The 72,089-nt window shown below is 45.1% G+C and overlaps 4 protein-coding genes across 4 annotated transcripts; all 4 read right to left on the bottom strand.

Moving 5' to 3' along the window:
* Positions 1-11,276: 11,276 nt before the first annotated feature.
* LOC123075507 (putative F-box protein At1g32420) lies at positions 11,277-12,735 on the bottom strand. Its single transcript, XM_044498099.1, has one exon. The coding sequence runs from the start codon at positions 12,629-12,631 to the stop codon at positions 11,531-11,533; it is 1,101 nt and encodes a 366-aa protein (XP_044354034.1). The 5' UTR covers positions 12,632-12,735; the 3' UTR covers positions 11,277-11,530.
* Positions 12,736-15,127: 2,392 nt separating this feature from the next.
* Positions 15,128-19,258, bottom strand: LOC123075508 (uncharacterized). The gene is made up of 2 exons (XM_044498100.1): positions 19,124-19,258; positions 15,128-18,466 (listed from the first exon to the last, which is right to left on the bottom strand). Exon 2 carries the CDS (start codon positions 16,355-16,357, stop codon positions 15,200-15,202), a length of 1,158 nt encoding a protein of 385 aa, XP_044354035.1. The 5' UTR covers positions 16,358-18,466; positions 19,124-19,258; the 3' UTR covers positions 15,128-15,199.
* Positions 19,259-23,797: 4,539 nt separating this feature from the next.
* LOC123080553 (hydroxyethylthiazole kinase) lies at positions 23,798-25,843 on the bottom strand. The gene is made up of 2 exons (XM_044503488.1): positions 25,308-25,843; positions 23,798-24,673 (listed from the first exon to the last, which is right to left on the bottom strand). The coding sequence occupies exons 1-2, from the start codon at positions 25,737-25,739 to the stop codon at positions 24,281-24,283; spliced, it is 825 nt and encodes a 274-aa protein (XP_044359423.1). The 5' UTR covers positions 25,740-25,843; the 3' UTR covers positions 23,798-24,280.
* A 13,293-nt stretch (positions 25,844-39,136) lies between these two features.
* Positions 39,137-41,664, bottom strand: LOC123075510 (uncharacterized). The gene is made up of 2 exons (XM_044498101.1): positions 41,509-41,664; positions 39,137-40,015 (listed from the first exon to the last, which is right to left on the bottom strand). The coding sequence occupies exons 1-2, from the start codon at positions 41,606-41,608 to the stop codon at positions 39,618-39,620; spliced, it is 498 nt and encodes a 165-aa protein (XP_044354036.1). The 5' UTR covers positions 41,609-41,664; the 3' UTR covers positions 39,137-39,617.
* Positions 41,665-72,089: the final 30,425 nt, after the last annotated feature.

Below are 72,089 nucleotides of genomic sequence, written 5' to 3' on the forward strand. Positions count from 1 at the left end.
CGAACCTGCCCTCCAACGCAACCATGTAGCGACGGACGTGCTCGTCCTCCTCGCTGACACGGTGACGTACCACGTCCGCGGTGTCCGGAAGCCTCGGCACCGTCACTGGCCCACGCGACCGCCACCAAACAAGGATCGGGTCAACGACGGGCTGGCTCCTCACCAACCTACGCCCCCGGAAGGCAGCACCTCCCAAAACCAGCCCGACGGAGCCCAGTCCCGGACATGGCCCCTCTGATCAAGCCGGCCTCCTCCGCCGAGTCGACGACGAGGATGCGGGATAGGCATCGTCGATGTCGATGCGGGAATAATTGCTTTAACTAAAAAAACAAACTAGTTCTATTAATTTCCTTACTATAAATAGAATAAAGTATTACTTACTAAAAATAAACTAGCTAGTTTAACTAGTTCTATTATTTTTCTAACTAATTCTATTAAACACTTTCTAAGTAGTACTTACTAAAAGTTATCGGGGAGGGGGGTACGTATATCGACAACGACATACCCGATAAAAAATAAGAAGGGGAAGACGAAGAAAAAAAAGAGGAGAAGAAGAAAGGAATAGAGGAAGAGATCGAAGAAAAAAAGAAAAAAAAAGAGGAGAAGAAGAAGGAATAGAGGAGAAGAAGAAAAAATAGAATAATATATTATTCTATTTCTTCTTCTTCTCCTCTATTTCTTCTTCTTCTACTCTTTTTTTTCTTCTTTTTCATCTTCTTATTTATTTCTCCTCTTCTTCCTCTCCTCTTCTTCTTATTCTTCTTCTTCTTCTTCTCCTTCTTCCTCTTCTTATTCTCATTTTTTCTCTCCTTCTTTTTCTTCTAAATATGAACATACATAAATGACTTTGATCATACAAAATTTTCAGATTCCTACACAATATGAACATATACATAAATTGACAAAGAAAATTCTATGAACAAAAAAAACATAAAAATTCTATGAACAAAATTACAACAGAAAAAAATCATAAAAATTCTATGAAAAAATTGATATATTCTTTGCATATATATATGAACATACAAACATTTGCATATTCAATAATAATATCACCAAAAAATCTAAAGTACACATCTAAATTACAATAACTAAATTAACTACACATCCAAATTAATACAACTAAATTACAAATCTAAACTACACATATATAATAGCTAGCTAGGGGGCGCGGCGGCGGCGGCCATTACAGGGAGGAGGAGGAGGGGATCGGGGCGGTGCTCACAGGGTGCGCGGCGACGGCGACGAGGAGGCAGCGTCGGGGCAGGGGCGGCGCGGGGCGGGGCGGGACGGCGTCGGGGCATGGCGCAGGGGCGCGGCCGGCGACGGCGTGGGCTCGAGGGCGGCGGACGGCGTCGGCGTGGGCTCGGGGGCACGGGCGACGGCGACGGCGTCGAGGCAGCCTGGCGGCGTCGAGGAGGGTCGGCGTCGTCGGGCGGCAATTGACGTTGAAATCTGAAAAAATGCTAAGTGCTGGCTTATATAGGAAAAGCTAGTCCCGGTTCGTGGCACGAACCGGTACCAAAGTCCACCTTCAGTCCCGGTTGCTGCCACCAACCGGGACCAAAGGCCTCTTTTCAGCAGCCCAAAGGGCGGGAAGAAGAGGCCTTTGGTCCCGGTTGGTGGTACAAACCGGGACTAAAGGGGGGGGCATTAGTACCGGTTGGTGCCACGAACCGGTACCAATGTATGCCTTTAGTACCGGTTGGTGGCACCAACCGGGACTAAAGGCCTTGTGCTGCCCGCATCGCGGCACGAAAGTTTAGTCCCACCTCGCTAGCTGACGGAGCTCGAGAGTGATTTATAAGCCCCACTCCCGCTGCCCTCTCGAACTCCTCTCAAATGCAGGCTTTCGGGCCTAAACACACTGTATCTGCCTGTAGGCCTATTGGGCCTTCTACGGGCCTGAATCCTGGCCCATGGGTGGGTTTCTAGTCGTATTCAGGTCGTGGTGGCCCAGTAGGTGGCGTTTTTTTTATTTTTTCCCAGTTTATTTCTTTTCTTTTTTGCTTTATTTATTTTATTTTGTTTCTACTTACAATAAAATACTTATTTATTTTATTTTATTTTGTTTCTAATTACTTATTTATTTTATTTTATGATAATTCTTTTTGCTATTAAAGTTTCTAACAAAAAAAGTTCTATACGAAAATTCTTTTTGCTTTTAATGATTTTGAACAGAAAAAACTTTGATAATTTTAGTTGCATCAATTTATATAATTTTAGTTTCAGTAATACTAGAGGTTGCTTATAATGTTTTGAACAGAAAATACGTTGATAATTTTAGTTTCATAAATTTTATTTATGTTATTAAAGTTTATTTTATTTTATTTCTACTTATATGTTTTATTAAAGTTTATTTTATTCTGTTTCTAATTACTTATTTATTTTTTATGATATTTGTTATTTTCCATGCATTTACTGTTTATTTTGAGCTATAAGACCCTGAAATTGAAAAGCACTAGAAATGAACTCTGAAAACGTTGAAAGTTGGCATGGTATCATCATTTCACCCACATAGCATGTGCAAGAAAGTAGAGAGGGTTACGGCAAAAACTGGATGCACTTCGTGTACAAAACGGACAATCTCTTTCGAAGTATCAGGGTTTTATTCGGAAACTCGTCTGTTACAAAGGCATTTCATTTTTTTGAACTTACTTGAACTCCATAGTTTTTCTGTGTTCAAAATGCACCATTCAAAGCCACATCATCAATTTTCAACCCTTTCTGACTTCATTTGTTATTTTTCATGCATTTACTGATTATTTTGAGCTATAAAACCCTGAAATTGAAAAGCATTTCAAATCAACTCTGAAAAGGTTAAAAGTTGGCATGGTATCATAATTTCACCCACATAGCATGTGAAAGAAAGTAGAGAGGGTTACGGCAAAAACTGGATGCACTTCGTGTACAAAACGGACAATCTCTTTCGAAGTATCAGGGTTTCATTCGGAAACTCGTCTGTTACAAAGAGATTTCATTTCTTTGAACTTACTTGAACTCCATAGTTTTCTGTGTTCAAAATGCACCATTCAAAGCCACATCATCAATTTTCAACCCTTTCTGACTTCATTTGTTATTTTTCATGCATTTACTGATTATTTTGAGCTATAAAACCCTGAAATTGAAAAGCATTTCAAATCAACTATGAAAAGGTTAAAAGTTGGCATGGTATCATCATTTCACCCACATAGCATGTGCAAGAACGTAGAGAGGGTTACGGCAAAAACTGGATGCACTTCGTGTACAAAACGGACAATCTCTTTCGAAATATCAGGGTTTCATACGGAAACTCGTCTGCTACAAAGGGATTTCATTTTTTTTGAACTTACTTGAACTCCATAGTTTTTCTGTGTTCAAAATGCACCATTCAAAGCCACATCAACAATTTTCAACCCTTTCTGACTTCATTTGTTATTTTTCATGCATTTACTGATTATTTTGAGCTATAAGACCCTGAAATTGAAGGCAACGTATAGCTCTCATGGATAGATAAGTGACCAAATTAATAGAAGTTCATCATCACATTAAAACCAAAGTACATACATAGTTCTCATTGAACAACATATATATAGCTCTCCAGAACATCTAATTAGACCATACATTGAAATTATGTAAAACATTTCAATGCAACAACAAACGCGATCATAATCGCAACCAAGGTAACAATTGATCCAACTGCATAATGATACCAAGCCTCGCTATGAATGACATATTTTCTAATCTTTCTAATATTCAACCGCATTGCATCCATCTTGATCTTGCGATCATCAACGACATCCGCAACATGCAACTCCAATATCATCTTCTCCTCCTTATTATTTTTTTATTTTTTCCTTCAAGTAATTGTTTTCTTTTTCAACTAAATTTAACCTCTCGACAATAGGGTCGATTGGAATTTCCGGTTCAACCACCTCCTAGATAAATAAAATCTATGTCACGTTGGTCGGCATAATTGTCATAAACAATAAATGAACCAAATAGTTATAAAAAGATAATATATACCACATCCGAATCATAGACAGGACGATGGCCGACGGGGACGGATACCAAAACCATCGCACTATATAATAAAGGAATAATAAAAGTAACATAATTAGACAAGTATCTATCTGAAGTAAGATTTTTTTTTCAGAAAGAAGATAAGAACAAGAGGCTCACCACGGTGGTACTGGCGACGAGATCGGCACGGGCGATCGACGGTGGTGAAGACGGGGACGGGACATGACGGACCGCTAAACCTTGACAAATCTCGGGGAAAAGGAAGCTCGGAGGTCGAGTTTCGAGAGGAGAAAGATTAACTAGTGTGGCTCAGACATTTCATCGAACACCTCATGTGCATAGGAGGTGAGCTAGAGCACCCAAATGCCCTCCCCTCGACGGCCAGAAAAAATAGAGCACTGTTGAGTGCTCTGCTGCGGCGATGGGGTATATATAGGCAGCTCATTTGTCCCGGTTCGTGGCTAGAACCGGTACTAATCCGGGCCTTCTGTCCCGGTTCAAGCCAAGAACCGGGACCAATGGTTGTGGGCCAGGAGCGAGGCCCATTAGTCCCGGTTCGTGCCTCGAACCGGGACAAATGGTTCCATACGAACCGGGACCAATGCCCACGAGGCCCCGGCCGGCCCCCCTGGGCTCACGAACCGGGACGAATGCCCCCATGGGTCCCGGTTCGTGACTGAACCGGAACTAATGGGCTTGTCATGTCCGAACGAAAGCCCTGTTTTCTACTAGTGCTAATACGTATAATGGTTCCATGTTGAGGGAATTAATTGGAGAAGCGGCATGGAATCAATTGATTAGAAAACTAGCTATAGACCGACATGCAAAAGGTAAGGCTATGTGAGTATTGTAATAGTACTTTTTTTTGAAATCATACCTCTCTCTCTCTCTATTTACGATTCAACCAGCCTTACATCACTTAATAAGTGAGGGATGAGCTCGCTAGGAGGCTCAACAAAAAAATTACAAGACGGGACCTTAGTCAAATTTGCTAATTCATGAGCAACAGAATTAGCTAGAACAGTGCACAAACGAGGTATAAGAGAAGCTCCACAGGATATGATAGCAATCATCAAAGATTGAAGTCGATGGACCTGCAGACTGAAAACTAATTTTGGGTCAGTCATTTTTTTATCCTGCTTGATTACGACAAGGTCCCGCCCTGCAGCAGGTCAGCCCACCTTTTGGCATGCATTTCAAACACACCATCTTTTATTCTCCTTCACTACCACGCCATGCATTTAGATGAAACATCGTTGCCTTCTTCTTTTTATTCTCAGTCACTAACAGGCGATGCTTGCATGCAGACGCATGCAAGCTCCTCGGTGATGCTACATGCCTTCGGATTTATGATTGTACCGCTTGAGTTTGACTAAAAACGAATTTCCAACATGACATACATATACAAAGCTCCATATTTTATGTTCTTCATAACATAAAACGACAAAGGGATAAAAGTAAAATTGGAGCGAGAAACATAGCACACGGGAGATAAAAAAGGATTTTATTTGTATCAATTACTTCTCCTTAATAGTAAATCCGTACGTAGTTGCACCCATATATTAGTAGAATATTTTTTGCATGTTAATTATTTGATTAGTGCTAGAATTGATATTTGGTATGATATTAACTGCACGCTAAACATGTGAGCGCTCACCACTGGAGCCACCTATGTCGTTGTTGATCTGATTGAATGGCCAAGATTTGTTGGATCTACTCCTCGGTGATGGCCAAGATATGTGTGTAAATAAGGATATACATTAAAACAAAAAATATTTGCTATCAATCGACTTTTTTAGATGAGCACTAGCCCTATGCAACGAATAAACAGAAGCCCATCACATACTTGGGCTTGGTCTAAAACATATAAAAAATGACCTGAAGCATCGTAAGATATAAGACAAGAATGATAATAATGAACAAAAATAAAAGTAAAGAAAAATTATAAAGTTTTCTAAGAAAGAATGAATTAGTGGCATAGGTATTACATTTTAAAGAGAAAAAGGAAAATATGGAAAAAGTACACATAATTTACACATAAATTCTATATTATTTATAATATGAAATAGTAAGTGGATTTTTTGGAAAACAAAGAAGTTCTCTAAGAAGATATGAATTAGTCGCATTGGAATTACCCTTAAAGAAGAAATAAATGAAACTAAAACCAAATAAATTAAAAGAAATGGAGTTCTTTCTAAGAAATAATGAATTAGTGGCATTGATTTTACTCTTTAAGAACAAAGAAAATTAAAAAAATGACAAAACATGCAAACAATTGACATAAAAATCACGCTTTGTTGTAATATGCAATAATAAGCAAATAATAGTGGAATTTTCACAAAGAAGTTTCCTAAGAAGGAATGAATTAGGCATTCGTATTACCCTTAAAAAGAAACAAAATGAAATATAAACTAATAAAACAAGAACTTAAGGAAAATCAAAACAATGGAGTTAGCCTTGGTATTAGCCTTTAACAAGGAAAAAAATAGTCAAGAAATTGCACATAATTTACACGAAAAATTTGTTTTTATATAATATGCAAGTATAAGCATATAATGATGGAATTTTTGCCAAAAAATTCCTAAAAATGAATGAATTAGTGGCACTGGTATTACCGTTAAAGAAGAAAGGAAATGAAATATAAACTGAAATAAAATATTAAAAAATGACAAATTGTGCAGCACAATTTACACAGAATTGCATTTCCTGAATAATATACAAGAATAAGCATATAGTAGTGGAATTTCACGAAAAAAAGTTTTCTAAAATGGAATGAATTAGTGGCATTGGTATTACCATTACAAATGACACAAAATTAAAAATCAAAATAATATATTACTTTAAGGATTAATAAATTAGTGGCATTGGTATTACCCTTTAAGAACAAAGAAAATGAAACAAAAGCTAAAACAAAATATCAAAATAAAAAATTGTATTAGTGGCATTGGTATCACCCTTCAGGAAGAAAATAAATAAAAGAAAAACTAAACTAAAATCAAAATAATGAAGTTTTCTAAGAAAGAATGAATTGGTGGCGTTAGCACCTTCTTGAAGAGTAAAGAAAATGAAAATAAATAAATCAAATAATGGCAACATTTGTGCACAATTTAGACATTAATTGTGTTTTTTATAATATGCGAGAATAAACATATAACAATAGAATTCCACAAAACAGATGTTACTACAAAGAATGAATTAGTGATATTGGTATTGCCCTTAAAGAAGCAAGGAAATGAAACAAATACTAAAACAAAGTTGAAATAATTAAATTTTCCATGGAAGAATGAATTAGTGACATTGGTATTACCTTTCAGGAAGGAATAAAATGAAAATATATACTAAAATATATTCACAAAATTTGCACATAACTTATACAGAAAATTGCACTATTTTATAATATGCAAGAATAAGCATATCATAGTGAAATTTTGGAAAAAAAGACTACTAAGAAAGAATGAATTAGTGACATTGGTATTACCATGAAAGAAGAAAGAAAATGAAAGAAAACTAAAATATAAATTGATCTAAGATAGAATGAATTAGGAACATTGGTTTAAGATAGAAAATGGAAAAAAAAAAGAAAAAAAAACCATAACACACAACTTTGCAATTTTTCAATATGTAAAAAATAATCATATAATAGTGTACTTTTTTGCACAATTTATGCACGTATTATACTTACATGTATTCATTTTGCATTTGCTCAACTTCCGAAAAATATCCATAAAACCGGCTAAAAAAGAAAAAATGACAAGCAAAAAATCCAATTTTTTCAGTTCATGCAAAAAATGTAAAACAAATTCAGAAAATGCATACAAACATAAAATATTAAGGCACTGTTGGTCTATAAACAGGTAACACGAAATGGGCTTTAGCACAATAAGAAATCGACAACGGTCATAACAGAACAAAATATCAAGGAGCACAAATCTGGAATCAGAAATCAGCGGCCGAAATAACCGACTGACCCATTTAATTTTTAGGGAAGTTACATGTACCTAAATTGAGGAAAAAAAGGTAGTACAAAAACGGGTCAAGCAGATCAAGTCTGGTACTCCAACATTAGACTGGTAGCTAGCACCACCTCTTTCCAAGAGGAGAGAGCAACCAGCAAGCAAGCATGCCCACTACCGCCTGTGACCACCACAGCGCCGCGTCACGCCGCCGACTTCGAGTCTGCTTCATCGTCTCCCTCGCCGTACTCCTCCTCCTCACTGCGGCCGTCGCCGTGCTAGCCATCACGGCGCTCCGCCCGCACCCGGCAGACACCACCATCTCAACGATCCAGCTCACCTCCGTGTCTCTCTCCCCCGGACACTCCCTCAACGTGACGCTCGACGTCGTCCTCTCCATCCGCAACCCCAGCCCCATCGCGTCCTTCGCGCATGGCGCCGGCCACGCTGAGGTCTTCTACCACGGCGCGCTCGCCGCGGACGCCAACGTGCCGCCCGGACGCATCGGCGCGGGAGGGACCAACGTGGTGACCATCAGGCTCACGGTGCTCGCTGATCGCCTCGCCGTGTACGCGCCTCAGCTGTACAGTGACGTGCTCGGCGGCGCTGGGGGCGTCTCGCTCACCGTGCGGACGACCGTGCCAGGGACGGTCACGGTGCTCGGCCTGCTCAGGCACCACGCCGTCGTGCTCACGGTGTGCGACGTCGTTGTCAGCGTGCGGCGCCCCGGCACACAGAGCTCGTCGTGCCATTACCGGACCAAGTTCTAGCTAGCTATATTTGGATTAGTCGGTGATCATTTACTAGAATCGTTATCAAATCTAAGGTTGGTGAACGCTCTTCCAATATTCTTGCCAAGCTTTTATTGTTTTCCGTCGGTGATTCTGCAGACAACAGAAATTTGTCATCTGTTATTTGGATTCTGTAGTTTTTGGGTGTTGTCTGAACAAACAAACTTTTTCTTTCATTGCTAAGAGAACTAAGGAACCAACTTCATGTTGCTCAAAATTAGACAGAAAATTAAATTCAGATCAATGTGGTCAATTAAGCTGATGTTCATGAACACCTAAAGCATGAGCAACAAATAACTATAGTGCGAACGGGTCACAGAATGTGCATGAAGTAGTCAGTTAGCAACATGAGGCTGTACATATTATTCTCACATATGGATGTTGTGACCAAACAAAGACCCAAAATTTGAAACTGAAACTGACAAGCAGAGGCAACTACTTCGTGTGACCTTCAACTGAGCTCCCGTTATATGGCTTCGAAACTCAAATTTCCGATGCTTAAGAATCGATATAACATCTATATAATTCCAACTAAAAGGTTGCTAGGTGATGGCAGATGAGGAAGCAAAGTGAGACTGTTTTGGTGATGTGCTGAGTCGCAGATGAAAATGTAGAGGGTCTAATGCTACAAAGCACCGGTTAGTTTTGGCGATGTGCTGAGTTGCAGATGAAAATGTAGAGAGGGTTTAACGCTTCAAAGCACCAATTACTTTCAGTGCTGTTTCTTGTCTATCAGAAACATGCAGACTGCTATCAGTATCAGACCTGCAGTGAATGGTTAAAGCACAGACATCCAGCAATGCCCGGAAGTGGAAACGCTGGAACAGATGCAAACTATCATCACAAGTTCATGTTGCAAAAGGGTTAGCAAAGAACGTGGGCGACTGGAGATTATTTGCAAGGGCTTTGTCTCGGCATTCACCAAATATACATTGTTGGTTCAATAATTTAAAATTAGTATGCTCTATATTTTTGGTTCCAAAACCTAAGATATTGTGGAACCTTTGCACTGTCGAGTAGATATTAACTGTGACCTCCACAAAATTCAGTGAAGCCCTAAAATATCACTGCTTGAATTTCACATCTCAAAATTACCCAAAAGAAAGGGAAATGAATCATAGTGAACAGTGGTTTGGTTTGCTAGTTCGCCATAGCTAAGCGGTGCCAACTATGAATCGGTGTTTCTCCCATGTAACAACGGAAGAGTTCCTGTCCAGCTGACAAGGCAGACGATGGAGATGCTGTTAAGCAGATCAGCGGTATTCTGCATTTTTTTTACCTGGCTTGTATCAATTCGTGCTAATTGCATTCAGTTACTGAAATAAGGTAAGACAATATTCTGGCAATGATCACCCACTGGTAAACGATGATCTCAACAAGGTAAGACTGCAGATAATGACCTCCAAGAGATGTATGTAACTAGTAGTTGTGCGCTCATGCGCATTCTGAAAAGCTTTGTTCCATAGCATGACCCAATCAACAAATGTATCTCAGTTTAAGGAATAGAGAGGTCCTATATCATGGGAAAACAGAGCATGTCAGCATCAGCATACACACTGCACAAGCACATGCCCGCAGCCCCGTGGTAACAATCATTCAGTTTGCTGTAGTGCAACCAAAGAGCACCAAATACAGTTTATGGTGAAGAGACTTATCAATCAATCTCCAGTTTCATATTGCAAACACGCATAGTGGATCGACTAATCTGGATAATGAACTTAGTTTTACACCTTATTTCAAAATTCTGAAGCAAATGATCAGTAACTTTACCGTTACTTCTCCAGTTGTGTTGTCACACACCAGGCCTAGTTCTGTCCTCCTTGAGACATGAACACAACGTGGGGCCTGGGCCTGACAATAGCAAACCTTTCTTGTGCTAATTACTACAAATTTTGTTTCTTCAACTTATGTTCAGATTAAACATATACATCAAGCACTGATACTCAAAATGTTTTGCAGGAAAAGTAAAACAGTAAGAGATTATTCCAAACAATGCAATGTAAAGACGGTGTCAGCATGGAGGCACAAAACGGTATTCATAGATTTTTAGGTTGCAGTATCAGTCCATTCTAGAAAATATTACAGCTCACTGGAAAGAGACAAATATAACCATGTTCAGTTCTCTATAATGACGAGCTTAAAGTCTCCATAAGACCTATACCTACATAGATGCAATTGATTCACAGAGAAAAATGAATTACGAGAGAATATTTCATTGACTATGATGCAACCATTTAATTTAATATAACTGCTAGTATTACAAGCTCTTCTAAAATCAGATGATGTTTGCAGGTCAACAAGTGATATATTTTTGCCTATGCTTCATCGTCAGCTTCAACAAAGTATAGAAACAGGAAATACCCTAAATGTTGACTATTAATCAGACCACTAGGTGAAAAGGTAAATTCAATTCCTCAATTCAAGAAACAGTGACATGAGGGATATAGATACCTAACAATCGAGCACTAAGATCACTAGATAATTAACATAAAGCAAAGCCAAATCCGTCAGCTCAAAGGCAAATATTTCCAAAGCAGAGCAAAATGACATCTTGATTTTAGCATCAACGCACACAGTAGTCACTTCAGCCCGAAAGGTTATGAAGACAAGCATAGATTTCATGCAACCACATTACAACCAGAGCTTTTGATAATAACTTATATACATCAGTGCAAAGCAAAGCAAAGAGGAGGCCAGTAGGCTCATACTTGGTCCAATACATAGATGGTAAAGCTCATGAGGATATGACAGCTAGGAAGAAAGAAGCACCATCTCACTCAACAGCCATCAGATCAAAGGCGGGGCACTACCACTTTTTAGAGCCGGGAAGAAGGTATGCTGGACAAGACTTTGTTTGAGCTGATATTCATATATCGCCAGGTCTCTATGACCACAATCGAAACTTTCAATCAATTTGCCATCACTGTCAACTTGAAGCAGCCACCCACCAAAATTGAGCAGCAAGAGGACGTCACCATCCCCTGAAAGAACACCAACACCCAAACCCCAGCTTTCACCATCGTCTCCAAACTTCTCCCTGATTTCACCAACCGGCAATTTGATTCGGTACTTTATGTCCCAAACCTCACTTTCGTAATCCTGCAACACCCATATGGTGATGATTCCCATGGCATCATTATGGCAATTGATGCCGAGCGTGCCATCCATCTCAAACAGGCCAGGGTCACTGTCGCCAAGAACAAGAGGAGCACGCATGTGCCGGAACGATTCGGTGGTGGTGTCAAATACCAATACATGTTTTCTATACTTCTGTAGGAACCAATGTAGGCTATCACGGAACAGGGCAGATATCTCGAACAAGAGCGGTTTTACCATCTCCAACCACCCAATGTACCTCGGTGGCTGGTCGGAGCCCAGCGTAAGGACATGACAGCCGATTTGGCCTTCAGGGCCTCTGAGGTTGGTCAGTAGCAGCCGGTACTCTCCAGTGGGGCGGTGTGGGTACATCCCCAAGATCCTGAAGTCCGACGGTAACCTCCCGAGGGAGGCATGCTCCCGCGTGGCCGGGTTGTAGACGGCGAGGCGGCGGCCAGAATAAGACCTGGATAGAAGGAGGCCATCGCAGGAAGCCTCCAGAAAGAAGGGCTCGTCATGCCGGGCGACGGTGTGGAGCTGGGCGGCCCGGTGGTCCAAGGCGAGGAGGTTACGGCATCCGTCGCTGGAGAAAATGGGGAGGGCGGATTGGCGGGCGTGGTGGGCAAGGAGGAAGCGGCGGGTGGAGGTGGCGCAGCGCCAGGCGCGGCGGACGGCGCGGCAGCGGAGGAGGGATTTGGGGTCGAGGCGGACGAGGATCTCCCACAGGACGATCTCATCTGGGAGGCCCTCGAGGAGAGGCGCCGCTGCTGCTGCCGCAGCCTCCTCCGCCATGGTCGCCGGCTGCGGCTGCGAGTTGTGGTAGTAGGCGGCGGCGGCGGCGGCGGAGCGTAGGTCTTTCGGCAGAACAGAAGAAATGGAAGTCTGACTTCAGCTGGGCTGGGCTGGGCTCAGCCCAGCTTTTGTTTGCACGGCCACTTTTGAGAACTGAGTGCCCACAAATCTAAAAAAAAAAAAAAGACAAATATGAGTGGGCATGATTATCTTCTGAGAACTGAAACGTATTGTGAACTTTTACCAACTACACGGTATGTTTCTTTTGCAGGATATTCTTCTTCGAGAAGACGCAAAAAACATTAGTATGTATCAATGCATTCATAAGAGAGAGGGAGGGAGACAGTGTGTGCGTGTGTGTTATGTGTACAACTGTACATGCGCAGAGGAAGCAACAACCCCAGGAGCACAAATGGTACACTGTGCTAGGCACCAAAGCTGCCCCCGCTTCGCTTTGCTTGGGGCTACGCGGATGGCGACGCAACCCTAGCGGCCACCCCTCTCCCCCTTCCCCTCCTTGTCGATGTCGGAGGGGTCACTGACGAAAGCCGCGGGGCTGCGTGGCAGCAAGGCCTTGCTGCTTCGTCTACACGCGGAGGGCTCCGGATGCCAAGGCAGCGGCCTCGGGTGGTGCGGTGAGCGGGGTTCGCTAGTGTTCCTCCCTCCCCCCCCCCCCCCCCTCCCCCCTTGGTCGTGCGGGCAACAACTGATCTGCCTGCTGCGAAGCAGTGACTTTACTAAAAAAATAGTAAAGTGGTACCGGAAGCACCTTTTGCACTTTTAATATAGGGGATCTGCTAGAGTTGCCCTAAGGAGAACTCCAAGAGGGATCACCAAACGGCGGAGACAACTGGACGTGTCTGCATACAGCGGGCGGGGCGTCGACTATTTAGCCGTACTCATCAAACCCGGACAGTGGGTACGACTGGCAGTGGACAGACCGAGAGGGAAAAAAAGAGTGAGACAAATGTGCTAGGGGGAGATGTGGTCCAACTAATAGTGGGTTAGGCGGACGTCTGGACTCTCTTAAATCCCCTCCCCTATTTGGTACCGGTTTGGGGGTTCTGAACGTCCGAATTGGTCCGGACAAATATCATGACTCACATTGCATGGCTTAAAGTGTCCAGACTATCCAATTCAGACATTTGCGGGCGATTTGACGAACCATGTTGGAGTTGCCCTAATATAAGATATGTATCTTGTAACCAGACGAACACCAAAAATTGAAACTAAAACTGACAAGCTGAGGCAACTGCTTCGTGTGACCATCGACATCACTCCATTCTATATGGATTGGAAACTCGAACTTTCGATGCTCGAGAGTCGACATAATACCTATATAATGCCATCTAAAAGATTGTTAGGTGATGGCAACAGAGGAAACCAGGTGAGCGTACTTTGGTTATGTGCTGGTTTGCAAATAGAAATGTAGAGGGTTTAACGCTACAAAGCACCAGTTTCAGTGTTCTTTTGTCAGATAACATTTGGTATCATGGACAGAAAACATGCAGACTATCAGACCTGCAGCGAATAATAACATGAACGGTTAAAGCACGGACATCCAGCAATGTCCGGAAGTGGAAACGCTGGAACAGATGCAAACTATCATCACAAGTTCATGTTGCAAGACGCATGTCTTTCTAACCTAGCCGCTAGCACACCAACCCTTTTCCTTTTCGTGCTGCTTGCAACTGGAATTGTTCTAGTGAGTGGGTTATATTTTGTGTGACATTTACCAACTTAATAGAGAATGTGGGCGACTGAATAAAATCTGCAGGGGCTTTGCCTTGGCATTCACCGTATACATTGTTGGCCCAATAATTTAAAATAACCATGTTCCATATTTTCGCTGCCAAAACCTAAGATATTGCGGAATCTTTGCACTGTCGAGTAGGTATATATTAACTATGACTTCCACAAAATTCAGTGAAAGGAATGGAAAATGAGTCATAGTGAACAAAGGTTTGGTTTGCTAGTTCGCCATAGATAAATGGTGTCAACTACTCTTATGCAACCATTTATTTTAATGTGTAGTGCTCAAGCTGCTCTACAAATTAGATGCAACTTGCACATCAAGAAACAGAAAAATCTTTCTCTTTTCATCATGAGCGACAACAGAGGGTACAAACCGGAAACACACTCAATGTAGACTATCAAGAAAACCACTACATAAGAAGGTAAAGTCAACTCTTTGACTCAAGGAAGAGGGACATGAGCCATAAAAATTTCTAACAATTGAATACTAAGAAAATCACAAGATAATTAAAATAAAGCAGAGTCAAACCATCAGCCCAAGAAAATAGACACATGAGGCGGATCAGTTGGCAATTATGTACAAAGCAGAGCAAAATTACTAAGAAATTATAGCATCAACATACAGAATAGTCATTTCAGCCCTCCAGGGTGCCAAGAAAAGCATAGATAAACACACAAAAGATAGAGCTTCTGATCATAATTTATATACATCAATGCAAAATGAAGAAGATGCCAGCAGGCTCATACTTGATCCAATTCATAGATGTTGCAGCTCATAAAGCTGCTAAGAAGCACCACCTCACTCAATAGACATCAGATGAATGGTGAAGTGTTCACAGCAGAACTTTCTAAAGCTTGAAAGAAGGTATGCTGGACAAGACTTTGCTTGAGCCGATATTTAGACAAAAAGAAGTATTTGCGACCATGATCAAAACTGTCAATCAGCTTACCATCATTGTCAACGTAAGACAGACACCGACCAGAACTGACTAGCAAGAGCACATCACCGTCCGCTGAAACAACCTCCACATTCCAATGGTCATCAAAGGCCTCAAACTTCCCCCGTATTTCTGCAACTGGCAATTTGATTCGATACTTGAAGTCCCAAACCTCGCTTTCGTAGTTTTGCAATACCCATATATCAATAGTTGTTTTGGCATAGTTACGGCTATATATGCCGAGTGTACCATCCATCTCAAAGGCATATGAGTTGCTGGAAACAATTGGAGCATGCATTGGCCGGAACGACTCAGCTATGGTGTCGAATACTATTATCGCTTTGCTTTCACTCTGAAGCCGTACGTAGCTGCTTTCACTCACATAATAGACTGGGTACCAATGCAGGCTATCGCATACCAAGACAGGTAAACTGAAGCATTGTGATGTTGACTCCTGCCACCCGATGTACCTTGGCGACTGGTGAGAGCCCAATGCAAAGACATAGTAGCCAAGTTGGTCTTCAGGCGTTTCATTGTAGCTATCGCGTTCAAGTAACAATCGATACTCGCCAGTAGGTTGATGCGAGTACATCCCCAATAACCGCAAGCCCAGTTCATGTAGTTGTTGAAGGGGAGCAAATTGACGAGTGGCCAGGTTACAAACTGAGAAATCAATGGTGTCAGTCATGTTGTTGTACCTGGAGAGGACGAGAAGGCCATCGCAGGAAGCCTCTGGATTGAAGGCCTTGTCAAGATGGGCGACAGTGTGGAGCTTGGCAGCGGCAAGGCGGTCGGCGGTGAGGATGTATTCTTCGTCTAACGCAATGGGGAGGGCTGGCTGGTGGGCATGGTGGGCAAGCAGGAAGGCACGGGTGGAGGTGGCATGGCGCAGACGGACGACGCGGCAACGGAGGAGGGATTTGGGGTCGAGGCGAACTAGGATCTCCCAGACGACGATCTCCTCCGGAAGGCTGCCGTCGTGGCGAAGAGGCGCCGCTCCTGCCCTTGCGGCCTTGGCCATGGTCGTCGGCATCTTGGTTGTTGCTCCCTTCCAGGAACAAGATAAAATTGTAGATTTGTGTTGGCGGCGGCGGCGAAGGGGAGCGGAGGAGACGATAGAAAGGGGAGAAATTGACTAAGATGGTTCTTTTGCAAGGTCTAACTCTGCAGGAGATGAGAGAATTCCTTATTTCGCCCTTCTGAAAAATATATTTCCTTATTGGCCCCTAAACAAAATTTTCTTTGCTATTCAAGACAATCTCAAAATTTTATGCCCTATTTGACGTTTCCATCCATTTCGTTGTTGAGTGCTACTTGAAAATATACAATTATCCCTAAAAGGAAACACTTATTGACGGAGCTAGATCTGGCAGACCTCCTGGTAGGGGATCCTAAACTAGGCGTCTAGGAATGACGGTAACAAAGACATGGTTTACCCAAGTTCAAGCTTTCTGAAGGGATAATACCCTAAGTCCTACATGTGTTTATTCCTGTTGGACTATGGACAGAGTACAGGTAAACTACCAAGATATCATAACTTGTGTCTACGAGCATGGCCCCTCGATTAATATAGGATACTAAGGGTTCTAGGGTACAAGATCCTAGTTGGCTACACATGAGGAGGTAGATCCCTCCATGAATCCAGTGTCTTATCATGTACGCATGTCTTCTGAATCTTCCTTGTATACGCCATGGGCTGCCCGATGCGGCCAGGACGGAACTGACAAGGAGTCCTCAACCGGACCCATCACCAGGAGTTGACGTGGTAAGTGGCCCCTTAGCCGGGACACTGTCTCTTATCTCTCTTAGAACTTCCCTCACTCTTTGGACATGATGAGCTTGACGACGTCGAGGCATGCCTCGTTGCGTTGCTCGCAGACCAGCAACACAAAGCTGTTGTGGATGCCAAAGTGAAGAGGCGCATGTCAGGCGTCCAATGAGACGCTGTCCATGAAGACCTGGCCCTAGCAGCCCCAGCAAGGTGCACGCGCTCTGTCGCCGGAGAACCGGTACTTCATGGACACCGTCAGGTAACTCTCGAGGCGCCTACTAGGCGGTCGATCCATAAATGATGGACGCATGTAACTATGGATAGTTTTGTCCAAAAAAACTGACGGGCTGGACAAAAGTGCCAAATTGAACTGGACGGTAGTGCAAAAAAACTGACGGACTGGATGCCCCGTATAGTAACTATGGATAGTTTTGTCCAAGCAACAAAAAACTTACAGGCTTTCGACAGAGCATGACAACGGACTGGCCGGAGATGCCAAATTGGGCATCAGTTTTGGAGGAGTGTCACAATGGGAAAAAAAAATCATATTTTGGCCAAATAAGGAAGCACATTTTTGAGAAGGCTGTAATAGGGAGTTCTCTCACATAACACTCCTGGTAAGAAAACGAAATAAATATTTCACTAGCAACACAAAATGAACATGACCTTTGCACATGTGTCAGAACCAACGAATTTACAACCTTTCACAACGTACGGGTGGATTTTCTTAGCAAATTAACCATGCAGGATAAAAATGAGTGTGTGTAGTTTTCAATTTGATGAACCGAAATGTAATGTGAATTATGAATTACACTTGTCTGTTTTTGTGTAGGCAGAAAATAAATTCATATCAATGTGTTCAATTAAGCTGATGTTCTAACTCCAAGTTTGATGAACACCTAAAGCATGAGCAACATATAGAACTATAGTACGAACGGGTCACAGAATGCACATGAAGTAGTCAGTTAGCAACATGAGATTGTACATACTAATATGACATATGGATCTTGTGACCAAACAAAGACCCCAAATTTGAAATTGAAATTGACAAGCAGAGGCAACTACTTCATGTGACTGTCGCCAGCATTCTGTTCTATTCTTCTATGGCTTGGGAGAATCATATTTCTGATCCTTCCGAGTCGATGTAATGTCTATATATTGTCACCTAAAAGTTTGCTAGGTGATGGCAGCAGAGAAAATCAAATGAGGTAATAATGTCTTATATTATGGGATGGAGGGAGTACTATTTTGGTGATGTGCTGAGTTGCAGATGAAAATGGAGTGTTTAACGCTACAAAGCACCAGTTAGTTTCAGCGTTGTTTCTTCTCAGATATCATTGCAGACAGAAACATGCATATATACTATCAGACCTGCAGTGAATAAGAACATGAATGGTTAGAGCATACTCATCCCACAATGATCAGAATGGAAACGCTGGAACAGATGCAAACTATCATCACATGTTACTTTTGAAGAGGGTCCACATATCTCTTTCTAACCTAGCCACCAACACACCATTTTTTCTTTTCCTACTGCTTGTAACTGAGAATGTTCTAGTGCGTGGCTTATACTCCGTGTGACATATATGATCGTAATAAACAACGTTGGGTGACTGAATAAAATCTGCAAAGGTTTTGCCTCGGCATTCACCATATACATTGTTGGCCCAATAATTTAAAATAACTATGTTCTATATTATCGGTGCCAAAACCTAAGATATCATGTGTTTTTGCAGTGTCAAATAGATATTAATTGTGAATTCCCAAAAAATTCAGCCCTAAAATGTCATCTTGAATTTCACATCTCAACATTACTCAAAACAATGTAAACTGAGTCACAATGAACAGAGGTTTGGTTTGCTAGTCCGCCATAGCTAAACGGTACCAACTGCTCATGAGTATTTTTCCAATATAGCTAATCCCTTGGCAGAATATTACTTCCAGATTCATAATGGAAGTTTTCCTGACATTTCAACTAGAGCCTGAGCTGATAATGCAGATGATGGAGATGCTGAGTGACTTACAAACATGAACAAGATGTGAAGCCGAATGGGGCCATTTAGCGCCATCATCAAATGAAGGATCTGTTCCTTCAAGTGAAGGGAAGACTGTAGCATCAGCGGTATTCAGCATTTTTTACCCTTGTTGGTACCAATTTGTGAACTATGAGCTTGTATTTAATTTGACATGCTGACTTGTGTAAGTCACCAACAAGGTACAAAGTAGAGTAGGGCCCTGATAACTGAATTCAGCTACTGAATGTCACTAGTGCCAGGTAGCAACGGTAATACTGCATACAATGATCTCAAAGACAGATATAACTAGGTGAAGAAGTAACAGATGTACAGTGAGAACTATTAATAGAAGTAATAGATATCACACCTGGCATTCCATGAATCCCCTGCAACTCTCTCTCACCCACTAGTCAATATTCCAACACGTTTGAGTTCAATGTGATTGATTACATCTCCATGATCAGCTTTGTTACATGGCATGATCCAATCAACACATGTATCTCAGTTGAGGAATAGAGAGGCCCTAGGTCTTGAGAAAACAGAGGATGTGAGCATACACACTGCACAAGCACATGCGCCCCAGGCCCCAGCCCCGTGGCGACAGCCGTTCAGCTCGCTCTGCTGCAGCCAAAGAGCACCAAAATTCGAATGCAGTTTATGTTGAAGAGACTTCTTGATCAATCTCCAGTTTCATATAGCAGATATGCCTGCTGGATCAACTGATCTGGATGATGAATTTACTTTTACAATTTACTTCAAAATTCCGAACAAATGATCAGAGTGACTTTACCCTTGCTTCTACAGCCATGCTGTCACAAAACAGTGCTGTTTCTGAAACTTATGTTCAGATCGAACATCAACATGAAGAACTAATGCTTAAATGTTTAGCAGGAAAAGTAAAACAGTAAGAGATCATTTCAAACAATGTAACATAAAAACGGTGTCAGTATGGAAGCACAACAGGGTATTCATAGAATTTTCAGGTTGCAGTATCAGTCTATTCTAGAAAATACTAGAGTTTACTGGAATGAGACAAATATAACCATGCCCAGTTCTCTATAATGGCGAGCTTAAAGTTTCCATAAGACCTACCTACAAAGAGGCAATAGATTCGCGGAGAAAAATGAATTTATGACAGAATACTTCACTGACTATGATGCAACCATTAAATATAACTACTAGCACTCCAAGGTCTTTTAAAATCAAATGCTGTTTGCAGGCCAACAAGTAACAGTTTTTTTTGCCTCTGTTTCATCATTAGCTTCAACAAATGATAGTAACAGGAAACACCCTAAATGTTGACTATTAAGAAGACCACTAGATGAAAGGTAAAGTCAATCCTTCAATTCAAGAAAGAGTGATATGAGGGACATAGATAGCTAACAATTGAAGAAAATAGACAAATGAGGAGGATCAGTTGGCAAATATTTCCAAAGCAGAGCAAATGAAATTTGATTTTAGCGTCAACGGGCAAACTAGTCACTTCAGCCTGAAAGGTTATCAAGACAAGCACAGATTTCATGCAACCACATTACAGACATACCTTTTTGATAATAATAACTCATATACATCAATGCAAAACGAAGGAGAGTCCAGTAGGCTCGTACTTGGTCCAATCCATAGATATTGCAGCTCATGAGGATATTACAGCTAGGCAGAAAGAAGCACCATCTCACTCAACAGCCATCAGGTGAAAAGCGGGGCATTGACAGCATAATTTTCTAGAGCAGGGAAGAAGATATGGTGGACAAGACTTTGTTTGAGCCGGTATGTATACATCCGCAGGTCTCTATGACCATAATCAAAACTGTCCATCAATTTGCCGTCACTGTCAACTTGAAGCAGCCACCCACCAAAACCAAGCAGCAAGAGCACATTGGCATCCGCTGAAACAACGTGATTTCTGCAACTAGGAATCTGATTCGGTACTTTACGTCCCAAACCTCACCTTCGTAATCCTGCAACACCCATATAATAACAATATCCATGGACAAGGAACATAATAACAGAGAGGCTTCTTGGGCTTATCCTCTCGCTCTCGCCCCCGCGCCGTCTCCCCCGGGGGGGTTCTCGGGCGGCGCTGGCACCTCCCGTCCCTAGCCCCCCTCCTCTCCCTTCTCCCCGCCGCCACCGGCCGGAGCCACCTGGGCAAAGCCCCTGGTGGTGGCTGGCGGCGAGGGCCCCTTCCTCTTCCGCACAGTCGCGGGCGGCGCAGGGCGGCCTGCCCGCCGGAGGCGTCAGGCATGCGCGGGGTCTGGCGGCGCTGCGGCGTAGCCCCGGTCGGCGGCGTGCAGGCGGCGGCGGCGTGGCTGGCTGTGTGGTGGCGGGGCGCGTGCGTGGTGGCGGCGGGAGTCCTCCGGATCTCTTCTCCCCACAGGCGATGAGGACTGCGGTGGCACGGGTCGTGGGCTGCTACCCTTGCCATGGCCTACTGTTGGGGGTGCGCGCGGCAGCGGTGGAAGTGGCGGTGGTGTGCGCTTGGCCGCGGCGGCTCCATCCAGATCCGGTCCGGCGGGCTCGTGGGCGTCGGCGGCGCGGGGGCGGGGTGTGACCTGGTGGGGTCATGGCTATGGTCGTGGTCCTCGGCGGCGAGCCATCTGCTGCTGCTGGCGGCGGTGGTGTCGGCCAGATCAACTTGGATCTGGCCCATGGTCGCCGGCGGGCGGCTCGGGGTCCCGGTGTGGTTGTGGGCTGCCATGGCATGGTGGTGGCTCATGGCGGTGGTCCGGATCATTCCTCGGCGGCGGCTGGTCTTCTCCGGCGGCGGCCGGTGGTGAGTGGCTCGCGAGGTGGCGGGTCGGTTGCGGCGGCGGCTGGCTTGTTCGGCGTTGGCTCGCTCGTAAGCGGTCTGTGTCGGCCTTCGATCCTTCTCCTGCTCGTCGTCCGGCCGTTACTTTCGTCGAAGGGCTGGTCTTCTCCCAGCTGCGGCCCATCGCTCGTCTCGCGCCCGGTGTGGCAGGACCGAGCTCGTCTCGCGCACGGTGCAGCGGGACCAACCTCGTCTCACTCACGGTGCTGCAGGACCGAGCTCGTCTCGCGTCCGGTGCCGCAGGACGGGTCGATGGAAGCCAGGTGCTGGGGGTTACCCTGGGGTGTGAAAGGTGGGACCTTTCCGCTTGTCTCTTTGGTTGGGGTAGCGGCGGATCTCAGGTGAGGTGGTGTCTAGGTCTGGGATGCCAGGGCGGCGGCCCTGGACGTGGTAGCGCGGTGCTCTTGGGTAGAGCTCGTTGCTTGGTGCTGCCCGGTGGCCATGGCCGCGTGGGCGGCATGGTTGCCACGGTGTGGCGGTGAGTGTTGGTCGGGGTGAAAACATGTTATATCTTCGGTCGGACCAGCGGCGGCGAAGCTCGTTCCTCAAATAACAGGGAAATAGGGCAATCAGGCAATCGTCCTGGAATCCATGCAAAGAAACATTACTAACGCAAGCAGACTAAAATTTCTTCAAAGATAGGATAATGACTGGAGTGCATCGCCCTGATAAATTGTTTTCCATTTTCGTCGCATGGCATGCCAGCATGGCAAAATCGCTTTCTCAGTCTCGATTTATGGAGCAAACTATATGGTAGTGGATTAATCAGTTTAGTATGTCAGGGGGGTGAAGTAATCTGATTAGGATAGGTCCAGGAGTTTATGTGGATGTTTAACCTTATGTGGACACGTTTTTCTGCCATTCTCATGTTCTGCACTTGTGGCACAAGGTAACTTCAACACGTTTGGACCTAAGCTTCAGCGCTACTATTCACAGCTTTGGTAGCTAGAGCTCTCGGACGGAGGGAAATAAATTTTCTCACAGATTGCAAAACCTTGGATATTGCTACTGAAGCCAAAAGATCTTCTCTCTAATCCTGGTCACTGGAGCATCAGGCCTATCCTTGCTGACTTCTTTCTAGTTTCTACAGCCTTGAGGAACTCTAAAGTCACTCACATCCCTACAATTGCTAAGAGGGCTTTCACAAATCAATCTTCTCATAGATGTGATTTCCTTTTAGCAAAGGCTCAAGATGTAACTCCACAATGGCCGTTGAGCCATCAAACTCCCCAAGGGGAAGCTGATGTCTGACAAACACACACGCACAGGTTTGGACCTCACAGGTTGTATCAGACTGCTTATTTGAGCTTTCAATTAAAGCTATGTTAAACTGAAATTAGCCACAAGAAAAGGAAGGTAAAGGCCATTAATACTAGTAGAGAAGGTAGGTTGAAACGTAGTGAGGAGAATGTTCAGATGTTGTATTTTCCTTCACTTCATTTCATCCAGTTAACTATTGATATAATCTCATCAATTCTATTGAGCGGAATCGCTTTTGACCCTAAAATAACCGGCCCTGTTTATCCTACAGTTGCACATGGCAATTTGACAATCAATCATCTTATTTAGTCAAGATCTTGTGTCAGTCACTGCTAGGATTGCAAATTGAGAAAGAAGAGATTCCCGCGATAGCAATGAAGGTAGGGCAAGAGCAGGTACCTTGAAGGAGGAGTTATCTGAGCTGGAGGCGAAGGCAAGGATCTCAGACGCGTTGCCCCTGACTTCGGCAGGGCAGAGTTTATTTTTCTTAGCAAAATACTTCAGCTGAGCCGTGGAGAACTGGAGATTGTATCAGTATTTCTCTTGGTAGTTCACCTTTTGGAGCCACGGAGAACTTGTATCCAAACCTGGTAACTCCTTGACCCTCGTAACTTGAAGTAGTCAGAGGAAAAAGCTCTTGATGGTAGGAAGAAAATTCACGGCATATATAGCTTACATGGAAGATTACAAGTTTGAGCATCAACTGAACACATGAGAATTGTGACTAATAACTGCACACTTGACGTGAACTGGATGCCTAGAGCACATCTCAGACAGAGGACACAGAGGAACAAAACAGAGCCTTTCAAGCTTCGCAAAGAACGATATCCTTGATTGACTTCTTGATAAGATTCTCTCTTATATTCTTTGAAGGAAAAAAAGAGCTTACTCGATCACAATTGACAACTATGTACGTACTTACTACAGCCGGGATGGTCACCGGATTATTGATGGGGGGTGGTACACATGGATGAGTGATCTGACAGCCAATCTGACCCGATCTGCTTCACGGTTTTCCAAGCACCAAAGAGACGAAACGATCCTGCAGATTACTCCAGACTCTGTACCTCCTACAACACTGATAGCCACGGCACACACGCATTACGGCAGCAGCGCAATTTTTACTCCAGATGTGACGGTCTGCTCGTCGAGACCGTAGAGAGCATCGATGAGATGCATCCTGAGAGAGGCAGGTCCCTTCGCTGACTCCATCCCTATCTCTCCAGCAAGTCCAAAGATGGCGAGCGCACATGCCGCTGCGGCTAGAGCATCGGAAGGATCCGCCCCAACAAAAGCCGCTATAAGAGCAGTCACAGCACACCCTGTCGCCGTGATCTTCTGCATCATTGCCACACCATTGCTAGCACTGAGGACCTGCTCACCATCCGTGATGAAATCAACTGCTCCAGATACCGCAATGACTGCCCCGCTGGACCATGCCAATGCTTTCGCAGCTTGTAGGGCCTCCCCTGAGTCATGTGAACTGTCCACACCCTGCAGTTGGCCACAAGTATTAGTGCCATCAGAGGCAAGATGGAATATATACTGTAAGCGGCATTGGCTTGGTATGCGTGTTGCTCGTCTTCAAATAAGAGGGAGATAAGACAATCAGGCAATCGTCCTGGAATCCATGCAAAAAAACTTCACTAACGCAAGGGACGTCTGGCGAGCAGTCCAAAATTTCTTTAGAGACAGGATAATGACTGGAGTGCATCGCCCTGATAAAATTGTTTTCCATTTTCCTTCAGAATGAAATTGGCATAGCAGCTCCTGACTTACCTCTCAAACTACTTATCGATGTGGGAGAAGTTCTGTGGGAGGAGGGGCACGTTAAGGCAATTAGTCGCTTTGTTGCCCCTTTCCTTTGTGTTTCTTCCATAGTATTGCCATTCTCTGTTTTCTGCACTTGTGGTACTTAAAGCTAGGCTATGGTTTTTCTTTTAAACCTGAAATTAGCCACAAGAATACATGGACAGCATTTGTTTCCAGCAAGTCAATTTGAATGACAACCACAATGACCCCAAATGAGCTGAAGAATCAATCGTCGTTCGAAATAACAGTACTAGGAGCACGTGGATCAAATTAGTTTGTAACAATCAGTTAATAGGATTGGACTTAGTTCAGGTACCTTGAAGGAGGTGGAGGAGTCTGAGCGGGTGGCGAGGGCGAGGATCTCGGACGCGTTGCCCCTGACGACGGCGGGGCGGAGTGCGAGGAGCTCGAGGCAGGCCTCCATACGAAATCCGGAGGCGGCGGCGGCGACGGGGTCGAGCACCCAGGGGCGGCCGGCGGAGGCGGCGGCGCGCATGGAGGGGAGCCAGTCCTCGGAGAGGGTGCCGACGTTGATGTAGACGGCGTGGCAGCGCGGGGTGAAGTCGGGGATCTCGCGGAGGCAGTGGAGCATGGCGGGGGAGGCGCCGGCGGCGGTGAGGGCGTTGGCGGCGATGTCCATGGAGACGAGGTTGGTGATGCACTGCACCAGCGGCGCCCGCTCGCGGACGGCCGACAGAAGCGCCCACGCGCGGCGGCCCCACCACGCCCCCGTCCTCTCCTCGTCCATGCCGACGGCCTACGGGCGGTGACGCTCGCCGTGGGTGGGGGATTGATTTGGTTATGCGGCGGGGTTGGCGGCGCACGGGGGTTCCAGCCAAGCCAGCGGTGTAGAGGGAGGAAGCGAGCCGAGGAATGGATATTTCAGTTTGACGACTTCTTTTTTTTTTACAGAACACACGAACATTTTGCCACCTTGATACATAACTGAATTTTTGGGCAGTAAGTTCAGTTCTCATTTTTGAGTTATCACGCTTTTTTTACACAACTATAATCTTTTTGCCATGGCAAATTTTGGATCCAAGGTCACAAGGCAAATGTAGGATTGCTCTTATCTAAAAACACGACAAATGTAAAACATGGCAAATTCTGAAATTTCTACACCATGTCAAACTTACTACAAGTACCATGGAAAAATTCTTTTGGCTTATCATTGCTATGTTTCACTTATGTAAAAAAAAAAATTCTTTAAAGATTTGACATGGAAAGTTTAACTCAAGTCCCAAGTCTAAATTGCCATTTTTTTAGACATCCCTAAAATTGCCATGAAAAACGACCAGTAAATCATGGCAATTTTTGAATTTTTTTTATAAAACATGGCAAACTTGCCATCCTTCAAATAGTTGCCACCATTTTTCTTCAAAAGTATTTTTTTAGCACAGAAACTTCCTATAAGGACCATGGCAAAATTAGTTTATGGACCATGGCAAGTTTAATTCAAGTACCATGGGAGAATTCTTTTTGGCTTATCATTGTGAAATTATCATCTCTAAAATTTGCCATGACAAATGCTTACTAAAACATGGCAAATTTTAAATTTAGTACTTGAGCATGGCAATTTTTTAACTAATCATGGCAAATTTAATTAATCGGCCATGGCAAATGTAGTTTATGGATCATGGTCAATTTCGTAATTGACCATGCAAAGTTCATTTTTATGTATCATCAGTAAATATAGCTTATTGGGCATGGCCAGAATTTCTTCTCATGACAATACTCACTTTTTTGAACAATGGCAAATTAGTTGATTCTTTCTTTTTGAACATTGGTTTGTATGTATCATGCTGATTTTTACAATCATTTTTTGCCATCATGACAATTTTTGCACCATCGTTTTGGCCATCATGGCAAACTTATACATTTTTTCCATCAATGTGTAACTTTAGGGCAATGCCAAATTTTCTTTTCTTTTTGCAGCATGGCAAGATTACTATTCATGTCACCGTGGAAAATTTTAGGTTATGTCATGGCAAATTCACCTTTTATACATCATGACATTTTTTGTTTGGACAGTGGCAGATTTTTGTGACCACGAAAATTATTTTTTGACCAATTTCAAAATTTATTTAAAACAATAGCAAATTAATTTTTTCTAGCATGGCAAGTTTATTTTCTGTTGGACGCAATCTTATATTATTTACATCAGCTATTTTTTCTATGATTTTATAGATTTTTGGGGTATCTTTATTTGTAAAGTTTTTTAATCCGTTTTTTAGTATTATTTAGACTGTTTTCTGGTTTTTTTTTCGTGTTTCAGTATCTAAATGGGCCTGTGTTTTATGTCAACTGTGCAACAGGCCCATGCTGTCGTCTTTGTTAGGCTTTTTCTGGCGTTCGTGATTAGCGATAGGTTTGTAGAGAGCTCCTATATGGCGCGCCGCGCGCTGAGAACGCAGCGGGCGCACACCCCCCGCTCCGCCCTTAAGGCCCTTCTGGGCCGGCCCATGTGCGGCCGGCACGCAGCCTATTTTTTTCCGTCTTTTCCTTTGCGTTTTTTTTCAATAATTCAGGATACCAAACAGCTTCTAAATTTCAGTAAAAGTTGCTAATTTTGAAAAAAAACACTATAATGATTTCGAAAAAATAATCATTATTTAAAAAGTATGCTCGGGAATTCAAAAAATGTTCAAGAATTTCAAAAAACATGTTCACAAATAAAAACATGTTCACAAACTTAGAAAAATGTTCATGATTTCAAAAAATGTTCATGCATTCGCGATATGTTCACCAATTTGCAAAAACTGTTCATGATTACAAAAAATGTTTACAAATTTAAAACAATTCATGATTTCAAAAATATTTCTTGCATTCGCGAAATGTTCGCCAATTTCCACAAAATGTTCATGATTAATTTTTTTTCTTGAATTTAAGATAATGTTCATGGTTCAAAAAAATGTTCGTGAATTCAAAAAAATGTTCACGTATTTGTAAACAAATTTCATGATTCCAAAGGAATGAACTTCTTTTTGAATTTGATGAACAAATTTGGCATTTGATGAACATTTTTTAATTTGAAGAACAAAATTTGTGTTAGAGAAATTTTTTGGTAAAAATTATGAACAATATTTGCATTCGACGAACATTATTTTGAAAGGGTGATGAACGAATTTTTAATTCAGTGAACAAATTTTGAATGTGATGAACATTTTTGGAATATGATGAACAAAAAATTCAACAAAAAAAGTAACCGATGAACATTTTTTAATTTGATGAACAACTTTTGAATTTTTATGAACATTTTTTAAATCTAATGAACAAAAAATTGAATTGGATGAACATTTTTTGGATTGTTGAACATTTTATGAATTCGATGAACAAAAAAAGTTGTTAACGAATTCGAAATAAAAAAATGCCAAAAATAGTCAAAAAGTGAATAAGAAGAAAATAGAAAAAAGGTAAAGAGAAAACGAAAAAGAAAAAGAAAAACGAAAGAAAAATTGAAAAGAATAGGAAAATGGAAAAAACCAGTATAGGAAACATAAAAAACATAAAAACCGGTTCTAGAACGTTCCCAAAACCAGCAGAAGAAGCGAACTAGGCCGGCCCGCTAACGGATGGAAAGACGCGGGGGGGGGGGGGGGGGGTACGCGCTACGGTGTTACGCGGCGGCCTACGCGCCATATAGGAACCCTGAGGTTTGTAGTAATGTTCGGGCTGAGAGGTCCCCCAGGCCGAACGAAATCGTTCAGTCGTTGCCCCCCCGCCTCGCGAACGATTCGTTCGGGAAGAATTTCCTCGTACCGAACGTCAGCGCGTTATCGACGTCCTTTTTTAACCTAAAGTCACATTTTCTGAATTGACTCTTGACTTCAAGAAAATCTTAGTCGGCTTGAAATTAGTAAATCTAAATTCTCCAAGCTTCATGGACCCGCTCCCTCGCCGAAAAATCCTCTCCCAAGTACACCTCTCCTAGGCAAAAATCCATATGTGGCGTATAATTAAGAACGGACTGGCGGTTGGCGCCGAGCTTCACCGTAGAAGAATTAAACTAGGAGTTTTTTGCGTGGCATGTGGTAGAGAGGAAACCATATACCACCGTTTTTGGGCGTGTCCACACTCCGTCCACTTCTGGAAGTTACTACGGGAGGAGAAGGGCGTTTATGTGGCACTTCCACCGGCTCCGTTGGACAACCATGGTGAGCTATCTCGCTGGCTCGTTGAATGGCTTGCTGCTGCTGATGGGGACGAGCGGGAGGCAATGATTCAGGCTACTTACGGTCTATGGCTCGCTAGGAATGCAGCAAGAGATGGGAAGAGGGTTGATCAACCATATGAAATAATGGAGTCAGTTTGCTCTCACATGGCGGAATGGAACAGAGTGCATCAACTAAAGCCGAGGCCAGAAAGGACGGATCTGCCACAAAAGTGGGAAGCACTTGTAGATGGATGGGTGAAGATTAATTCAGATGGTGCGGTGCATAAAGGAGGGAGTAAGGCTGGGGGTGGAGCCGTGCTTAGGGACCATAAGGCCTTGTACAATGGGAGGTGCTTAGAGGAGGTGCTTAGAGAAATAAACCAAGCTTTCCTTAAGCACCGGTGCTTATTTGTACAAGGTAGACGCTTAACTAAGCGTCTCTCCTGTAGAAATAGGCACCGGTGCTTCAGAAAAACTCGGTTTATTTTTCTAAGCATCTCTCTAAGCACCTTCCATTGTACAAGGCCTAATGGGGCATTTCTGGCTGGAGTGTGCCATCATTTTCCACACATTGTGGAGCCTGAAGCAGCGGAGATTTTGGCGTGTAAAAAAGCATTGCAGGTAGCAGATGAGATCAATGTACAGAATGTCCATTTGGAGCTGGACTGTTTGCCGGTGATGCAAATGATCAACCAGAAGGGCATCAATTATTCGGGAGCGGGACCATGGATTCAGGAAATCAAACATATGCTGGAGACGAAGAATGACTACAAAGTGACGTGGGTGAGACGCACGGGTAATGTTGCCGCGCATAAATTAGCAAAAGTAGGGGTAGGCGATGAATTGTGTAAGGTTTGGTTGGGGGTTCCCCAGACTGCATTTTGAATGTAATTTCGGATGACATTCCGAGCTACACTTAGTTAATAAAAGCGGCGGCCTTTTTCCCCTCAAAAAAAAAGTACACCTCTCCTCAAAGTTGGTCGGCACCCTTCTCTATCTGCTAAGCTAGAACTAGACCCTTTGCCCCCTCCCTCCCACGTCGTCCTCTCTGAGCGACTCGGGGGTGAAACCCTAGCCGCCGCGTCGAGGCCCACTTCTGCTCCCCCTCCCCCCGCCGTCGCCGGGCCTGGCCCGTGCGGTGGTGGGCGGCGGCGGGGCGTCCCCTCGCGCCATCTTCTCCGGCCAGCCCCATCCCCACGCTCCCTGGTCGGCGCCTTGGTCCTCTGATCCCCTCTTCTGCGGTGGTGCTCTCCCCCGTCTCTGGCCATGATGGACCTTGTCGGCTGCTCCTGGAGTCGCCCATCCGCCGGATCTGGGGCTGGGGGTGGTCCATGAGGCGGCGACCTACTCGACCCGGCCTTCTCGCTGTGGGCCAGGGTGGCGGCCCTGCGACTGCTTAGGCTGGCCGCAGCTGTCCCCTAGTCGCCGGATCCGGTGCTCGGGCGACTGCTGGCCCTTGATTCCGTCCGGATCTGGTCGATGGGATCGCCGCAGACGCTCTTGTGTTTCGCGGGGTGTGTTCGGTGGCTGTGGAGGTGAACCTGGTGGCGTGGCGGGGCTGTTGGCTGGAGGTGGATGTGATGCGCCTGGTGGGTGGATGCCGGGGCGGCGGCCCTGGGCTTGGCAGACGTCGTCGACTCTGCGGCGAGCGGCGACGTGGCTGCTAGTCCGCGACTTCGACCGTGCGGACGGCGTGGCAGCGGAAGATGGATTTGGGGTCGAGGCGGACGAGAATCTCCTAGACTACGATCTCCTCCGGGAGGCCGCGGAGAGGCATCGCTCTTCGTGCCCTTCCGGCCTTCGGCATGGCCGCCGATATGGAGCGAACGAGCTGTGCCGATCGACTCTTGGGGAAACAACTGAGATGAGATTATTATGACGTCGATAACTACCGAATGTTCGGTCCAGACCGAACGAAAGGTTCGGTACGCCATCTTAGCCCGGCCGAACGATTTCGTTCGGGACGAGAGGCCCCTAGCCCGAACGCCCATTCCCACTGCCCCTACAGGCCCTTTTTTAGGAACACCGCCTTACAGGCCTCTTCTCTGTAGAAACAAAAAAAAAAGCCCAGAAGCGACACAAAAAGCCCTTCTTTGCTGGGACAAAATAAACACAAGCTCTTTTTCTGCCGGGACAAAAAATTGTCATGGATCATATGTAAAGTAAAATATTCAAAGAAAATTAGGTAAAAATGCCAGTCCCATGAAGTTGGCTTGACATGAAAAAAACCATTAGCGATTGCATTGACATGTATGTAAAGGTAATATAGGTAAATTTGCCCTTTTTTCCAATTGAAGGTCGACAATATAGGTAAACTTGCCATGTCAAAAAGATAAAAATTGCGATGGCAAAATAAAAAAGTAAATTTTAACAAAAAATAAATAGGAAATAGAGGTTAAAAAATAAATTGCCATGGCGTTACAGATAAAATTAGCATGCCAAATTGAAAGAAAAATTTGCCATCTTTTTTTTATTTGAAGGTCCTATACTGCCGTGGCAATATAGGTAAAGCTGCCATGTCAAAAAGGTAAAAATTGCCATGGAAAAATAAAAAGTAAATTTTAACAGAAAAATAGAAATAAAGGTTAAAAAAAGAAATTGCCATGGCGTTGCAGATATATTTTCCATGTCAATATAGGAAAAATTGCCATGGCAAATTGAAAGAAAAATTTGCCATCTTTTTTTTCCATTTGAATGTCCTATATTGCCGTGGCAATATATGTAAACTTGCCATGTCAAAAAGGTAAAAATTGCCATGGAAAAATAAAAATTTTAAATTAAAGAAAAATAGAAATAGAGGTTAAAAAAAGAAATTGCCATGTCGTTATGGATAAATTTGCCATGTCAACATAGGAAAAATTGCCATGGCTAATTGAAAGAAAAAATCCATGTTTTTTTTTCATTTGAAGGTCCAATATTGCCATGGCAAAAATAGGTAAACTTGCCATGTCAAAACAGTAAAAATTGCCATGGCAATAAATTAATAAAATTCTCATAGAAAAAATAGAGGTTCAAAAAGAAATTGCCATGGCGTTATAGATTAATTTCTCCATGCCAGCATAGGGGAAATTGCCATGGAAAATTAAAAGAAAAATTTGTCAATTTTTCTTCAATAGAAGGTAAAATTTCGATATCATCAATACAAAACTATTGACATTGCCACAACATTTTTTTTACAAAGCCAAAAGTTATGAATTTTTTTCCCATGGCAAATTCACTTTACGGCCCATGGCAAATTATAGCTTTTGCTACGTTAGCAAAATACACTTGCCATGGCACAACTCATTTTTTTAGAAAAGCAAAAGCCATTGAAGGCAACATGTTATGATTTTTGCCATGGCAATAAAATAATGTAATTTGTCACAACAATAAAATTTGAGTTGCCATGGCAACATAATTTTGAGTTCCCAAAATGGCGAAAAACATAATTTGAGTTTGCCATAAATTATAATTTCTAAAATGTTGTCGCGAAAAAGTTATTAATGGTCGACGTGTGGGAAAACATCTACACTTGCCATGGCAAAACACATATTAAGTTGCCATGGCAATTGTTAAATTGGCGTGCAAAACCCAAAAGAACTCCATAAAATGCCATGACAAAAACAAATTAACTTTCCATGGCAAAAAACCCCCGTAAAATGCAATGATCACCTCAGTTGCCATATGACTATATGACACATAGTTACTAAAAAAGCCTACATTTGCCATATAACCATTAGAAAACAACAATCTGAGATGGGCCATGATATTAAGACAAAATCTATAAAAAATATTGTCATGTGTGAATGAACTAACAATTTATAAAGTCGCCATGGTATGAGAATTTGTAATAATCTAAGAAATTGCCATGTTATGCTAAACATCGTGATTAGAAATTGCCATGTATTAGGACCAAAAACCTAAATTTGTGTACCACTCACATGGCAAAGTTAGTAACTACAAAAATCACAACAAAAAATTGTGTTCTACTCAGATTTTAGTGTAGCATGGCAAATTTAGGGACTATTCTATACACAAGCAGTGGCAAAAATGTGTTAAAAAAAGCTCATGATACTCAGCATCTAGCAAAGTTCATCAGACATAGGTAAAAAATGGGGGAAATGGGACGTTGTACAGATGCAGACACAAAACTGCAGAAGGAGAGCGGCGGCGCATCGACCTGTCGGATCCCCCTCGCCCGTGGTGTAGCTCAAGCTCGAGCACCACCCCGTCGGGATCCCTTCTGAGGATGGACGCCGTCTGTGAGGAGCCCATCGTGTTGCCTCACCGTGGACTCATCGCCGGGCACCCCGACTCCACTCTTCGCCCGGTGCACGCCGGGAATCGCTGGAGTCATCGCTGCCTCCCCCAATTCACCCGACAGGAGCAGAGATGGCACAGCGCTGCGCTGCTCCGCCGCCGCTCCTCCTGCTCCTGTACGCCTCAGCCGCCGCCGTGACCGTCGTCGCGTGATCCCCGCGCCCGCCCTCTTCGCGCGACCACACCTCGAGCCGGGCGGTGAGCTTGAGGAGGGGAGACGACCTAGATGCCCGCCGCCGCGGCGTGGGCGAGCAGGGGGCGCTCTGCCTCCGCCACAGCCGCACCTCTAGTCGGTGGGAGCGGACCAGAGTCACGCCGCGCTTCGGTCAGCATCGCCCGAACGAGCTCGAGGAAGGGAGACGACTACCACGGCGGCGCAGGCGAGCGGGCGGCGCTTGGCCTCCGCCACGACCGCACCTCTACCCCGGCGAGGATCACACAGATGTATGCGGCCTCGACCCCGCCCAATGCGGCGGCGCGGGGAGCTGGCGGCAGCTAGCAGCGATCCACAGAGACGCTGTGGAGAGGAACAGTGGGTGAGGGAAAGAAAGGGATAAGGCTGAGGGGGGAGAAGGAGACGATGTCGTTTGGTCAATCGGTCGTTCGGGAGTTGAGAGGAAAATCCCGAACTACTTCTCTGCTGACTTGGCAGTGTCACCTGCTCTAAGATGTGTGCAAATCATCTGACGGCAGTCAAGGCGTTCGGGACCAAACGCTAGTTCGGGAGTTATAGAATCCGATTATTATTAGGTTTGGGCTAGGTTTAGTCATGGTCCGTTTGCAAGCAGGAAATTACATTACATACGGATCCGTTTAGCAGCCCTGGTCCTTGGACTCATTTTCGAGTATGATAAGATTAACCTTGACGTACTCCAGTTTTGTTATGGATCATTGTCAAAGTCAAACTATACACTTTTCACGCCGTTTGCAGGTGTCCCATCCCATGGCGGCTGTGGCCGGCGTTATGAAATGCCATGAAGGAGTCATGGCCTCTTCCGGACCTTCAGTCCATCCAGAACCCTGGATCCGAGTGGCTGCTCAACCCCCTGGACAACGTGACGGATGTGGAACGCATTGGTCATTCTCATGACCTTCTGGCGTGCCTGGCATTGCCTTGCCGTAATGAAGTCACTCATCACAAGCCTGCGCCAACCATTGAAAGTTCAAGGCGATTTCTTAGTAGCTACATTGAGTCACTCATTTGTATCAAGCGGAACCCAAATGCAGACTTCAGCAAAAGAGGGGAGAACCCATAGGATAGAACACATCCGCAGGCACAGCAATGTCGCTGCCCACCTGATGGCACAGATGGGGCGTATTGATCAGCGTACTGCTGTTTGGCTTAATTCGGGTCCTGATGACATTTGTCTGTTATGTCAAAACGAGTGTAAAACAATTCCCTGTTAAATAAAACTCTCGTTTGACCTGCAAAAAGAGTCAAACTATATTGTGCAATAAATAAAAATATGGTATATCGTCATTTCTGAAATAAATAGAGATCACTATAAATTTCACCTCTACCAAATCTGTGCAAGTAAGAAGTAACCTTGCCACCCTCGGTTTTACATTTTTTGAGAGTACGCCAAGGATTGGTGTATCATTTCATAGAAGGCAGGCAAAGTCAACGCCGCCTTCGGGTTTACAACGCTAGCTAGGATCGGCTCAAACTAGCCATTAACATCATATAAGAAGCTTCTCCTCACTACCAACTACCAGCAATGGCTGAACAGCCTGACCGCCTAGCCAACTGCAGCATAGGCGAGGATGGAAGCCGATGCGCCTGCCTCAAAAGCTTCAGTTCCTGACTGAAAGCCACCCACATTTCTACATTGATTTAGCTCCAAAGTGACATCAGAGAATGCTGTGATAGATCCTCTGGATCGGATAGGCTAGCAACTCCGGTGAACCTACCTTCTCCTTGTGCTGACGAGCTCGATCCAGCGCCGGCCATGGTGATGGTGGCCGGTGATGGCAGTGAGTGGATGGCGGCGGTGGTGGAGCTTGTCCCGTGAGCGCCGCGCTAACCCTAGATCAGAAGGGATTGTCGGTGGGGATTGTGGCAGCGATTAACCTCGTCCCTCGTGCCGCGGCCCCCACCTCTGTTTATATAGCGCGGGTCACAGGGGCCCACCAACCATATGAGGGTTGGGCGCCCCCGATCAGGGCGCAGATCTAAGGGCCCGGTGGGCCATTGGGCCCACACGGTAGAGATCAACCTAACATTCTCCCCCTTGATCTCAACTTTACTTTTAACCTTATACTTTCTAGTTTATTTGTTTCATCACATATTAGTATAGAGCATGTTTCATCGTCACAGCTTACTTGCCGATAGAATCATACAGCTACAACATAGTTTTGTTCAGAAACAAATTCTGTTCCTTTTGGGCCTATCCAGGAATCATAAGGCTTTCCCTTAAACCCATGCCGGCTAAGTGTTCCTTGAACACATTGGGTGGTAAGCCTTTCGTTAGCGGATCCGCAAGCATATCTTTTGTCCTTATATGCTCGAGACTTATAGTTTGATCCTGAATTTTATCTTTCACAACATAATACCTTATCTCTATTGTTTTGGCAGCATTACTTGACTTGTTGTTGTGAGCGTAAAATACTGCGGGCTGGTTGTCACAGTACATATTTAGTGGTTTGTGAATACAATCTACCACTTTCAAGTCGGGTATAAATTTCTTTAGCCATATCGCCTGCCCCGTGGCTTCGAAGCATGCTATGAATTCTGCATACATCGTGGATGATGCAACTATCGACTGTTTGGAGCTTTCCACGAAATAGCTCCCCCAGCGAGGGTGAATACGTATCCTGACGTGGATTTTCTATCATCTTTGTCCCCCGCAAAATCTGCGTCCGAATACCCTTTTATCTCTAGGGAATTAGTTCTCCTGTATATTAGCATGTAGGCCTTCGTGCCTTGCGCATAACGCAATGCTTTCTTTACCATCTTCCAGTGCTCTATGCCTGGATTCTCTTGATATCTACCGAGTACCCCGGTGATAAAGGCTAAGTCAGGGCGAGTGCACACTTGTGCATACTGTAAGCTGCCAACTGCCGAAGCATATGGTACTGCTTTCATTTGATCGATCTCATACTGGTTCTTGGGACATTGGAATTTCCCAAAACTATCGCCCGTAACTATAGGAGCAGGTGTGGCTTTACTCGCATGCATATTATACTTTTTAAGAACCTTTTCTAAATATGCTTTCTGCGATAGTCCTAAGACTCCATTGTTCCTATCTCGGTGAATTTCTATGCCCAAAACATATGATGCTTCACCAAGATATGTTATGTCAAAATTTGAGGATAAGAACTTCTTTGTTTCTTGTAGTAGACTAACATCACTGCTAGCAAGCAGGATAGCATCCACATACAAGATTAGGAAAATATATTTCCCATTTTTAAACTTTGCATAAATGCAATTATCCTCAATATTTTCTTACATCCAAAACTTTTAATCATTTGATTAAACTTTAGATACCACTGTCTAGAGGCTTGACTTCATCCATAAATGGATTTCTTCAGGCGGCATCCCATATTTTCCTTGCCTTCCATGATAAAACCCCTGGGTTGTTTCATGTAGACCTTTTCTTTTAAATCACCATTCAGAAAATGCCGTCTTAACACATCCATTTGATGTAACTGTAAATCAAAATGAGCAACTAATGCCATTATGATTCTGAAGGAATCCTTACATGAGACTGGAGCAAATGTCTCATTTTAATCTATCCCTTCTCTTTGTGTAAATCCTTTTGCCACGTGTCGTGTTTTATACTTTTCTACATTCCCTTTAGAGTCATACTTAATTTTGTAGACCCATTTACAGCCTACTGTTTTGGCTCCTTTAGGAATTTCCTCCAAGTCCCAAACATCTTTGGAACTCATCGATTTCATCTCGTCTTCCATTGCCTTCATCCACTTCGATGAATGAGGGCTTCTCATGGCTTCTTCATATGAGGTGGGATCTTTTTCCTTATGGACCATTTCTGTGTTATAAACTTTAAAGTCAGTAGAAATAGCTGACTTTTTTGGTCTTGTAGACCTTCTAAGGGCCTCACTCTTTGGCACATTCTGTGCCTCAACTTCTGGCACTTCTTCTAAAATTTACTGTTGCATCTCCCTTTCATGCTAAACCAACGGGTTCAGTCGGCTCCTGACGGACAGGTTCCGGGTCTACTCCCATAGTTGTCATGGGTGGAGTTGCAACTGGTAGTGAGAAAAATGGCTCCTGAATCATCGGATTAGGTGCATGCACCCTCTTCTCCTCAAGATCAATTTTCTGAGCTACCAAGCTCCCCCTCATCATTTCGTCCTCTAAGAAGACTGCATGTCTCGTTTCTACAAACTTTGTATATCTGTCTGGGCAGTAGAAACGAAAACCCTTTGATCTGTCTAGATAGCCAATTAAGTGGCAACTCACTGTTTTGGGATCTAACTTTCCAATGTTTGGATTAAACATTTTGGCCTCAGCAGGGCACCCCCACACCCTGAAGTGTTGTAGGGAGGGCACCCTTCCTGTCCATAGCTCGTATGGTGTTTTGGGCACCGACTTGCTTGGTACTCTATTGAGAATGTGAATGGCGGTTTTAAGCGCCTCCATCCGTAATCCCAAAGGCAAGTTGGAATAACTCATCATGCTGCGCGCCATATCCATAAGTGTACGGTTGCGCCTTTCAGCTACTCCATTTTGCTGAGGCTCGCCCGGCATTGACTGGGCTACTATACCAGTCGCCTGCAAGAACTTCGCAAAAGGTCCAGGGACTTGGCCATATGGAGTGTGCCGACCGTAGTAATCTCCCCCATGGTCGGACCTTACTATCTTTATTCTTTTATCATGCTGATTTTCAACTTCAGCTTTGAATATTTTAAATTTATCCAACGCTTCCGATCTTTCTTTGATTGGATAAATATAACCATAGCGAGAGTAATCATCTGTGAATGTTATGAACGAGTCATATCCATCCACGCTTTTCACCGGAAATGGTCCATAAATGTCAGTGTGGATGATTTCTAGTGTGCTTGTGCTATGGATTGCACCTTTTTTGATTTGTTTTATATACTTTCCTTTAATGCAATCTATGCATTGTTCTAAGTTTGAGAATTCAAAGGAGGAAGAATTTCACTTTTGACTAATCTTTCTATTCTCCCCTTCGAAATATGGCCCAAGCGACAATGCCATAATTTCGATGAGTCGAATGTTCTCTTTCTTTTCTTTTGTTCTTTATTCGACGCGGAAACATGTTCATTCACATTGCATACAGAATGCACTTTTTCACGAAGTGATGACAAATAAAGCTCATCGTGTAGTAAAGCATCACCCACATAAGCATTATTATACCATATGGCACACTTGCCATGTCCAAAATAACACTCATAATTATCTTTGTCCAAACATGAAATGCTAATTAAGTTTCTATTACATGAAGGAACATAAAGAACATCTCTAAGTAGAAGCTTGAATCCATCAGCTAACTCCAAGGAGATGTCGCCGACAGCTTCAACTTCCGCTTGAATTCCATTTGCTACTTCAATTCCTCTTTCTCTTCTTATCGTAGTCCCGGTCGAATGGAATCCCTGTAAACAATTTGCAACATGAACAGTTGCTCCTGAGTCAATGCACCAAGTAGATCTCGAAAACTGTGTGTACAAGGATTCATTAACTAAGGAAACAATGTTGTTACCTTGATTTGCCATTAAGGACTTCAGCCAAACAGGGCAGTCTTTCTTGTAATGCCCGGTCTTCTTACAGTGGAGACAAGTGTCTTTGTCCACTGGGAAAGGCTGTTGCTGACGCTGATGCTGATAGGGAGCTTTTCCTTGTGCCTTTGAAGGAGAACTTTTGTTGTTTTGATTGTAATTCCTTTTCTTCTGATCCTTCACATAGTTGAGTGAACCACCATGTGAGGCTTTGAGTCTGTCCTCTTCTTGGATACACATTGCTATTGTCTTTTCAATGTCCCATGTTCCAGGTGACATATTGTAGTTTACAAAAGTTTCAAATTCCTTTGGCAGTGAAGCCATGACCAAATGGACCAGGAGCTTTGGTTTGATCTCCAGATCCTCATCCATGGGCTTTAGCTTTGCTGCCATATTGCTCATCCTAAGGATGTGCTCTCTTATTCCATGACTACCACCTGTGTAGCGTTCTGTCACCAGTTGCTCTAACACCTAGGTGGCATATATCTTTGAATAGCCAGTGAACTGGCTCTTTATCTTTGTAAGCAACTCCCCTGCGGAAGTGCACTCTGCAATGGAGCCCACAATGGTACTCTCAATTGTATTCTTTATAAATGTCATGCACTTTTTGTTTACATGGACCCACTTTTGGTTTCCTATGATGTATGACATCTCCAAAGGAGCATAATCCCCCCTCTTTTTAGCCCACGCAGCATCATCATCAGTGGCCTCTCTTACTGGCTCTGTAGGTCTGACCGGCTGTGGTTCATCCACAACCCAGTCCAGGTCAGCAAGGACAAATGCCAGGTCAACTTTCTTCCTCCATGCAGTGTGATTGTCACCTCTGAGTGTCGGAACTTGTTTTAGGCAACTCATCAGGTGAAAGACTCCTGAAATCACAATTTAAGTGACATCAATATAACAATCATATGCATTAATCTAACGTTGGTCAAATTAAACATATAATTGTCTATGCAATTAAATCTATATTACCGTTGGGCAAAAATTAGAAATAAATGCACCTTTAAATTTCAATAATAAAACATGATCATGTTATTAACAACGTTGGTCATAAAAATAACATAATCATATTCATTTAATAATCTCTTTAACATGCTCTTAAAAAACATAATTCTATCTAAACTTTTATTTTTTTCTTTGTAATAATAGCACTATTAATTATTTATGCAACGGAAAAACATGAATAAAAAATCAGGAACTTTTTAAGCTTTACAGAAACTTTTCTTTAACCGAATAAGAAAACATGAACTTTTCTAATTTTCTTTATAAAATTCATGAACATTTCTTTTCTGAAAATTTGCATTTTACTTTTCAGAAACACTCTATTTTCTGAACAATCAAAAAAATATCAAACACTTTTCTATTTACTTTTTAGAGACTTTTCTATTTCTGGAAAATCAAAACTTAGCCGCAGCAGAACCAGCGCGCGCGGCCCGCAGCGGAAAAAGCCAGCCCACGGCCTGGCCTGCGTGCCGCCCGCGGCTGTGGCCTCGGCCCAGCGCCAGCGCGCGCGCTGCTGCCGCCGGCCTGGTCCACTTTCGGCCCAGAAGGCCCGCGCCGCTCTAGGGTTTAGATCTAGGCCGTCCATCGCGATCCGACAGTCATCCGCAGTTCTAGCTGGATCAAAACCGGCGCCCGGTCGCCCCGATCGAAAACCCTAGCCCATTCGATTTTCTCCTCTGCCTCTCGCTCTTCGATCTCTCTCTTGACGACGGAAGCACGGGGCTGCGCCCCGGCCGCCGCCACGGCGGCGGAAGCCACCGCGCCGCGCGCGCCTTCTTTCCCTTCCCCCTTTCTGTTTCCTTCTTCTTGTCTCGCTCCCGCCGCGGCGGATCTAGCCTGCTACCGGCCGAGTGGAGTGGCCCGCCGGCGACGGCGCGACGGCGCGCAACGCCACCGCCACGAGCTCCTCACCTCTTTTCCTTTCTCCCTCTATCCATCAAAGCCAGTGAGAGAGAGGGATCAGAGACGCCAATAGATCCCTGCTCTGCTCCTCTGTGTGTGCGATACAGCGGCGCCTCCCCCGTCCCCCTTGCCGGTGCGCGCGAGCTCCCGAAGGAGAGCGCGCCGCCGTCAAGCAGTGAGGTGGTGGTGCCCTTTTGCCCCCTTGGAGAGGTTGTGTTCTTCCCCGCACCTTGGCTTGCCGATGCGTGTGGGGATCGAGAGGAACGGCGCGGCCATTGCGGCGGCGCTACTTTTTCCGTTGAGGATTCATTCTTTGCCCTGTCTAGGGTTCTTGGGGGGAGGGATTTCTTTTTTCTTTCTCTGTTTTTCTTTGTACCGAAAATCTTAGCCTAGCATGGCTCTGAAACCATTGATAGATCCTCTGGATCGGATAGGCTAGAAACTCCGGTGAACCTACCTTCTTGTGCTGACGAGCTCGATCCAGCGCCGGCCATGGTGATGGTGGCCGGTGATGGCAGTGAGTGGATGGCGGCGGTGGTGGAGCTTCCCGTGAGCATCGCGCTAACCCTAGATCGGTGGGGATTGTGGCAACGATTAACCTCGTCCCTCGTGCCGCGGCCCCCACCTCTGTTTAGATAGCGCGGGTCACGGGGGCCACCAACCATATGAGGGTTGGGCGCCCCGATCAGGGCACAGATATAAGGGCCCGGTGGGCCGTTGGGCCCACACGGTAGAGATCAACCTAACATGCTGATATGTCATGAAACAGGTAAAAGATAGGGAACTTGCAAACCGAAAGTATTTATGGGCCGGTGCACCTACAATTAAGCAGCCAACACTTTGGCATCTGTTTCCATTAGAAAACAAAGTACAATGGAAGAAAGCGGTACAAAGATCGCTTTGTGAACGGTCAGCGTGATTGGCAAAAAATTAAAATTTTGGTGGTGATTTTACGTCTACGAATTGTGGTGGCAAACAGTTAGTCATACCCCAATAGTTGTGGTTTTGTGTGAGCCACAGTCGAATCTTTTAAACCAGCTGCAACTTGCTAGCATCACTGTGAATACACAAAATTCATTCTGAATTATGATAGACAAAGGAGCACAGCTCTGAATTTTATTACTCAAGGCAGCACCATCAAATCTTGAACTCAAATATAGTACGTGCACTTGTGCAGAATCTTATGCAGCTCTGAATTTTGCACAGCACTTGTGCAACTCTGATTTTTTTTTATAACTCAAGGATACACGCCCAGGGCCGCCAGCACTCCCTGCTTCGTAGGGGCACCTGACAAGATGGCAGGATGTTCACATAGACTGAGGTACCAGCGTGTACTGTAAAATCAAAGAAACGATAGTGGGAAGCAGCTGGGGACCTGAATAACTTCACATTCACACGAATCATCAGCTACTTACAACTTACAGTAAAACGAAATACAGTTCTCGTGGACCTTGACAAGCAAGATGAAGGAACAGCGACACGACTTGACAGTTGGTGAAATACTTTAACGTTCTAAAGAAAATTATCAGAGTGAATTTCAACTTATTTCTACAGTTGTACCATCAGTCCATCACACAACAAGCCTAGTGACGTCCTGCTTGAGACATGAAAACAATGTGCAACCTGGGCCAGACCATGGAGAAACTGTCTTGCGGTTATTAGTACAAGTTTTGTTTCTTACGCTTATGTTAGGATCGAACATGAGATGAAACACTAATCCTACAATGTTTAGCAGGAAAAGTGAAATAATAAGATATCACTCCAAACGACTCAACATACAACTTTACCATCAACACAACAATAGTCACTTCAACCTGAAAGAGTACAGAGACAAGCAACCACATAATAGTCAAATTAAGCTTCTGATCACAAATGGTATACATCAATGCAAAAAGAAGAAGCAAGATCCATTAGGCTAATGCTTGATCAAATTCGTAGATATTGCAGGCTCATATGGGTATGAGGGCTACGCCTTCAAGAAGCAATACCTCAGTCAACAGCCATCAGGTGAAAGGAAAATCATTCACAGCATAACCTTCTAACGCCGCAAAGAAGGTATGCGGAACAAAAGTTTGTTTGAGCCGACCTTTGCAGGCGTATAAGTATTGGCCATCACGATGGAAGCTGTCAGCAAATTTGCCATCAGTGTCAATGTACATCAGACGCCAGACTGAGGAGCAAGAAGACGTCACCATCCATGGACACAACATTGACATGCCAATAATCCTTTGGCCTTCCCAATATGGCTGGCGTCGGTGGCGGCGGGGCCATTCCCCCTCCTCCCCTCGTGATCTGCAGCGCGGGACGCAGCGTGCTGGTGAGGAGTGAGGCGCTCGCGCGGGGCGGCTCGGCGGCAATGCGGCCGGCCACGCTGCGGGCCCGACGGTGCGGCGGCGGCTGCGCGGAATTTCTGGTGGGTCATGCTGGCGCGCTAGACTGGCGGGGCGGCTAGCTGCGAAGGCGGCTCCATCATATCCAAGTATATGACGACGAGGGCTGCGTCGGCGCAGGATCGCTGGTTGGGGGTCACTGGTTTCGGCTAGATCTGGCCGTGGCTAGTGGCTGGACGCGTTAGTGATGTCCGGTGACTGACCCATGGTCACCGGGTTGCGATGGCGCGGTGGCGGGTACGGTCCGCTGGTAACTGGGCGGACCTCGACGGGTTCTTCTGATCACGCCGGGGTTCAACCCTAGTCTAGGACCTTGACACCGCGGGCAATTCTGGGGGAAATCCTAGGTCTTGAGGGCATCGTTTTTGGAGTTTGCTCACACTACAAGAAATCTGTTAATACATGACGGATTCAATATGTCACAGATAAGCACAAAACTATCGTGGAGATCCATGTGTGACGGATTTAAAATCCGTCATGTATATCGCGTCATAATTTGATCATCATCCACTCCATGGCAGACTACGTAAACCGTCATGGATCTGTGACGGATATCGACCGTCACAATCACCTAACTGATAACAGCGTTAACACTCCAGCCACGTCATCATCTGACATGGCCACCAACATGGATCAGACGTGGCAGCCCATGTTATAATCAGCCCAGGTAGAATTTTGGCCCATGGGTTTTAATTCCAGCCCATATGATAATCAGCCCAATGATGTTGGTCCACTAGTTTTAGTTCTGGCCCAACTTCTCAACGGCCCCATTGGAGTTTTGTAGGTTCGGACATGTCATTAGCCAGGTAATTGTAGTCAATAAATGTCCATTAATTTCGGTCTATTAGCAGCATTTTGAGCACCTACAGTACGCTCCTAAAAGTTTTTTAACTACAGAAACCACCCTACCTAAAAAGATTACAGAAACAAATATTTACAACCAAAAACAAAAGCAAAAAAACACAACAAAAAATAAATTACAAAGTTCCTAAATCCCCTCCGTACAGATTGACAGCGGCATCTTCCCGTGCCGACCAGTGCTCGCCAGAGGTCCTCCCCATCGCAGCAACCCTTGTGGCCGGCACGACTCCAGCGTTCTCGAGGACGGCGCTTCGCCCCATCTTAGCTCGCGTGTGATGCCCCAGGACCATGGAGGCCCGGCGGTGCAGACAGATCTTGTGCATGTCGGCGCCGTACGAATTGCCCTGGCAACCTCAACCGCGCACAGGGGACAAATATGGCCGGCGACATAGGGCTCCGTCGTGGTTCAACGGGAAGCCATCCCATGGGTGGCGCGGTCCCCGGTCAGGCCTCGATGGGAGCCACCCCGCTGGCGATGTAGCCCCCGGTCGGGACTCAACGGGAGGCCATCCTGCTGGCGTGCCGGCCGCCGTCGCTCCGGAAGTGGAGGCCGTCGCACCTTTTGGCCTTTGGTGACAGCATGCGCCATGGCGCAGCTTCCAGGCTGGTGGACGGAGATGACTAGGCGGCCCACCGCTGAACAAGCAAAGAATTCGACGGCATCTTGCGTGGTGGGGATCCGTTTTGGTCTGGGGATGGAGGATGGAAGGTGCTGGGAGAAGGAAGATGGGGCAGAGGAGTAGGCGATGGAGAAGTGTCTAGATGCTCGTGGAAATTCAGCCGGCGGCTCCACTTGTGGTGGGCAAGAAAGAGTCAGGATAAGGAACCAGTGTACCACCGTTGGATTAGAGAAGATCCGACGGCTGTGAATGGCGATCCGCGTGAGGGTGGAGTTAGCCAATCAGAAGCCACGCTTTTTCTCACATAGGAAACCCTAGTGGGCTTTGCCAGCACCGAGCAAGACAGCCCAGATTTTAAAGTATTCTTCTTTCTATCTTATATACCCTATCACAATTTTGGAAGTGATTTCATATTTTCTATAGTGTAAATGAATTGTGGGTTTGTACTGAGAACAATTCTAAATTTTAAGTAAATGTATCAAATCAAATCTATTTAAAAAATATTTAATGAGATTACCTTATATCTTGAAAATAGATTACCTTACAGCTTGTTTGGCTCCCTTCATTTCAATTCACTTGTTGAAATGAAATGAATGAAATGTCTATCATGATTTCATTTGGTTGATTCTGGATTCTAATTCCAAATTTCACGTTTTGCAGCCATTTTGATATGTATTCATTAACAGACACAAAAATTAGCACGCATACATATATCAAGGCAACAGCAACGCGGTGACCTAAATAGTGCCACTTTTGCATGTGTTTTGTCCGTTTGGGTGGGCCGAGTGGACAGTCGTGTCCGCCTTTTGGTTTGGGTCGGTTAGTGCGCACAACGCAAGCAACCCATTTCAAGCGGACATGGACATTTCTTTTTTTAAACGACAAGAGCTATCGGGAGGGGGCTTTTGCGGTCACCGGCCGGGAGGAGCGTCGCTCACCGACCTCCGCCTGCGGGGACGAGCGCCGGCTGGGAGGAGCTCCTATGAGGGATGAGCGTCCGGTGGAAATAACTCCTACGTGGATGGACGCCAGCAGGGACGAGCGCTTGCAGCCCCCGAGGCGGCAGGGATGAGTGCCCGTGCGCAACGCGTGCTGGCGGGAACCGGCGCCGACAGGGACAAGCGGCATGGGTGAGCGTCTTCTAACTCCGCATTGGTAGGGACGAGCGGCAGGGACAAGCTCCTGCGCGCCGCGACGAAGCGCGCCGGCGGGGATGAACCATGCAGGAGGGGCAACAAATTGCAGATGTCGGTGCTGCCGGCCTTGCCGCTTGAGGCGCTCGCGGCAGCCGTGGTCTCTGCGCGCCACCGCTGCTGTGGTCATCGTGTCGCCAGCATGGAGGGAACACCGCCACCGCGCGAACACTGACAGACACAAGTGGACCAAATGGTCGCTGCTTTGGAGTTGCCCTCAAATCTTTATTGTTCATGTGTACAACAATATTGTGCACTCAACCATGTTGATCCACACTACAGTTAGGGACAACTCAATCTTGACATAATGAACCACAAAACATTTTATTGAAGTTGGAAAGCACTAAATATAGTATCTGTTGTAACTCTATTATATTTGAAAGTGTTATTTAGTTATTTATCTTAAATATGTTTCATATAACTTGAGGCAAACATTGAAGTTATAAAAAAATTACAATCATCTTAATGTTTTTCTTGTTTTTTAAAATAAATTTGATGTGGTATTAAATGAATTTCTAGCTATATTCTTTAAGTTCCTAACCCAAGCTCACGTTGAACAATTTCTCTGCATTATATTAACTTTTTGTTGTCACGTGAACATTTTTTCTACATTACATTAATAGATTTTTTAAATGTTACGGACATATGAACATTCTTTAAATTTCACGCACATTTTTTAAACGGTGCGACGTATTGTTTTGAATTTCATAAAAAAATCTTACATTTTATAGAAATTCATTAAAAGTGGTATGCACATTGTTTTGGAATGCTTGAACATCTTCTTAAAATGTTACAACATTTTCTGAATTACACGATTACTCTTTACATTATAGAAACCCTTTCAAAATGACATGATTAATTGTTGAAACACATGAACATATTTGAAATTTCACAACCATTTTTTCAATGCTATAAACTATTTTAAAAGTTGTGTGGAAAATTTACTTAAATCGTCTTAACAGTTTTGAATGTGCGGTGAAGGTTTCAAAAAATGTGAAGAACCTAATTCTTGAATAGATGTGTTTAGAATATTTGAAGTATATGTGTTTAGAATATTTTGAAGTATAGGAAAATACAAAGAAAATGAACAAAAGTACGTCCTTACGTGTGCGTGGTCGGGTGGTATAGAGTTTTAACCGGTCGTCCTCACTACTAAGTGTGATTGGGAAAATTGGGAACTTTACACATGGAATTTGAACTAATGGTACACAAATCATTTTATCTATGTTGGAATGGTACAAAATAGTTTATGAATTTATAATTTTGTACATTGTATAAATATTTTAAAAAATGTCACATACATTTGTTTAAAACGCAGAAACATTTTTTAAATGTCATGAACATTGTTTTTGAATGCTATCAACATTTTTTCAAAGTTGCAAGAACACTATTTTCACACCGCGTCAAAAAAAATTAGCACACAGTGAACATTTTTCTAAATGAAATAAATGTTCTTTAAGTTGTTAATAATATTTCAAAATATGCACAAAAAAGGAGCAATAGAAAAAGGAGTAGAGACTAGCATGCCTACTTGCGCAGTGTGTGTCTGTCCCATTTAAGTAGCGAGAGAGGCAACGCTACACCTAGGTCCCCATCTTTTGTGCTTTAATAATTAAATTTTATACTGTGGGTAAAGTACTAAAAGTGAAAAGGCCCATGTACGTTGAGAGTTTGGTTTAAAAAGAAATGAACAAAAGTACTAAAATGAAGAAACTAATTTTTGACGTATATGTATTTTGACGTATTTTTGACATATATATATATATATATATATATATATATATATATATATATATATATATATATATATATATATATAAAAGAAACGAAGAACATTCTTATAGAACTTGAAAAGCACTAAATATAACATTTATTGTAACTGTAGTATACTTTAGTTATGGTTTTCCTAATTTTAATCTATTTTGGCATAATGTATTTTAAAAATTATTTTACGGGTTTAAGTTAAATGAATAAATATCTGTTACTTACTAGCTGCCTAGCAATATAATTAGTGATGTGCGGCTATGGGGCACACACATTAGCAACATAATTTTGAAACAGATGAACTTACAAAAAACACCAACTGTATTTTTTTGAATGGTATGAAATACTTTTTGAATAGTACATAATATTTTTTGAATGGTATGAAATTTCAAATACTATGTTTGAAACGTGGAATATTTTTAAAATGCCATGAACTTTTTTGAATGCCATCAAGATTTTGTAAAAGTTGTGCAAACATTTTTTAACAATGCGTTAACATGTTTTGAATGCACGTTGAACATTTTTATAAACGTAATTAAATTATTTTTATTTTTAATATTTAAAAATAAGAAAGAAAAATAGAATAGGAGAAATAAAAAATGAACGGAAACTAGCGGGCGTGCGTAGTGTGTGGCTGGCCCATTTAAGTAGCGCCAGAGGCGATGCTACCCCACTGCTGCCCCATTTTTCGCGCTATATTTTTCTTATATATTGTACTGTATGTACTAGTGGGGTTAAGACGTGCTCATGTTCAAAGTAAGTATTGTAACCCAGTGCTAAGCTTCTAGCTCTTAAAGCAAGAGGTCCTAGGATTGAATCCTAGTTTTCTCTCTTTTTGAATAAATTCCAGAACTAGTTTGGGATGTGCTATAATCCCATCTATAATCACGTGTTGTATCCTAATAGCTAGTGTGAGGTTTGTGGTCCGCAAATGTTCCTTTTTATTCATATATATAATATGACTCCACTGATTGACATGTGGGCAAAATGAGGAGCAGACCTGACATGTCAGCTTGATCCATCCATGACGGACGGGATAATGTATATATTTAGCTAGGCCCAGCTGGTTGATTTGTGATGGTATTCGTGACAGTCTATCGACGTCCGTCATAACGGCTTCATCCGTACGAGGTGCATTCTCATCTTACTAATCCATGACGGTTTTCATGACGAACCAAAGAAAAGCGTCATCAATAATGATAGTTTTTGAGAACGTGACCAGAAATCCATCATGAATTAACAGGTTTCCTATGTGAGAAAAATCGTGGCTTCTGATTGGCTAACTCCACCCTCACGCGGATCGCCATTCACAGCCGTCGAATCTTCTCTAATCCAACGGTGGTACACTGGTTCCTTATCCTGACTCTTTTTTGCCCACCACAAGTGGAGCCGCCGGCTGAATTTCCACGAGCATCTAGACACTTCTCCATCGCCTACTCCTCTGCCCCATCTTCCTTCTCCCAGCACCTTCCATCCTCCATCCTCAGACCAAAACGGATCCCCACCACGCAAGATGCCGTCGAATTCTTTGCTTGTGCAGCGGTGGGCCGCCTAGTCATCTCCGTCCATCGGCCTGGAAGCTGCGCCATGGCGGATGCTGTCACCAAAGGCCAAAAGGTGCGACGGCCTCCACTTCCGGAGCGACGGCGGCCGGCGCGCCAACAGGATGGCCTCCCGTTGGGATGGCCTCGACACCGGGGGCTACATCGCCAGCGGGGTGGCTTCCCATCGAGGCCTGACCGGGGACCGCGTCACCTGTGGGATGGCTTCCCGTTGAACCACGACGGAGCCCTATGTTGCCGGCCATATTTGTCCCCCGTGCGCGGTTGAGGTCGTCAGGGCAATTCGTACGGCGCCGACATGCACAAGATCTGTCTGCACCGCCGGGCGTCCATGGTCCTGGGGCATCACATGCGAGCTAAGATGGGGCGAAGCGCCGTCCTCGAGAACGCTGGAGTCGTGCCGACCACAAGGGTTGCTGCGATGGGGAGGACCTCTGGCGAGCACTGGTCGGCACGGGAAGATGCCGCTGTCAATCTGTACGGAGGGGATTTAGGAACTTTGTAATTTATTTTTTGTTGTGTTTTTTGCTTTTGTTTTTGGTTGTAAATATTTTTTTCTGTAATCTTTTTAGGTAGGGTGGTTTCTGTAGTTAAAAAACTTTTAGGAGCGTACTCTAGGTGCTCAAAATGCTGCTAATAGACCGAAATTAATGGACATTTATTGACTACAATTACCTGGCTAATGACACGTACGAACCTACAAAACTCCAATGGGACCGTTGAGAAGTTGGGACAAAACTAAAACGAGTGGGCCAACATCATTGGGCTGATTATCATATGGGCTGGAATTAAAATCCACGGGCCAAAATTCTACCTGGGCTGATTATCATATGGGCTGCCACGTCTGATCCATGTTGGTGGCCATGTCAGAAGGTGACGTGGCTGGAGTGTTAACGCTGTTATCAGTTAGGTGATTGTGACGGTTGATATCCGTCACAGATCCATGACGGTTTACGTAGTCTGTCATGGAGTGGATGATGATCAAATTATGACGCGATATACATGACGGATTTTAAATCCGTCACACATGGATCTCCACGACAGTTTTGTGCTGATCTGTGACAGATTGAATCCGTCATGTATTAACAGATTTGTTGTAGTGGCAGGATGGTGGCACTGTCTGGCGCCATGGTGGCGTCGATGGCAGGCCTGACAAGGTCGATGCGTCAGTGCCTACTCTGGAGATGAACCAGTGGAAGATGGTGGCGGCGACTTTTGAGAGTGCGCCGGACCGGCGTCTGACACAGTCCCAGTATGTGGTAGGGCTGGGGCATCCGGCTTTAGATGTTAGGCTTTAGTGCGATGTCTTTTTGGTATTCGGCTCGGATATTCGGCTCCCCTTCATCAAGGGCATAGGAGTAGCGACAGGTGTTGCAAAGATGGTGGCTTCAGGCTTGCAGATGTATTACTTTGTAATGTCTTTGTGAATAATTAATAAAGTGTCTGCATGCATCACCTAGATGCAGAGGCCGGGGGTATATCCTCCTTTAAAAAACCATAGTTTGACAAAAGCTGAGAAATAGTACCTCATTTTGCAATAGAGCAAACATCCAAAATGCATAGTCCTCATCCATATGAAATTCGGTGCTCGCCGGTACTATTGATATCTTGACAATGCTAGGGCCTCCGTTGAAGTAGTAGATGGTACTCGAGGGAGGCAAGTCCCGGCGTGGTTGGATTCCAGATGGTGAGTAAGTGGACATGAGAGCCAGAGCCAGCCCTTCCAGACCTGGAAAGGATAAGGAGGCCATCGCGGGAAGCCTCCAGAATGCAATGGGGAGCAAAATGGGTTAGGTTGCGGAAGTCGATGGTGGTAATGCGGATGCTATGGTGGAGGGGCTAGGCAAAGATGCCAAAATGGCAAAATTTTGATAAAGTCAAATGAGGATGTAACCTATTTAGATGGATGGGGGATTGAATAGCTATCTAAAGAGCTAAAGAACGCGAAAATCAGACTCCAGATGTGAAAGTTATGGTCAAAACGGTGAAACACTGCTAGAGAACGTGAAAATCGAACTCTGGATGTGAAAGTTATGGTCAAAACGATGAAACACTGTTGGCTGAAATCTCAAGGTCGGATGTCCTGGGGGTAGGCCGGATTTCTGGGGCCCCTACCTAGAAACTTGCGTGTTTTTGCGCTGAAAGTGTCGGATGTCCGGCCCAACGATTCCAGATCGAGACTTGGACCTCGAAACTCAATTTGGGGAAGGAAATAGATGATTTGTGGGTCAAAATTGATGGAGAAAAAGAAAATTTGGGGATGGATTTCGTGGTGTGGAGGACTCTAAATTCGTGATCAACATGGCTCATGATACTAAGATGATGTAGGGTGGAACCCTAATGGCCGATCTTTCACGAATTGGAGGGGATTCCTCGAAGAACACGAAGAAGATGGGGAACAATGGGGAGAAAATCACAAGAGGAACACTTAAGAACAAGTCCAATCACACATCCACTAGACTAACAAACGTAGGAGATCACAAGGTACATGAACAACAAAGACAAATCGGTACAAGAAAGAGTTCATTCCAAATCCAAGAGGAGATGAGGTTTTGATGATCTAGATAGATCCTTCCCACGATGGGGGCCTTGAATCCCTTGGGATCTTCACACATGGAGGCCTTGAACTCCAAGGGAGTCTCTCTCTCCCTCCCCCTCTCCCTCTCTCTCTCTCTCTCTCAAGAGGAGTAGAGGTAGGAGCAAAGCTCAACTAGAATGAGCCACGAAGTGGGAGGTAGGGGAGAGGGATATATGGGCCTGGGCCCTGTCCATGCGTGCAGGTAGGTGCCGGATGTCCGGCAGGGGCCAGATATCTGGCCTCTCGTGAGGCGCCGGATGTCCGGCCCGACTGTGGCCAATCTTTTGGTCGCCTCAGGTCTTCTTTGCCGAATATCCGGCAGGTGGCCGGATGTCTGGCCGGTCCACGTAGCGCCGGATGTCTGGGGCGTCGCCGGATCTCCGGCCGCTGATGCAGTGTGGCCATTTGTTGGTGCGGCTCCTTCGACTGTACAGGCGCCGGATGTCCTGCCTTGGCCCGAATGTCCGGCCGCTGTAACTTCTGGAGATCTGTCTTCTTCTGTCTCCGCTTCAACGCTTGTCTCGCAGATGGTGTAGTTATTCCTTGGCGCTTTCACTCCTCCTGGACATCCATGAAGCTCTGGCAATACCTATGCATGCACACACGAGTAGTGTCAAGTAGTATACCATCCTCGAAGGGGTCAAGTGAGCACGAGATAAAGGAGATGATTCACCTTTATGTATGTGAAGTAGATGTTGCACATGTCACTTGCCGAATGGACTCCTGACATGGTGATGTCCGTAGGATGCTCCCTACGTTCCAGCTACCTATAAGCGGATCCTACTAGGCTCAGCTAGCTTTCTTACCCTTCACACACGTCGAGTCAATTGCAAAGACCCTTGCTCATTTTCCACTAAATCCGGGCGCCAATGTAACGCGCCACTTAGGATGCCACGACCCAATCTTCGCTCACTTGCCACCATATCCAGATCAAGATACAACACGCCACGAGGGGGTGACGGCCCGACCCTTGCCCATTTGACACCACACACGGGTTCTGATGTGGCGCGTCGCTGAGAGCGTTACGCCCCAACGAAAATCTTTTGGGTTTCATCTCCATAAGAGTGACTGAGTTTTTATGTTGGCTCGCCAAGCCTATCACAACCCTTCTCCTTTACCCGGGCTTGGTACCGGCTATGTTGAGACAACATAGGCTGAGTTTTATTAAATATACACATAATCAAATAAGAATTATCATGTATGTTTGCGGGATTCTTACTTGAAGAGATCATATCTAAAACCGGAGAATACCATCGGGAATTGGTAGGGAATTTTGGTAATTAGATATTAGGGATCGTAAGAGATATTATATTGTATATATGCATGAACGTGTACTATATGTAGTAGCGTCGAATATATATACAAAAACTTGTTGTTCGACCAAGCACAGAGAAAGAGGTCACTTCTCTATATTCATGACGATATTGTGTAATGGTTCCTTCATTGCTGTATGTAGTAGTGTCGAGTTAAATGGAAAACATAAAATGGAAATGAAGACCCTAAATGAAAAAGAATTAAACAGTAAACACAAAAAGAAAAGGGAAACACAAAATGAAACCTCTAAACCCTCCAAAACCCTAAACCCCAGCCCTTGGCAGCGCCTAACGCGTGGCGGCCTTTAGTCCCGGTTGGTGTTACCAACTGGGACTAAAGGTCCTCCTGCCTGAGCGCTCCACAGCGGCCACCTGGAACCCTTTAGTCCCGGTTCGTAACACAACTGGGACTAAGGGGGGGGGGGGGGCTTTAGTCCCGATTCCTTAGTACCAGTTTCCCAACCGGGACTACGGACTAATGTCCCATTTTCTACCGTGTGAGGTGAGTCTTTTTCCATACACGTTGCATAATGATGTGGCATGCATGCATGTTGAAAGAAATTGGTTAGTAGGGGTCGGCCTTTTCCCATGCATGTTGTGTGATGAGATGACATGCTTGTATGTTGAGAGAAATAGGTTAGTGGGGGCTAGCTATTTATAGAAGATTAGCACAATGTGGAGCGTGGGCCGGCAAGACCGTATGGAGAAACTTTCTTGTGCTATCAGTACAAGTTTTGTTTCTTCAGCTAATGTTAAGACTGAAAATCAGATGAAGCTAATCCTAAAATGTTTAGCAGGAAAAATGTATCAGTCAAAACAATGCAGCATATATAATAAATGGTGCCAGTACTCCCTCCGTTTCAGTTTACAAGTCCTACGCGTATACCTAGGTTGCCAATTTTATCACCCTAATATAAACTATATAACACAAAAATTATACCTTTTGAAAGTAGAAACTTCGAAGTTTATATTGGTATATTTTTTGTAATATATGACTTGTAATATATTTTTTGTAATCTTTTCTACAATCCCTTGGAACGAGACAAATATAACCACATCCAGTTATTGCTATAATGGTGAGCATTTAGTTTCCGTAAAAATTATCTAACCAGACGCAACATATTCTTGAAGAAAAAGGAAACTAAAATAAAACATTTCATTGCCCTAATCAAGATTGTGCAACATTTATGTTAACTACTAGATCTTGTACATAGATATTGCAGATACAAAATGTACGACAACTAGGCCTTCGGGAATCACCACCTCACTCAAGAGCCATCAGGTGAATGGAAGATCATTCACGGCATGACCTTCTAGTGCCGCAAAGAAGGTATGCGAAACAAGAGTTTGTTTGAGCCTATGTTTCCAAGCATACAAGTGTTGGCCATCACGATGGAAGCTGTCAACAAGTTTGCCATCCGTGTCAACATACAACAGCCAATCACCAAAGTTGAGCAGCAAGAACACGTCACCATCCACCGACACAACATTGACATTCCAATAATCTTCCCACCTTCCAAACCGCTTCCCGATTTGTGCGGCGGGCAATTCAACCAGGTACTTGTAGTTCCAAACCTCGCTTTCATAGTTCTGCAACACCCATATGTCAACAGTTTTCATGGCAAAATTATAGCTATAGATGCCTATCGTGTCATCCATCTCAAGGATATCTCGATGGTGGTGAGAACAGCTGGAGCATGCCGGAGCATGCATCCGCCGGAACATCTCGATGGTGGTGTCGAATACCAATACCAGTTTGCTTTCGCTTCGATGATGTACCGGATACCAATGGAGGCTATCACGGACCAGGGCAGCTGTCTTGAAGCGCAACGCTGACGCTATCTTCGGCCCCCCAATGAACCTAGGCGGCTGATTGGAGCCCAATGCGCAGACATAACAGCCAATTTTACCTTTAGCCAGTGGACCGTGGAGTAAGAGCCTGTACTTGCCCGTAGGTCGGTGTTGGTACATCCGCAAGATGTTGAAGTTCGATAGTGCCTGGAGCGAGGCATGCTGGCGCGTGACCGGGTTGCACACGGAGAAACTGTAGGTGCCACTGCCAGCCATGTGCTGGGAGAGAATGAGGAGGCCGTCGCAGGAGGCCTCGACACCGATTGAATGGTGGAGCCGGACGACGGGTTGGAGTTGGGCGCCGGCGGCCTGGTGATCGAACGTGAGTATATTATTACTATGGTAGCGGGGGCCGTCATGTTCGAAGCTGGAGACGATGGAGAGGGAGGGCTGGTAGCCATGGTGGGCGAGGAGGAAGTCACGGGCTGAGGTGGCGTGGTGCCAGGTGCGGCAGACGGCGCGGCAGCGGAGGAGGGGTTTTGGGGGCAGGCGGACCAGGATCTCCCAGATGAGGATCTCATCTGGGAGGCCACAGTGGAGAGGCGGCGCTGCTGCCCTAGCGGCCGTCGCCATGGTCTCCAGTAGGGCTTCCGTCCCAGGAACGAGAGAGGAGTTTTCTTTTACAACGATGAAGAGGGGCGATCACTTTCGGGAAACAACATTAAATGGATTTGTTCTGGGCTTTAGCCCATGTACGTTTTGCAAGCAAAAAAAAAAGTACTCCTATAGAAAATATATAATCAAACCCCTCCCAAACCCAAACCATGGTATCAGGTGCCACTCGCCATTAGTGGATTGTAATTTCTTCACACTACCAGAAACTACACTTTTCCCCACGGATATCCTTTTGGATGAAGTGGCTAAAATTGTGAATCCGCTGTGGTCAGCATTTGAAATAGTCACTAATTGACTTGCCCCATGCTTCTGTCTTTCTTACTGTAGAATTGACTTGGATTTTTTATCAGTGTCTTCTTCTTTCTTAGAGATCATCCAGTAGTTTTCTGATACTAAATATTTAGCCAATATACATCACTTTCATGTTTCTAAGTATTGTTCCAGCTGATGATAAATATGGCAGATTATCCTCTCAAGTTGTTCACTTGCTAGCTTCACCGGATTGTTAGAGGAGCTTGGAGCACTGGGACTGAATGAATGGATTGATTGTATTATGGTCAACCTGTGAGTGAACTGTTCCGTAGCAATTCATTTTTCATGTATCCATCGCATCTGATTAGGTATTGAATTTTCCTGTTATAGGTTCATCTCTGATGTTGCATTGTTTGGGATTATCTCTATTATAGTTAAGCTCGAACAATGTAGAGTTTATAGGAAAATCCATCTCTGCACCCGAGCTCATCTGCACCCGCGCTGACGAAAAAAATCAAAACAAATACTAGAAAATTTAAAAAAAATCCATTTTTTTTGCGTGGTAGACAATTTGATGCGCGAGGTTCACTCAAATTTTCAAATCATTTGGACATTTGACGAGCTCTCAGCAAAAAAGACAAATTGGGGGTCTGTAGAAATGTATACTGTTCATGTACTGTTTTGGTCCGATTTGTCTTTTTTGCTGAGAGCTGCTTAGATGTTCAAATGACTTGAAATTTGGAGCGGGCCTCATGCATCAAATTGTCTATCGCGCAAATTTTGTTTTAGAATTTTGCGATTAATTTTTTATTTTTTATGATTTGTTTTCTAACAGGATGCAGATGAGCCTGGGCACCAAAACGCCCTACTCGAGTTTATATTGGTTTTCTCAATACTCGATAGTTAGCAATGTAGTTGTCTCTTGTCTGTTTATTGAACCAAAGAACTGACTTGTCCATTTATTGATCTTCCTTTGTAGAGTTTATCTGGTGGTCATCTTAATACTAAAACTTGAATATACACGTGTGTCTTGTTTCTGTTATTTGGCTCTAGCGGATTATGCGCTTGCTGACTGGCATGTTGCACCTCATATTCAGAAGAGCTTGGAACACTATTCTTGTTGAATTAAGTGATTAAATTATAGTCAGCTTTTCAGAAATGCTCCGCTGCAATTCATTATTTCTTCATGAATGAATTGCATCATTTGGAATGTTGTGCTGCAATTCATTCTTCATGAATCCATTGCATCATTTGGAATTCTCATTTCACTTTGGCTGCTAACCATTTTAAGGAATTGATACTATGCTGGCACTATTCCCTTGACAATTACGATCACCTATGTAGATTTGGTAGCAAAGATAAGAAATGGACTAATTAGGTCGGGTGTTTGTTGCGCCTTTTTTACTTGTGTTTCTTTTACTGGAGTTTCTGGTTATTAATTTGAGCGTTAGGGGTGCTTTGCTATTCACTGTCTTCAAGAAACCGTTGTGCCCGATTTCCATTCCCACACAGCTTACATAAAAGCTTTATTCTTATCACGCTAGTGCAAGCAAGCAGTTGCCATCATAAGGAAAAAATAGTTCACTGTCAGGAATGCTTGCAGTTCAGATTATGAGATACTATCTCTTGAGCTGTGAAGGACATGTGCAAAATGATCTCGAAGTTAACAATTGAAAAAGGGCCATGATAATAGACTTTCTCGTCAGGCAGATTGTTATTCATCTGATGAGTTGTGGACCTGCAAATAAATTGTTGAATATACTCCCTCCGTTCCTAAATACAAGTCTTTTTAGAGATTCCAATACGGACTACATACGGAGCAAAAGGAGTGAATCTACACTCTAAAATATGTCTATATACATCAGTGTGTAGTCCATAATGAAACTCTAAAAAGACTTGTATTTAGAAACGGACAGAGTACTTGATTGTTCTCAGACAGCCTTGTAGGATTGTTTTGGAAACATATGCAAATGTGACAGCTCAGAAGGCGTCAGGCCATGGATTGGAAGGAGCTGGATCATTCAGGTATAACACAGTTGTGATGGGGATATGAGCCGAAGCCTCTCTAGTTCCAGATGACCTTTTCTCTACAACATTTGCAGATGATAAGCCAAGCCCTAGCGACAGCAAAAGAGCACTTCACAGGGTCTCTTATGTTCACTGTCAAGGCTGACGAGGATCTGCCAGAGGACAATCTCGTCTAGGAGGCCATGGAGGAAAGGCGTCCCTACTGCTGCCGAGACCTCCGCCATCGTCGCCGGCTACGGCTGGGAGATGTGCTGGCGGGAGGTAGCAGCGGAGAGGAGGTAGGAGTGGAGTCTACTTTCTGCAGAGGGGAAATGGATGGAAGTCGACTTGGGCTCGGAGTGGAGGGCCTCCCAGGTTTTTGCCAGTTCCTACCTTGTAAGGACAAAAAAAATTTATTTCAGTAACAACGTAGAATAAACACATAATTCACGTTCAAAGTACTTTTTTTGCGAGGAATGTTCAAAAGTTCGTAATCCAGGACAAAACTAATCATTTCTTCTTGCGCATTGATCGCTGGGCCATGGATGGACTTTCTTCACGAAGCAATAATGCAAGACAAAATTAAGTACCCAAGATTATTTTTTGAGAACCGAAACATATTGTGAACTAGATGATACCCCGCGCGTTGCTGCGGTAATTTATGGATGAATTTTAATAATATAAAAGTATAAAACATAAACAGATGAGCATATAGTAAAATTGATAGCTCATGGTTGGGGATGGCAGTGAGAATAATAAATTAACAGTCGGACAAAGCCTCTTCATGGGAAAATAAATGGCATTGATAATGTGCCATTGTCCTGGAGTTCAATGGCGAGCACCAATATCTAATATATGTAAATAGGCCAAAATATTTATACTGCAAGAAATTCCAGCCAAGAAAAATAACCAGGAAATGATACAAACTAACGTTTTGTTAGTTTGCTCCTTGAATGTTGCCTACCCTATTGCGTACAATCTTGAGTGACATTTTGCAGTTAGTTACCTCAGCTAGCAATGTTGTATGACCAATTACCAACATGGGAAGAAAAATCAGAAACTACTATAATGGTTAGTTATGGATTGGTAATAATGGTGATAACATGTTGTTTTGGCAAACCTATGTCAAGAAGCTCTCAGAGAAGAACACAATCTTCAGACTCTAGCATGGAGATTGAAAGAGCCTCACTTGGCATAAAATCCATATATATCTGACTTGAAGGCTGCATATATATTGTACTACCTTCCTGTGTATAAAACAACTTGACAATTAGATAGGACATCTCTAACATTTTATGTACAATAAATGTATGATTAAAGAAATCATGCTACCAAAATATTTTTAGCTTTCATACATGGTCAAGAAAAGTCCTTAAATCAGAGAGTAAAATACAAATTAATAACTTCAAAATAACATATCTAGAATTAGAAACAACATGAGGGGGATGGGGTTATTCTTTGACCACATTATAAAGATTACACCGGTCCACCTCACTTGCAGCTTGTTTGAATTTTCATCAACTATCTTGTCGACACAAACAAAATGAGAGTGTGCGAGTTAATAGCAGACTAATGCTGCCTCAAGGTGTTGGTATAACTGCTCAAATAAAAAAAATCAAAGAATAATCAAATTATAAATAAGAAACAACAACACAAATTATCCAAACAAATCTATATATCCAACCAGCAAAAATATTAGTGCGTGACAACCCTACGACGCAGACGATGGCTGAATCTTGTGTACGGACAGCGTCTTGCTCACTACCGGAAAAGGCTTTTGCCCCGCTTTATATTATAAAGCAAACCGCCCAAGCCAAGCATCCAACAAGATTCAACAAAGCACACACACACACGCGCACGGAGGTCCACAAGAACACAGAGATGACATAAGGGTAAATGCTGAGGGCACAACACAACAAGCCCTAAACACAAAAACACACACACCACAGAGCCACTAGACGGCCTAGTCCGGCTCTGGGGGAGGGGGCGGCAGCGGGGGTGCCACGCGGAGAGCCATCGAGCGGAGGTCGGTGAGGAGGGTGGTGATGACGTCCCTGTCCTGAGGGCGGCTAAGCGGCCGCCAAAGCTGCAAGTAACCACACATTTTGAAGATTGCGTCAGTCGCACGTTGGAGAGGCACCTTCTGAATAACAAGCTTATTGCGAATGTTCCAAAGCGTCCAGGCGAGAACCCCAACGCACAGCCATCTAATATGGCGGTAGCGGGTAGGGGAAGCGTTGAGCTCCGCAAGTAAGTCGGGGAAGTTGGTATTGCACCACCGTCCACCGACCGTTTCGCAGAAGCAAGCCCACAGGAACTGGGCAGTAGAGCACGAGAAGAAGATGTGGTTAGCATCCTCGATCGTGCCACAGATGGGACACATCCCATCGCCCGGGCCGTTACGCTTGAGGACTTCAACCCCAGAGGGGAGGCGTCCATGGATCCATTGCCACAGGAAAATCCTGATCTTCAGAGGTAGGTGGATGTCCCAGATCAGGCTAAAGGGCTCCGGGGCCGCCGAGGGCGCAATGGCGGCGTACAAGGACTTCGTGGAGAAGCAGCCAGACGGCTCAAGGCGCCACGAAAGGGCATCCAGGTCCTCCTCGACATTCATCGCCATAAGGGCGATGTCTTGGAGGAGGGAGTCCCAAGCAGCCACCTCGAGGGGGCCGAAGGGGCGCCGAAAAGCGAGACGCCCTAAGTCAATAAGGGCCATCTCGATAGAGACCCGAGGGTCGGCCGCAATGGCAAAGAGTTCTGGGAAGCGCGCAGCCAGGGGGGAGTCCCCTAACCAACGGTTGAACCAGAACAGGGTCGAGGACCCGGATCCAACTGAGATGGACGTGCCGATGCGAAGGACGGGCAGAAGCTGGATCACGGACTGCCAGAACTGGGATCCACCCGTACGCTGGCAAAAGGCAAGAGGTTGGCCCCGAAGATACTTATTACGGATGATGGTAAGCCAGAGGCCTCCCTCCACATTGGCGATACGCCACAGCCAACGGGTCAGGAGAGCAATGTTCATGCGCCGAGATGACAAGATCCCAAGGCCACCCTGGTCTTTGGGTTTGCAAATGTCGGGCCAGCTCACCATATGATACTTCTGCTTGTCGCCCTCACCAGCCCAAAAAAACCTCGACTAGTATTTGGCAACCTCCTGATGGAGGGTCTCATGAAGGCCGTAGAAGCTCATGAGAAACCAGAGAAGGCTAGCAAGCGAAGAGTAGGTTAGGATGACCCTGGCTGCTTTCGACAACCACCCCCCTCCAGGGTTCAACCCGGTGCTGCATCCTAGTCACCGTCGGGCGGAGATCAGCAACGGTGAGCCTGGAGTCACTAATGGGTATCCCCAAGTAAGTCGTGGGGAAGGAACCCAGGCGGTAGTTCAGCCGGTCCACAATGGATAAAGCCTTCTCCGGAGGATAGCCAAGGACCATCACTTCGCTCTTATCGAAGTTGATGGCGAGCCCAGACATCTGTTGGAAACAAAGGAGGAGGAACTTCAGGTTGGCGATGTCTGACGCGGAGCCCTCCACTATAACTATGGTGTCGTCCGCATATTGGAGGAGGGAGACCCCTCCCCCACCCACTAGGTGGGGGACTACGCCACGGATATGGCCGCATGCTTTGGCCTTATTAAGGATGACCGCGAGGGCATCGACAACCATGTTGAACAGAAATGGGGAGAACGGGTCACCCTGGCAGACCCCACATAAGGTGGGGAAGTAAGGCCCGATCTCACCGTTGATGTTGACCGCCGTCCGAACGCAGGTGACGAGTTGCATAATGCGGGTCACCCAGCGGTCGTCGAAGCCCTTTCGAAGCAAAACTTCCCGAAGGAAGGGCCAATGGACAGTGTCATAGGCTTTGTGAAAGTCGAGCTTTAGGAAGACCGCGCGGTGGTTCTTGGCTCGGACTTCATGGAGGACTTCATGAAAGACCAGCACCCCATCCAAAATAAACCGAAGAGGATAGAGCGTAACGTCTTGCTCACTCGCGAGTGCAACGGAGAGGACAGAGCGTAACGTGTAATAACTGGCAAGGAAGATGCAAATTCAGACACTACCGGACTCGCGCCCTATGCCTACAGCCCAGGGCCGTCGGCATAGGTCCCTTGCCGTCGGCATAGATCTATGCCTACGGCTGCCGTCGGCATAGTCCCGTCGGCGTAGATCACGTCAGCATAGTCTTGTCAGACCGTCGGCGTAGTATAGCCGTCGGCATAGGGGCCTATGCCGACGGCTGGGCGTCAGCCGTCGGCATAGTTTAGCCGTCGGCAGTGTTTTTCGCCTGACGGCAACGAACGGTGCCGTCAAAAGAGCTAACTATCCACGGAATGCCACGTGGCAGGGGGTATGCCGACGGCTAGGCCGTCGGCATACCTCTGCCACGTGGCACTCCCTGGTGCCTGCTGGTGGCCGGGCTATGCCTACGGCAAAGCCGTAGGCATAGATGAAATCTATGCCGACGGCTTTGCCGTAGGCATAGCCTTGCCACGTGTCTTCCCCTGGTGCCTCCTGGCGGCAGAGCTATGCCTACGGCAAAGCCGTAGGCATAGCTGTGCCACGTGGCGCGTCCTGGGAAGTCCTGGGCTTATATATGCCGACGGCTTTGCCGTAGGCATAGTTTTTTATTTTTTATTTTCCCTGTTTTCTCTTTTTCAATCCATTTGACAGCATTTCAAAGTAGAATAATATGGGATTATGCAGAAATATGACAGTTCATCGTCTAAACATACTCAAGTTCATCATCATCATTTAAACATAGTCAAGTTCATCACCGGCGAAAGTTCATGAACATAAAAGTAGTGCAAGACATGGAACATCATGAAAGTAGGAACATGAAAGATATGGCACGACGGCCACATGCACGGAATCATCATCGACATCAAGCAAGACCACCTCCGCCAAAACCACCACCACCAAGACCACCTCCGCCAAAACCACCACCGCCAAGACCACCACCGCCAAGACCACCTCCGCCAAGACCACCTCCGCCAAAATCGCCACCGCCAAAACGGCCACCGCGACCACCATCACTCTGGAAGATCGGAGTGACTGGGGTCGATGGAGCAGGAGTCGAGCCACCGGTCCCCTACATGTTTGAGAGAAGATTCTAACGGTAAATATGATATGATAGTGTTGAATGAATGAGAACTAGTTTGTCAGTAGTTAGGCAAATGTACTAACCAGACTATCACTGCCTAGTGCCACCCATTCATCGAACGTGGGCACGTGTGGGGGTTCTCCCGCAGGTGGTGGTGGGGGTCCCATTTGTGGTGGATCCGTGCGGTTACTCCAAGACGCCAACATAGCCTGGATGTTAGTTAAACAAGCAAACTAGAAGGTCAGAAGGAATGGAAGTGCAAAAATTGAGCTTGGTTTTAAGAGGGCAAAACTAACCGCCATCATCTGACGGTTGTAATCATCGTTTGCCTTCACTCGTTGCAAGTACTCTCGCACCTCGAGATTCCTATGCTCGACAAAGGCCTTATATGCCTACATAATTTAGGTTGTTTCTAAGTGAGCAATGCTGAAAATAAACTGAGAATGCTAGAGAGAAAAAGATAAAGGGGAAGTACTTACAGCATGCTGGCGGGCTAAGGGAGTCTGTGAACGCCCCGTACTCTCTAACTGGCTCGAGTAGGTAGCCCGAAGCCGTGTGTACGAGATCGAAGGAGTGATCAAGCCATCGAAACACGGATACCGGCCATGTGACTTCCCCTGATGGCCACCACCGCCGTGTCATCGATCTGAGACTGGGCGACCTCAACAACAGAAACATCCGGATGCAACTTCTGAAAGTGCTGAGTGTAAGACTCCAGGTGCTCCTCGGTCTTGCCGTAGTACTGGCTCTCGCCCTCCTTGCGATCACTCCGCTCGCGGGCCAGCTTCCATGACTCAATGTCTGAGAGCGGCCTCTTCAACTTGTCCTGCTGCAACGTCAAACAGAAGTTAGCCATACATAAGAACATGATGGTAAAGAAGAACAAAAATGCATCATGCATATAGATATACCTTCATGGCCTTGAAGCCCCAGTGGTTCCTGTTTCCTTGGCTGTGTGTCCCGTCTTTTCCACGGTTAGCCCGGGCCTTGATGCTCTTCGCAGCAAACTCTGCATCGTCGCCGAGCCACCTATCCACCAAACTCGCCCATCCGTCATGCCTTCCGTAGAACCAACGAGGAACAACCTATGCAAATTTTAGAAGAATGACATGTGAGCACGAAACATATAGTTGACTACTTGAAACAATGAAAAGTTAGTAATAGTTACCATCATGAACTGCTCCCTGTTCAAGGTAAGTCGTTGCTTCTGCGCTTGACTTTTGGTCATCTTTTGGTGCAGGTAGGAGTGGTAGTACTGCGAGACGGCAACCCAGCGCACCTCGTACTGCAACTGACGAGCTTTCTTCTTCGCAGCCGCAAGCAAGACCACGTCGGCTCTGGCCTTGTGCTCATCAAGAACTCTATAGAGTTGCTGCAATCATGCATAAACCAGAAGCAAACAAGGCATGAGTTGAGTGATTCAATGATAAACTATGAACGAAACTGAAGACAAGTGATTCAGAAGAGAACTTACCCAAAATTTGGTGATCACGGCCTTAGCGGTCGTCCCGTACTCCGCGTTGCTGCGAGCCTCGTAGTGGGCCCAGCTCGTGGCCAAAACCCGCAGCTGCGGGTCCCTGTCTGGCCGCGGGCAGAATAGGCCAGGCCAAAACTCCTTCAACAGGAGAGTGATAACGCCGTTCGGTTTACGGCCCTTTCCGCGAAGGATCCAGTTACTGCAAAAGAATCAAAGGATTGCCATGTGTACAATAAGAAAATGTTGTCTTGTGTTGAAAATATGATTGAGAGGCACTTACTCTGTCCCCGCGGGTTCAATGAGCCACTTGTGCGCCTCGATAGAAGGTGGTGTAGGTAGTCCGGCATTACCACGCAGCCACCCCTGCGGAGCACCCGGTGGCAAGGTACCCCACAACTCGAGATCAACCTCCCCTCCACCACCCTCCTGGCCCTCCTCCTCACCCTCCTCCTCGGCCTCCTCCTCCTCGGCCTCCTCCTCACCCTCCTCCTCCTCACCCTCCTCCTGCTCGCCATCAGGAACATACTCCTCCTCCTCAGTCTCAGAAGGTGCCTCTGTAGGAGATATGCCCTAGAGGCAATAATAAATGTTATTGATTATCTCCCTGTTCATAATTATGTTTATGTTCCATGCTATAACTGTTGTGGTTCCCGAGCCCGTATATCCATAAAGGCTCTGGGGAGAACCCATATGCACGTGTGGAATAATAAACGATAAAATGTATTCCTAGTCATGCCTCTAAGACTAGCTCAAGTGTTGCATGATGATTATGTTTTCCCAATCATGGGCATGTCTATGCCAAGCAACTTTGAGGGCACAATGTCAGGAAGGACATTTGTGTTGAATCGACCCGAATTGATGTTATGCTATGAGATACATTCGTCACAAGTTTATTGGTACATAACACAGAGATGGTTATCGTTTGCATGATTCCTTAGACCATGAGAGTATCGAGTTTCTTCATGCTTGCTTCATGAACTTTGGGGTTTGTTAAACGTCATCCGTAAATGGGTGGCTATTACGGCGGCTTACGGGTTCATGGAAAAGTGTGTCAAGTAACTTGATAGCTCAAGATTGGGATTTGCTCCTCCAACAATGGAGAGATATCTCTGGGCCCTCTCGGTGTTACGGTATCTATCATCGTCTGGCCAGACACTTTGTGATTTGATCACGGGGATGCCGGAACAAGATAACGAGAAAAGAGAACAATACCGGTAACGAGGTAACTAGCATAGTGGACAAGTTGTTAATCCACGGGAATGCCAACATGTCTCACCTCGGGTATTTGTAACATATCGCGAAGCAACAGGAATAGCACACGGCAACTGGAGGTTCACTCGAATATTTATTCGTGTGGGTATAGGGGTCAATATGGTGTCCACGGCTCCGATGTTGATCATTGATCGGAAGGGGTTCCGGGTCATGTCTATACTTCACCGAACCTATAGGGTCACACGCTTAAGGGTCATCTATCTGCTGAATACTAGACAGGGAGTCTGAGAGAAAATCACCGAAAAAGTTTCGGACACCGAAAAGTTTCGGACAGCGGAATCGTACCGCAGAGAGAGGTCATCGGATAAGTTTCGATGATACCGAAAAGTTGTTTCGGGATACACCATTAAGTCAAATTGGTTTCGGCACATGCCTGATAATTCTTGGAGGATGCCAGAATCATTCTGGAAGCTTTTTGGAATTTTCTGAGATAAAAACCGGAAATGTTCCGGAGCTGCCGGAGTCACTTCAGATGCGTTTCGCAGATGAAAATCACTAAAACCGGAATTGTTTCGGAACACGTTGAAAATCATTTTAGTTCGATCAGATGCCCACATAAATATTTTCAGTTCGATCAGACGCTGAAAAATGTCGTCGTGAATAGTGAAAATCAGCTTTATGGTTACTTTATGGAAAGCCACCTTTTGGGGCTTTGCTCCAAAAGATCTTGGGGATGACATGGATGGATAGGAGCCATTTTTTGGGCCCCTCATGGGGGTGTGGCCGGCCACATGGGGTATCCCCCCTTGGGGACCCTCTTGTTCCTTGGTTTCACTCCTAGGTCCTTGTGGAAGGACTTCATTCATGTGCATTTTGGGTTTTTTGTGAAACTACCCTACCCCCTTGGGATTTCCTATAAATAGAGGTGGAGGGGCAGCCCTCCACACTCATCCCTTGCTCTCATACACATGCCATGCATTATCTGGCTTCTTCTCTCCCTCCCACGAAAAGAGTTTCGTAGAGCCGTAAGGCTGTCTGGGTTCCGGCAGGAACTAGTTCTGGACGGCGAAGCCCTGCCGGATAGATGACACCGTATGTGTGCAACTCTGTAGAGAGATCGTAGTTTCGGTCTTAGTTCGTGAGTGCCTCCCGAAGGGCTGTCCGTGTGACCGTTCGAGTTTCGAAGGTCCTCCCGAAGGGCTGTCCGAGTGACCGTTCGAGTTTCGAAGGTCCTCCCGAAGGGCTGTCCGCGACACCGTCCGGGGGACTGTTCGACCGCCTCCCGGAGGGCTGTCTGAGGAGCAGATGAGGGTATACATCCTCGCGGTTGGGAGGTTGTAAATCCTAGCTGCGGGGATCTGCACCGCCGATCATCATCGACTCTACTTCCCGCTGCGCTACGAGTCGGTAACGAAAAAGATCAAACCATGTATGCAGTCTCCATAGTGGTCCTGGGCTGGTGCGTAGGTCGGAAAATTTTTGTTTTCTGCTGCGTTCCCCTACAGCCTCTGTATAGGAGGGCATCGAAGAATACCCTCCTATTTCGGACACGGCCCGGAGTTTTTTGCCCCGAATGCCTCTCCCTCCACCTCCTCCTCCTCTAGGGGCTCTCCCCCCACCGCCTCCTCCTCTAGGGTCTCCTACCCCGACCCTCCACCTCCCTGTGAGGTGTCATCCTCGCGTAGTCGGGAGGGAACCTTGTGGGCTCGTCCACTCCGAGTAAGTCCTTTGAATTTACTGAGGAAACTGGCGCCACTGGACTTGCCCATGATTAGCAAACCTGCATTGAGAAGAGAATAAACAATTAGTAAGGATATCAAATAAACAAGCATACAGGAAAAACATTAATAGCAGAAGAGCACATTAAGCATACTATTGTAATGATCATTAAAAGAACTTACATTTTCTAGAACCCATATGAATCATCACTATTGTAATCTATTTGTCGACCGGTCTCATCATCACTATCACGCATATCTTCTTCGTTGTCTGACGGAGGTGGAGGCTCTTCCTCATCGTCAGCGTCTTCATTTAACTTTTCAAGCATAATTATGTCTCTTTGATTCACAACTGCCTCACCATCAATCCGTGCGTCCTCGTCGTTTGGGTCCAGGTCAACATAACCCAAGTCATCATCCTCAATGTTTCGGACCACGTCATCATGTTCCTCTTGATAGAACACTCCCTCGTATGTCATGGGGTTTATGTTGTAGTAATCATCATCGTTCGGGTCCGGTAGCTTACCATGTGGCGACACCTTGAACACAACTTCCCAACCCTTTAGGTACTCTTTCTGGCATGGGTAAGGCAGATAATATACTTGTGTGGCCTGGGTAGCGGCGATAAAGAGATCAGCTCCGGCATAGACGGTTGATGGTTTAACTTCAACTAAACCAACAGAAGGCGTATGTCTCAGACCCTTTTTGGGGTCGAACCATCGGCATTTGAACACAGTGAGACTTAGGTGTTCGCGGCCATGTTTGAATGTAAGCTCGTATATTTTTTCCTACCCTTCCGTAGTAATCTACTTTATTATCTCCTTCAGTGAAGACTCCGGTATTTATGGTTTTGGGATCAGGCCGACTGTTCTGGTGCTCCTCTGTATGGAAGCGATACCCATTCACATCATACTTTTGGCATGTCATGACGGCAGGGTCAAAACCCATGGAAACCCATCTCAATTCTTCATCCATTGATTCGTTCAGATCATTTCCCTACAAGTTTAATTGAAATTATAGGGTGCATGAGTTTAATTGAAATAGGTAATAGGGAAGTGTGAAAAATTACTTTCTCCATGAACCACGCAACGAAATTGTTCCTTCCATCAGCACCCTTTCGGAGAAGAGCAAGTGCCTCCGCTTCAGTAGGAGGCAGCATTCCCGTCCACTCTTCTTCAACGAATCGACTACAATAAGAAAAGCGGTATAAGAACTAGGCAAAGTGAACATAACGAATTAACTAAAAGAATGGTGCAAAGGTATTACCTCATCCACTCATCCTCAACTTCCTTGATGTTGTGCAAGATATAGAACATGACATCCTCCCACTCATCTCGTGGCATGAGATAAGGTGTCGAGCATCCAGCCCTGCCACCTTGCCCGATGAATAGAGGCAACTTGGGTTTATACTTGGGTTCTTCTGTATTGTATCGAGACACCTTATTGTGCAACGTGGGAACATGGTCCGGATAGTAGGCTGTCCTGAGGTCTGCCACCTCCTCGAGGATAACTGCCTCAGCTATGGAAGCTTCAATCTTAGCTTTGTTTCCACATTTCTGTCTCAGATGCTTGTTCTGTCTCTCAGGGCCGTACTGCCAACGATTCTGCACAGGGCCCCCAACAATACCTCGTTCGCGAGGTGCAAAATGAGATGTGTCATCGGAGTAAAGAAGCCTGGCGGGAAGATCTTCTCTAGCTTGCATATCAACTCCGGCGCCTTCTTATGCATTTCCTTTATCTTCTCAGGACATACTTCTTTAGCACAAAGCGTGCGGAAGAAATGGCTTAACTCCGCAAGCACACGCCAGACACGCTCGGGAACATAGCCCCGAACCATCACCGGCATAATCCGCTCAATCCATACATGATAGTCATGACTCTTGAGCCCGGTCACTTGCCCGTTGAAAGATTGACCCCCTTACTTATATTCGACGCATAACCATCAGTGAACTTCACGACGTGTTTCAGCCACTTGAATGCCTCCATCTTATGATCCTTTTTAAGTACGAAGTCAGCATCTGGCTTGAACCAAGTTTTTCGACTGCCTGTGGGAGGCTGCATGTGTAGACGTGGTCTATCACAAATATTCTGTTGATCCACTCTAGCATTAACATTATCCTTTGTCTTATCAGGAATGTTGAGGATCGTGCGAAAAAGGGACTCTGCGACATTCTTTTCGGTGTGCATCACGTCGATGTTGTATGGAAGTTTGAGGTCCTTAAAATAGGGAAGCTGCGTGAAGGGGGTAATGTGAGTCCAGTTGTGCGTCTCACCATATCCTTCAAAACATTTTTTCCCTTTACCTTTTCCTTTGCCCTCGCCCTCGTCTTCGCCTGTGGCTTTGCCTTTGTCTTGCTTTGCCTTTGCCTTTGCCTTTCCCTTCACCGGCAGGCTTAAGAGCTTTCAGCTGAGCAAGCACATCCGCACCAGAAAACGTTGGAATCTCGTTTACTTCATGGACAACTTTGCCTTTTGTGAAGTTCTTCTTGTCTTCCCTATCAGGATGGTCTGGAGGGAGGAACTGTCGATGCAGGTCAAAGGCAACATACTTGCCACCCTTCTTCAGCCAAATGAAAATCAAGGCCTGCATGCACACTGGGCAAGGCATCTTTCCACTTGTACACCATCCGCAGAACAGGGCATAGCCGGGAAAGTCATGCATGCAATACTGTAGCCAAACTTTCATCAAGAAATTTTTCTGCAGATGCCGGTCGTATGTCAACCTCGGGAAGTACCAAGAATGGTGCAAATCATCCACCAACGGCTGCATAAACACACTCAAATTCTTCCTCGGATATTCAGGCCCCGGAATTATAAGCGACAGGAACATGGTCTTGTGTTGCATTATGGCGCCGGGAGGGAGACTGAGCGGAATAACAAATACGGGCCAGCAGCTGTATGGATTAGACGACATACCATATGGATTGAACCCATCACCTGTTATAGCAATTCTGACATTCCCAGCCTCGGCTGCTTCCTCTGGGTACTCTATATCGAATGACTTCCATGCTTCACCTTCTGATGGATGTACAATTTTTTTTGGATTGTACCTTTTCCCTTCCTTGTGCCACTTCATCATTTTGGCAGACTCCTCGGTGATGAAAAGGCGCTGCAGTCTTTTTATAAAATCAAGATACCGAAGAACCTTCACAGGGATTTTTAGCTGCTGCTTCTGACCATGCTTATCGACCACCTCAATATACCGAGAGGAACCGCACTTCCTACAGTAGTTGTCATCCACATACTCATGCCTAAACAAAAGGCAATTCTTTGGACAAACATGTATTTTCTCATAGTCCATGGAGAGCGCCTTCATGATTTTCTTCGTAGCGTACATGCTTTTTGGCAGTTCATGGCCCTCAGGCAGGCTGTTAGCCCATACTCCCAGAAATGCTTCAAAGCAACCTCGGCTACAGCCGTACTCAGCCTTGACTGCCATCAGTTGCGAGATGGCATCCAGCACAGACAGCTTGGCACCCTCATAGAGAGGTTTCTTTGACGAGGCCAAGATTTCCAGGAAGGCCTTTGCGGTTTCCTCCGGCTCCTTCGGTTCATTCGCTGAATGTGACGGAGGTGTCGGCTGTGCAGCAAAGACATCATCTAGCATGTCTCTAACCCCATCGTCCTCATAACAAGCGACGTGTTGTCGTATCACCTCCTCTCTACCATGGTCCCGCTGGGCAAAGTTTATCGGCATATTAAAGTTGGGCATAAATCCATGCGTGCGAAGGTGCTTAGTCATCTCACTCTTATCTCTGCGGATACGTCTCTTACATTTGGCACACGGGCATTCTGGCACCATCCTCATTGGACTACGGAATATCTCTTTCAAAAACACATCAGTTTTCTCGACCCACTCTGTTGTTACTTGATTCCGACGGAAAAACCCACTATACATCCACTGATTATCTGCCATCTCTGCTTTATTGGAAGCCACACAACAAAATTAAGGATTCATTTAAATTACTCACATCAATATTTTATTTTTTACAAGGTTGACGAGAAACGACATTTAATCCACCTACATCTCTAATAGGTAAAGATGGGTCCTAATCCCACCCGAGAATGTGTAGATTGAGTACGTTGTCCATGCTCTACCCCATTCCGAGACAAAATTTCGGCAGCACCTCCCCGCTGTTCTCCAAATACGCGTCTCGGCAAAATGCCGAGAGAATGTGCATCCGGAGAACAACAGGGAGGCGCCGCCGAAATCCTGTCTCGGAACGGGGTAGAGCATGAACAACGTACCCAATCTACAAATCCTCGGGCTGTCCGTGGAAAGCGCTGGACAATCCGAAAGAGCTGCGGTGATAAATATGCAATTGAATGCATATTTATCGATGCAACCCTTTCGGACGGGAGACCTAGGTTACGCGACTTGATGTGAAAATTTAATCTAGTGACATGGAAAAAAAGTGGACGAGGTCATGGAATTGTTGCTCACCCTCCGATGTAGTCGATCAAAGGAGAGGGACGATCGTGGACCAACACCTCCAACGTCGACAATCACTCCACGAAG

This window comes from Triticum aestivum, chromosome 3D (genome assembly GCF_018294505.1).
Source record: "Triticum aestivum cultivar Chinese Spring chromosome 3D, IWGSC CS RefSeq v2.1, whole genome shotgun sequence".
Lineage (NCBI taxonomy): Eukaryota > Viridiplantae > Streptophyta > Magnoliopsida > Poales > Poaceae > Triticum > Triticum aestivum.

What these genes read in the sequence shown, in the direction of transcription:
- LOC123075508 (XM_044498100.1), bottom strand. Translation starts at nt 16,357, where the DNA reads ATGCCGACGACCATGGCCAAGGCCGCAAGGGCAGGAGCGGCGCCTCTT.
- LOC123080553 (XM_044503488.1), bottom strand. Translation starts at nt 25,739, where the DNA reads ATGGACGAGGAGAGGACGGGGGCGTGGTGGGGCCGCCGCGCGTGGGCG. An exon ending in ACTCCTCCACCTCCTTCAAG is followed by an intron (nt 24,674 to 25,307) that starts GTACCTGAACTA and finishes GGCCAACTGCAG; the next exon opens with GGTGTGGACAGTTCACATGA.
- LOC123075510 (XM_044498101.1), bottom strand. Translation starts at nt 41,608, where the DNA reads ATGCTCACGGGAAGCTCCACCACCGCCGCCATCCACTCACTGCCATCA. An exon ending in GAGCTCGTCAGCACAAGAAG is followed by an intron (nt 40,016 to 41,508) that starts GTAGGTTCACCG and finishes TTGTGATTTCAG; the next exon opens with GAGTCTTTCACCTGATGAGT.
- LOC123075507 (XM_044498099.1), bottom strand. Translation starts at nt 12,631, where the DNA reads ATGGCGGAGGAGGCTGCGGCAGCAGCAGCGGCGCCTCTCCTCGAGGGC.